We start from the raw sequence: 72089 nt of genomic DNA on the forward strand, positions 1-72089 counted from the left end.
GATTAAAAGGTCATTCCATATGTATAAAAACAAGTGGCAATTTTCAAACAGGTATGCGTTTCGGAGGATCACCTCCTTAGTCTGAGACAACACTATTCAAATGAAAAGCCCTTAAAAAAGGTCAAGGGGGAGGGGAAAAATCACAAAGAAATGACATCACATGTGTAGAAACACGACTGAGTAGGTAGCACATGAGATAGACTTTTTACAATACATTTGAAATTTCTGTTTTCACATTGAGCCCATACGGCATTCTGCTATTGAGTAAAATTATCCATTTTGCTTCGCAGCGGTGTAACAATTTTGTCAAATCGCCACCCCTTTTAGGGAGGATCACTTTTTCTGCAGCGTTCACTTTGAGCGATGTCAGATTGCCAGCATGCACATTTACAAGCTCCGTGTAGTGGTATGGTTTACATCATAGACGTGCTCTGAGATGCGACGGCGTAATGTACGGGAGGTATTTCCCACATACTGGACGTGGCAGCTCGTGCAGGTGATGATGTAGACCACCGCAGCGGTACCGCAATTAATAAAGGACTTAATATTAAATTCTCGATTATTAGCACAAGTGTGAATTTAGTGGTATTAAGCATGAACCTACATAAACCACAATTTTTTGGAGCACATTTGTAGGAGCCCAATGTGGGTAACCAATTATGTGAACAGTGACTTATATTCTTATTGAGCATTGTGTGGTCACTAGGTGAGATGCGATTTGCTATTGTAGTATTGCGCTTAGACACAAATTTCACGCCATTAGACAGAATATTTTTTAAGGTGTTGTCAACCTGTAAGATAGGTAAACATTTCTTGACAATATCAATGACATGATAATAATCACTACTAAAACAGGTTGAAAAAACTACCTGAGAAGAGGTTTGTCCAGACACAGGAAAAGAAGTGGATTTTTGTTCCAAATATTGCGCTCTATTTTTCTTTTCAGATTTTAGCTTTGCTTAGTCAATAACCTTTGGGGAATAACCCCTGTGTTTTAATCTGTTTTTAATAATATCACATTGCTTCTGGTAAGAGAATTCAGAAGTGCATGTGCGTCTGGCTCTAATGAATTCTCCCACAGGTATATTATTGATGACATGGCGTGGATGGCAACTAGAGGCATATAATAGGGAGTTGCCTGCAGTTGCCTTTCTGAATATAGTTCACAATCCACACTATCAGTACCAGCATTAGCTGTCAATTGAAGGTCCAGAAAGGAAATTGAAGTAGGATCAGTTTGATGGGTAAAAAAATATTACAGGGATTATTGTTTATGTAATAAATAAATCTTTTCATGTCTTCCAATCCCCTCTCCCAAACAATTATCACGTCATCAATATACCTTAGGAAAATATTGATATTAGATTCAAAGGGGTTTGTATCAGTAAAAATGTACTCCTCCTCCCACCATGCCATAAAGACATTGGCAAGAGAAGGGGAAAATTTGGACCCCATCGAACAACCCTGTGTCTGAACAAAAAACTTATCCAAAAAAGTAAAATAATTGTTTTTGAGAAGAAAAAACGCAACCTCTATAATATAGGTTTGTAGGTCAATTGAATAACTGGTATATTTTGACATGTATTTTGTTAAGGCTAGAATGGCTAGGTCATGGGGGATAGACGTATACAGATTTTGGATGTCGCATGTTAACCACCGACATGATTTTTTCCATTTAAATTTATTAAAAATATTGAGTGCATGTTTTGTGTCATGAGTATAACTTGGAGACAACTTTGCAAGTGGGCTTAATCTAGTGTCCAACCATTGGGAAATATTTTCTGTGATTAACCCAATTCCCGATATTATGGGTCTAAGAGGGGGAGGGAAAATATTTTTATGAGTTTTTGGTAACGCATGTAGTAATGGAGTTTTAGGAAAGGCAGGGTTGAAAAATTCTACTTGTTTCTGAGTTATGACACCCAATTCATTGCCTCTATTTAAGAGGTCTTCCAATTCTGATCTTATTTGAGATAAGGGGTCATATTGTATTTTTCTATAAATGGAATTATTTTCTAAAACATTTTTTACCTCATGTTCATATAATCCTACATCAAGAACGGTTACAGACCCACCCTTATCTGAGTTTTTTACAACTATATAGCTATTTTAAGTAAGGCATTTCAATGCTTTCTGTTGGAGTCTGTTCAGATTAGAGGGCGGCTTTTTCTTTGATTCACTTAATTTAACAAGTTCCTCCTCAACTAGAAACTGGAAATCCTCCATAAAGGGGATTTTTGACTGTAGTGGATAGAACTCAGGGTTAGGTACTCTCGAAGTGAAATTCCTCTCTACTAGCTCAGGAATTTTAGAATTATTTTCAGACAAATCTCTAAGGATTTGCAATGAGACTTGTTCCTTGAATGTATTAGGTATGAATTCCTGAGCATTAGAAATTGCACTTTCAGAGCCATCAATCACATTATCATCATTGTCAACCTGGAAAAAATGTCGTTTTAAGGTAAGTCGTCTCATAAAGTGGTTCAAATCAATAATGGTATCAAATAAATTCATTTTTACAGTCGGAACAAAATTAAGTCCTTTAGCAAGTAATTGTATCTGATCTTCAGACAAAAGGCTAGCAGATAGATTAATAACAGTAAAGTCATTGTTGTAGTTTAATAATTCTTGTTTCTGGTGGACCGTCTGAACTCTCTTACCACCGGTGTGTTTCCTTCCAGATCTTCTCTGGCGTTTATTAATGCGTTTTTTGACCGATGAAAAAAATCACCAGATGTAGATCTTGCTGAGCTGGTAGATGGGGCTCTCTCCGTGTCCGAAATGTCAGTATTTAAATCTGATGAGTCAAATTCAGTGGAGGAGAAATTTACTCGATTATCCTTCTTCAAAATAGAGGGATTTTTAAAATCTTGTTGTTGTGGTCTTCTTTTGCGATTTTGATGCCAGTTGTAAATACGGTTATTTTCATAATCAATAATGTCCCTTTTATATTTATTTTCTTTCGTGGTCATGATGGTATCCTCCAATTTATTTAGACTCAACATGATTTTATCTTTTTGTGTCTTGAGTGTATTAATATCACTGATTTTTGACAAAACTTCTTCAATTTTCTTTATACTTTCATCCAGTTTGACAATTTTATCAGTTTCTTTCTCCACAATTAAAGTGATTAATTTTTCGGAACATTCAGAGAGAATATTGTCCCATTTTATGGTGAAATCTTGGTCATATTCAGTCGTCGGGCGTTTTTTTTATTCTAAGTCCTCTGGGGATCATTTTGGCACTTAGGTAAGCCTGTAAGGTTTTTTGATCCCACCACACCCTCAGTCTTGTGGACATGAGCTTTTCCAGCTCCCACATGGTGGTTTTGAGGTCAGTTCCATCATCCATTAAAGTGTTTTTAGAACCAGAAAAAATACTGGCCACTTTATTCAGTCGTGTCTGATTATTGAGTGAAAAAAATTCGTCCATCACAATATTATTTGGATTCTCCATAATAAAGTCTCTATTGACAATGTATCAAGAGGAAACTAAACAGTTCCAATTATGTGGAAATATGCAGGGAGCACGGGACTGGTCTGTATAATATAGCAGTAGAAAAAAACACCAGCTCACCCACTTGGAGTTTCATAAGAATCTGACCGGTGCACGGACATCAGAAGGACCCACTGAAGTGTGAATATGAAGAAAGGAAATTCCAGCATCCAGGTTCCAGATTATTTTAAAAAACGAATTTCTTTATTCCAAGATGATTAAAAGGTCATTCCATATGTATAAAAACAAGTGGCAATTTTCAAACAGGTATGCGTTTCGGAGGATCACCTCCTTAGTCTGAGACAACACTATTCAAATGAAAAGCCCTTAAAAAAGGTCAAGGGGGAGGGGAAAATCACAAAGAAATGACATCATATGTGTAGAAACACGACTGAATAGGTAGCAAATGAGATAGACCCTAGTACAGTGTGTACCCCCTAATGCTGTGTCTACCCCTAGTACTGTGTGTACCCCCTAATGCTGTGTCTACCCCTAGTACTGTGTGTACCCCCCAGTGCTGTGTACCCCCTCAGCGCTGTGTAACATCCCACTGCTGTCCGTGCCCCCCAGTGCTGTCTGTACACCCTGGGTGATGTCTATGCTCCCCCCCAGTGCTGTCCGCACCACCTAATGCTGTCCATGCTGCCACCAGTGCTGTCCATGCCATGGTCAGTGCTGTCCGTGCCCCCTTTATGCTGTCCGTGCTCCCCAGTGCTGCGTGCCACCCCTCAGTACTGTGTACTCCCCAGTGCTCTGCACTCGCCACTGCTGTCTGTACCCTCCCACTGCTGTCTATGCTCCAGTGCAATCCGTGCCTTCCTGGTGATGTCTATGCTCCCCCAGTCCTGTCTGTGCCTCCCTAGTGATGCCACCTAGTGATCTCCGTGCTGCCACCTATTGCTGTCCATGCTACCACCTAGTGCTGTCCATGCTGCCTCCTAGTGCTGTCCGTGTTGCCAACTAGTGCTGTCCATGCCTCCGCCAGTGCTGTCCTTGTCCCGAGTCATGTCTGTGCCACCGCCAGGGCTGTCCATGCCCCTCTAGTGATGTATATGCCCCAGCATCTCCTGTGATGTACACACCCCCAGCCCGACCTGTGATGTACATGCCCCAGCCTCTCCTGTAGCCTCTCCAGTGATGTGTATGCCCCAGCCCCTCCTGTGATGTACATGCCCCAGCCACTCCTGTGATGTCTATGCCACAGCCCCTCCTGTGATGTATATGCTCCAGCGTCTCCTGTGATGTACACACCCCCAGCCCGACCTGTGATGTACATGCCCCAGCCTCTCCTGTAGCCTCTCCTGTGATGTGTATGCCCCAGCCCCTCCTGTGATGTACATGCCCCAGCCACTCCTGTGATGTGTATGACACAGCCCCTCCTGTGATGTATATGCTCCAGCGTCTCATGTGATGTATATGCCCCAGCCCCTCCTGTGATGTACAGTATATGCCCCAGCCCCTCCTGTGATGTGTATGCCCCATCCCCTCCTGTGATGTATATGCCCAAGCCCCTCCTGTGATGTACAGTATATGCCCAAGCCCCTCCTGTGATGTGTAATCCCAGTGTCTCCTGTAATTTATGCGCCCCAGCGTCTCCTTTGATGTGTATGCCCCCAGCATCTCCAGACCGAGACAAACCTGGAAAAGCAGTTGTGAGAAACAAGATGATCAATATCACCGAGTATCACAGCTGCACCAAAGAGAAGCTCCAGCCACCAGAGTAGGGATGAGTTAATTAATTGTTTGACCAAATATAGCCAGGTAATTTTCAAGTTGATAATTTTGTGCAGCCCCCGAAGGGTTGGTAGAAAATTCCAAATGGCCCCTGGCAGTAAAAAGGTTCCCCACCCCTGATCTAGAGGAACATCGCATGTACTCAATAGAGGAGCTGCAGGCTAAAAATGCTACTGTCACATTCCCGGAGTTTCACTACTTACCGGATAGAAGTTAACAAAGCTATTGGCAGCTCTCCCTGAACAGGAATAAAGTCTTCAACTGGAGAAAATCAATTCAACCTCTTTGATTAATAAGAAATTCTCCTGTCAGACGTAATGGAAGCTGTAGGTAGACAGCGGACACCATGTAGCAGATATCCTGGAAAACCAGGGACGAGCAGCAGAGGCAAAAGCTGCCACAGGCATACAGCAGAAGTCCTGAAGACTGCAGACAGGCTGCAGAGGTACTGACACCCACAGGCAGACAGGTAACTGAGGTATTGGAAGCCGCAGACGTCCTGGAGAGCTCAGACAGGTGCAGACATACTGGAAGCCACAGGCAGATTGGTAGCTGAGGTGCTGGAGGCCACAGATAGTCTGGAGATGTTCTGGAGACTGCAGACAGGTCGCTGTGCACAGACAATATAAAAGGCTACTTGCAAAGTCCAACGTGGAGCACAAGAAAGTTTAGCAGAGCGGGGGAAGGAGCAGATCCCAGACACGGGACAGGCGTGTAACAAGTGTAAGTTGTCAGCCAAATATCCAAAATGATTGATCAAATTGTGACAACTCTGAATTTTCCTTCCCCTTACACCTATTGATTAATTCTCTATTGATCTCTTCTCCCCTTTATCAGTGATTACCATTTATTTTTATCCTTTATCAAGTAAAATAATAATTGCAGATAGTGAAAGTCATTCTTCTGTTACCCAAATCTCTGCTGAACGTTACACAATGTACATATTTCATTCCAACATCTGTAAGGAGTTTGTATGTTCTCCCCGTGTTTGCGTGGGTTTCCTCCGGGTACTCCGGTTTCCTCTCACACTCCAAAGACATACAGAAAGGGACTCTAGATTGTGAGCCCCAATGGGGACAGTGTTGCCAATGTATGTAAAGCGCTGTGCAATTAATAGCGGTATATAAATGAATAAAATTAATTAATTAATTATAATTATTCCTCTAAATAATGGGTACAATCTAGTTATACCTTTATCAATCCATTCTGTGAAATTCCCAAATTGCTCAAAATTCCTGTTCTTCCAGATCAGAGCACAACATAAGTAATAACCTATACTAAAATGGATTTTATTTCTGACTAACACTGATCAAATATTTTTCCCACTCCAAATGTGTCACCTGTTCTTCCCAGGAGTCCCACTTCTAGGTGGAGAGCGATTGCCGCCTTTCTCTGCACCATAATAGACATTTGGCTCATAGCACAATGTCGGGCAAACACCTTCTGTCACAAAAGTAAATTTTAAAGAAAAGCTCTCACAAAAACTATAGCACAGACGCGGCAAAGATCCACAGATCTGGAATCTTCAGACTGTAATCCTGAGAATTTATTCTAATACGTCATTCAGAGAATTTTGGAATTCAGAAAATGAAGAGGAGGAAGAAGAACCAATAAGAAGGATATGAGAAGATCTCCAATACGGAACAAGAAAAAATGAACTTGAAAATGAATGAAGTTATGGATAATGTGTCATGAGTGTGTCCCGCTCTGGGGAGACCTCTGGTGAGTCTGGGATCAGAAGGTCACAGCACCTTATTGTTCGTAGGTTTACAACTTGATTTGAGTGAATTTACTTTCTTTTAGTGCTGTAGGGGGTTAGGTACTTTTTCTAATCTGGCTGTCCTTTGTAGCCTTAATCTCTGGTGCATCTATTTTGTGATCATGCCTCGTCGTTATTAAAAGTGGAAGGAGCCTGTCTCTGGAAAAAGCTGAGGAGTTCTGACTATTGCAGCTGTGATGTTTAGCTGCATTGGAAGAGCTTGAAATTCCTTTTTGTGTCTATTTTCCCTCTGTATCCTTTACCTTGTGTTGTATTATTGGAGTGGTGATACTACTGCTTTTGTCATCCTTCTCACTAGCCAAGGTGAGATCAGGGTGAGCAAAGGCCTAGTCACATGATGACAATGGGAGCAAGGACCCGTATAGAGACGTTAGGGAGCATAGAGTACAGCCTCAGGTGAGTTGCAGGAGGTATCCCATCTCCTCATCATCAGGGTCTTCCTTTTTTAACATTGTTACATGTATGCAAAGTAGTAATCAAAGCAAAAGGTGGCTACTTTGAAGAACCTAGAATATAAGACACACTTTTTTAAGTATTTCATTCCACAGGTGTTAATTCATAGTTTTGATGCCTTCAATGTGAATGTACAATTTTCAGAGTCATGGAAATAAAGAAAACTCTTTGAATGAGAGGGTGTGTCCAAACATTTGGTCTGTACTGTACGTTCAAGTGGAGTCCTTCCTTCCAGAAATCTGAAGCCATTTCTGTGACCCAGGTTCCCTAATTTTCTATTTTATTTTATGTAATTGTATATGCTGTATTGTTTTGTTTCCATTTGTAACATCTTTTTTACATTTTTATAAATACTTCCTACTTTTCAGATTAAATATATAACATTTAATAGTGTATGGTTTCAGGATGTGGTTTATAAATTAGGAGGAACAAAGCTACCTGTAACGTGTGTCCAACTGACCTATATAAGCAGAGACCCTGATTCCAGTGATGTGTCACTTACTTGGCTGCTTGCTGAAGTTTTGATAAAAATCAATTTTATCTGCTTAACCCCTTCACCCCCGGCCACTAAAACACCCTAATGACCGGGCCATTTTTTGCAAGTCTGAACAGTGTCACTTTGACAGGTTATAACTCTGGAACGCTTCAACGGATCCTGGCGATTCTGAGCTTGTTTTTTTCGTGATATATTGTACTTCATGTCAGTGGTAAATTTAGGCTGATATTTTTTGCGTTTATTTGTGAAAATTTAGGAAATTTTGCGAAAATTTTGAAAATTTCGCAATTTTCAAACTTTGAAAATTTATGCCCATAAATCTGAGAGATATGTCACACAAAATAGTTACTAAATAACATTTCCCACATGTCTACTTTACATCAGCGCAATTTTCGAAACAAATATTTTTTTCGTTAGGAAGTTAGAACGGGTCAAAGGTCATCAGCAATTTCTCATTTTTCCAACAAAATTTACAAAATAATTTTTTTTAGGGACCACATCACATTTGAAGTGACTTTGAGAGCCCTAGGTGACAGAAAATACCCAAAAGTGACCCCATTCTAAAAACTGCACCCCTCACACTGCTCAAAACCACATCCAATAAGTTTATTAACCCTTTAGGTGCTTCACAGGAACCAAAGCAATGTGGAAGGAAAAAATGAAAATTTTACTTTTTAACACAAAAATGTTACTTTAGCCATAAAATTTTCATTTTTGCAAGGGAGAAAAGAGAAAGTGCACAATACAATTTATTGTGCATGTTCTCCTGAGTACGCTGATACCCCATATGTGGTGGAAATCAAATGTTTGGACACACGGCAGAGCTCGGAAGGCAAGGCGCGCCATTTGAATTTTTGAGTGCAAAATTAGCTGCACTCATTAGCGGACGCCATGTCGGGTTTGAAGACCCCCTGAGGTGCCTAAACAATGGAGCTCCCCCACAAGTGACCCCATTTTGGAAACTAGAGCCCTCAAATAATTTTTCTAGATGTTTGGTGAGCACTTTGAACACCTGGGGGCTTCACAGAAGTTTATAGCGTTGAGCCGTGAAAAGAAAAATTTTTTTTTTTACCACAAAACGGTTGCTTTAACTAGGTAGCTTTTTTTTTCACAAGGCTATCAGGAAAAAATGCACCATAAAATGTATTGTGCATTTTCTCCTGAGTACGCAGATACCTCATATGTGGTGGAAAGTAATTGTTTGGGCAAATGGCGGGGCTCAGAAGAGAAGGAGCGCCATTTGACAGCAAAATTGGTTGGAATCATTAGCGGACGCCATGTCACGTTTGGAGACCCCTATGGTGCCTAAACAGTGGAGCTCCCCCACAAGTGACCCCATTTTGGAAATTAGAGCCCTCAAATATTTTTTCTAGATGTTTGGTGAGCACTTTGAACACCTGGGGGCTTCACAGAAGTTTATAACGTTGAGCTGTGAAAAGAAAAATTATTTTTTTTTACCACAAAACTGTTGCTTCAACTAGGTAGCTTTTTTTTTCACAAGGCTATCAGGAAAAAATGCACCATAAAACGTATTGAGAAATTTTTCCTGAGTACGTAGATACCTCACATGTGGTGGAAAGTAATTGTTTGGGCAAATGGCGGGGCTCAGAAGAGAAGGAGCGCCATTTGACTTTTCAAACCCACAGACGCAGTGCACTGATCAGCCGCTGCAGGACGCACGGTCGGATGCGATACAAAAAGCGTCGGGGATACGTAAAAAAAAAAGTCACGCCAAAAATTGACCATGGATGCAGATCCGTTATGTGCATCCCTGATTAGCGCTCGGCGGGACGCACGGACGGATGGGATACAAAAAGCGTTGCGGATACGGAAAAAAGTCACGCCAAAAATTGAGCAGGGATGCAGATCCGTTATCTGCATCCCTGATCAGCGCTTGGCGGGACGCACGGACGGATGCGATACAAAAAGCGTCAGGGATACGTAAAAAAAAAAGTCACGCCAAAAATTGACCATGGATGCAGATACGTTATGAGCATCCCTGATTAGCGCTCGGCGGGACGCACGGACGGATGGGATACAAAAAGCGTTGCGGATACGGAAAAAAGTCACGCCAAAAATTGAGCAGGGATGCAGATACGTTATCTGCATCCCTGATCAGCGCTTGGCGGGGCGCACGGACGGATGCGATACAAAAAGCGTCGGGGATACGGAAAAAAAAGTCCCGCCAAAAATTGAGCAGGGATGCAGATACGTTATCTGCATCCCTGATCAGCGCTTGGCGGGACGCACGGACGGATGCGATACAAAAAGCGTCGGGGATACGGAAAAAAAAGTCCCGCCAAAAATTGAGCAGGGATGCAGATACGTTATCTGCATCCCTGATCAGCGCTTGGCGGGACGCACGGACGGATGCGATACAAAAAGCGTCGGGGATACGGAAAAAAAAGTCCCGCCAAAAATTGAGCAGGGATGCAGATACGTTATCTGCATCATCCCTGATCAGCGCTCAGCGGGACGCACGGAAGGATGAGGTGTAAAAATGGACAGGGGATCCAGAAAAAAAAAAAAAAAGTTATTATACTCACAGTACCCAGAGGATCACTGACCAGAAGTGCTGCAGGAGGAACAGCTTTACAGGAGCAGCAGGCAGATCAGCAGAATGCCCAGGAAGGACCCAGCGATGGAGGCAGATGTGATCGGGCCGGTGAAGACAGTTAAGAGGACGTCGGGGGAGAGCAGAGGGGGGGAGAGCAGAGAGGGGGAGAGCAGAGGGGGGGAGAGCAGAGGGGGAGAGGGGGGGGGGTGAGAGCAGAGGGGGGAGGGGAGAGCAGAGGGGGAGACCGGAGAGGGAGCTGCAGAAGCAGAATAGAGATAATGGGAGAGGCAGTCAGATTGCGGGGGGAGCAGATCAGGATGTAGGGGGGGAGCAGATCGGGATGTCGGGGGGGCAGATCGCAGGGGGGCACGGGCAGGGGCTAACACGGGAGCGCGCACGGGCTGCAAGGTGAGCACAGTACTCACGTGCAGCAGGAGCGGTGACCTCAGCTACGGCGGCGGCAGCAGCAGCGGTGGCGTGGTACCACAAGTACCAGCCACTGCACGCTGCAGACATGTTGGGGAGGCACAGGCCTGGGGAGGCGGCCCCACTGCACACTGATTGGAGCGATTGCGCGTCATAGCACGATCGCTCCAATCAGTGCTGCAGGGGCTGGGGGCGACATGTTTGAGGTCCACCTATGATATGCTGCAGCAGCTGCGGCATCTCATAGCTGGATCTCACAGTATCGCACTAATTCGGGCATTATTTTTGCCGAAATTAGTGCGAACGATGTGGTTGGCGGTTCAGATTTGAACAGCCAATCACATCGATCGTCGATAGGGGGTGGCGATGCCGCCCCCCCTGGGGTCAAGCAAAGGTCCCCTGCTGTAAGAAACAGCAGGGGACATCATTTGAAAGCCATTGCTATGGCCACGGCAATCAAATGAAGTTTAGGCAGTAAAATTACGTCCCTGGTCGTTAAGTCACGTTAAAATAGGACGTAATTTTACTGCCCGCGGTCGTGAAGGGGTTAAGATCTACCAGTTCTCAAAATACTCCTCTGTGTATAACCCCACCCACATCACTGATTGGCTACTGTGTACAATAAGCATAGACAGAAAGCTGCCAATCAGGGGTGAGGTGGGGTTATAAAGAGCTGATGGAGATGGAGGATACATGGCTGCTGGTTTACTAGTTCTCTAGTGATAATCCCCTAATAATACTGTAATTTTATCAAAACAGCAAGCAGCTCAGTAAATGACACATCATTGGAATCAGAGTCCCTGTCTGTCACAGGTAACAGACAGTACTATGGTGTCTGGCAATAGAAAGTCACAGAGTCTGGCTGTGCAAAATGGTCCCTGACTTTCTATTTTTGCTGCTGTCAGTATTCAGTGTACTAGGTAGCTCCTCTGCTGGGTTTTCATCCTTTTTCCTGTAGTACCCAGCAGAGCTCCCCTTCCCTTCTGCTGTTAATCATCTGTATATCCCCTTGGGTTTAAGTACATGTTCCCTGAATTGGTGCTGGTAAGAGTTCCTTCGCAAGCTCTGGATGCAAGCAGGTGGCTTGCACGCATCAGTAGGATTGTTGCTGCTCTTTACTGAACTTCTTACTGAGTCATCTAGAGATAAGTTGTATATTGTTTCCCCTTGTTTGTTATCCCTGTGTGTCCTTTAGTGCCTAGTGGGGTTGACGAAGAGCTCATCCCACCTAGGGTCCAGACCAGGGTCAGGTATCCGGCTCGGTTCATAGATGTGGAACCTATCTAAGGCTGTAAGGGAACCCAGGGCCCAGCGATAGATTTAGTTAGAAGTCACCATCTTCCCCTTTGCTATACACAGGGTTTCCCTTTCGCCATTCACTTGGTACTTCCCCGTACCTAATGTGACACTGTCTTTATATTATTCTCATTTTTAATTAAGGATAAACACTTAGTGACCGAATTCCATTAAATTCACAAAACCCCAGAATAGGTATCATAAATGTTACTTCCTCTCCACCAAGAGATAGGCCCCTTTCAGTTCTGGTCTCTTCTACACCCATAATCTAAACTGTAATAAAGGTTTGTGGGCAGAGATGAGGGAACCTAAATAGTAAAGTTCAAGGTTTGTACCAAATACAGACTTTATATAAAAAAAATCAGTGTTAAAGTTCGGAGTTCGGGTGCTTTATGTTTCCTAACCACTCGATCTAGCATCGCTGTGCTCGGGTACACTCAGTGCTCGGCCCAGTGCGAGCCGCTTGCAGTGTGTGAATGGCTTTCACTGGGAGGTAAAAACATTGTTATAGGTGTATTTTGTGCAAGGAAAAAACTCAGTCATCCCTCCCCCGGTAATAAATACTCTGTTTATGGCTGGATACATGTGGGCGGAGACCCGAACTGCCCAATCAGTGATTTCCAACGGGGTTCAGGACAAGTCCGGTTCCCGAACTGAACTTTATTTAAAGTCCGACTGAAAAACCCGAACTTCAACGGGTCGGTATATCTCTATGTGTGGGTAGCCCCACAAAAAAAATAATCTCTTGGATATCAGACAGATAAAATCCTTTAGTTTTTTTCATTACAACAATTATCCTTTGTAAAGGAATCAGTTTTATAACATAAAAAGCCCCATTTATGCGGGGTCCACTCCTGATTCATGAAGAGGTAAATGCCTCCTCATGAATCTGGAGCATTTGACGAGTGGCATGTGCCTCCTTGTGCCATGCTAGAAATATTACTCCCATCAGACACTGGAGTGAGATTTCTGGCATAGAGAACACCACAGCTCGTCATGAATTAAAGCATCTGTGCTGTCACGCCCCCGTCCCACCTAAGCTCTGCCAATTTTAGAGTGAAAATGCCAAATCTTGGCACAACTTTCCAAATGTTTGTGACAGTTTTTTTTGGCATAAAAGCTTTGATGATTTGGGGACAGAGCGTCTTAACAACTTCCACATATCTAGGATGCATAGTGTGATTCAATTCTCCCCTCACTATTTTGGTGTGAAATGTCTACAGGTCTGCGCCAACTCCAGAGGTTCTGAGGCAAAATCATCACATCTAGACAATAGAGAAAGCTAGGCATGAAGAATATATATTTACAAGCATTTATTAACAAAACAACAAGATTTGAAATGCAATTATATACAATGTGATATACTTAAGAGTTCCTATCTCCAATCTGGGGCTGCGCTTTTTAGTAAATAAAGCAGTGGGCAACCTGAGATTAGTGAATTATCTAAATATAATCCAGTATCAAAAGCTTTCACAAATGTTCCTAAAGGCTCTCAAAAAGGCTAACAGTGTGCCAGCTAAAAAAGAAAATGAATATTCACTGCTCCCCACGCCATAATCCCGCCCACCTCTAGGCAATGAAACCAGCCCCAACCAAGAAGTAGGCGGTATTATTAGCATGGGGAGCAGTGAATATTCATTCTCTTTAATATCGGGTACACATGATTACTAAGCAGCCCGCTTACTGCTATGACTGGGCGATTACGTGTGTCTACTATTAGACATTGAATATTCACTGCTCCAGAAACCCATAATCCCGGCTGTGGGGAGCAGTGAATATTCTGGCAGCTTACCGAAAGAAAATGTCCGTAGATCTTGAGAGCTAAGAAGACTTTGTAGACAATCCGTTCCAAGCAAAGACTGAAGTTTATTCAGAGATAGCAACAGAGCAGATAAGACAGGTTATGCGGCAGGATGACACACGCAGGTGTCTGGCAGAACAGCAGAATTAGCAACAGATTAAGTGTCCCCCGAAAGGCGTGTGGGGCTCTTATACATGTTACACAAAGGAAAGCTCATACTGCAGAGAAAGGCGTATACGTTGGAGAATAAAGAATATAATGATACATCATGACATTATTTACGAGCATTGCGGTAAACACTATTGGATTCCTATGGGCCTCCATGATACTTTTCAATAGTTCAGCCATGTCGTCATTGCTGACATTTCTGATCCCTGAAGGCACCTCTACTTCACATAACTCTTCAAACACTGACAACTCTATTGACAACTTAATTTCTTTATCAATTCAATACACCTGCTATTCATGACGACACATCACCATCTATCAACTGATGCAATTGTATTCTTCTATTCGATTTAACCTTTTTTGGACCTTTTCTTATACTTGATAATTACACTGATGTCATCTCTATCTCCTCTCTGGGGGAGAACTCTAGCCAGTGCAGCTCATTAGCTGCAAAGTTAGTTTGCTCAAGTCTTCCCAAGATGGCTCTTAGATACAACATGGCTGCTCATCACATTATGGCTGACTATTCTCTAACACTTACGTCTGCGTGTAACTGAGGGCACATGGTAGTAATGTCATGTGCTTCTCCGCTTACATGGTGAAGTCACTTGCCAGCATCAGTAGAGAACACTGTGCACCGGGAGAGCAGAGGGATGGGGCGTATAATCGTTTCTTTTCTTATGTTTACAGCGTGATGGGGAAATATATACCAGAAAGGGCCCAAGAAGAGGGCTATATATACAACAATGGGGACATATATACTAGGACATGAACCATATATACCAGGATGGGGATCATTTATACCAGGATGGGATAAAGATGGGCAACATATATACCAGGATGGATATACAATATACACAAGGATGGGAGACACATCAACAGTACCTGAAAGGGGCCCAGGATGGGTGACATCAGTACAGAATTGGGGGATTTTATCCCAGTAAGTGTCAGCAGCAGATCCCCCCCATAGCAGTGTGTCATGACCACATTTTTGGTGTTAATCTTTTTCCCTATATTCCTCCTTCAAAACCTAGGTGTGTCTTATTGTATTTTTTGGACCATAAGTTTAAAAAGAAATAAAATTGTTCTTTTCCTCACAAATTCTTACTTGAGCAATTGTAGCCATTTTTTTTTTTTTTTATAAAACTCTTTGAATTATAGTACATCATGATGGCTTCTCCTGTGTGACTCATCGGACAACAGGATCTGATTAGTCTTAAAAACATTTGGCAAATTCTGAAAGCAAGAATGGCTGCTCCGTTCTGTTGGTTTTCAGATGTCGGCAAGACTTGATTTACCAGTTAAACATTTCAATTATTCACAACATGAAAAAGGTTCCCTTCCCTGTGCGGCTTCTTCACATGTTTAACAAGACCTGATTTCCTAGTAAAACATTGCCCACATTCTGAACATGAAAATGGCTTCTTCCCTGTGTGAGATCTTTGATGTCTAACAAGATTTGATCTCTGAATAAAACATTTCCCACATTCTGAACATGAAAATGGCAACTCCCCTGTGTGAATTTTCTGATGTCTAACAAATTCTGATTTCTGACTAAAACATTTCCCACACTCTGAACATGAAAATGGCTTGTCCCCTGTGTGAATTTTATGATGTCTAACAAGACTTGATCTCTGAATAAAACATTTCCCACATTCTGAACATGAAAATGGCAACTCCCCTGTGTGAATTTTCTGATGTCTAACAAATTCTGATTTCTGACTAAAACATTTCCCACACTCTGAACATGAAAATGGCTTCTCCCCTGTGTGAATTTTATGATGTCTAACAAGGTGTGATTTCTGAATAAAACATTTTCCACATTCTGAACATGAAAATGGCTTCTCTCCTTTGTGAGATCTTTGATGCTCAACAAGTTTTGATTTCTGAATAAAACATTTCCCACACTCTGAACATGAAAATGGTTTCTCCCCTGTGTGAAGTTTGTGATGTCTAACAAGGTCTGATTTCTGAATAAAACATTTTCCACATTCTGAACATGAAAATGGCTTCTGTCCTGTGTGAGATCTTTGATGCACAACAAGATCTGATTTCTGAATAAAACATTTCCCACATTCTGAACATGAAAATGGCTTCTCCTTTCTGTGAATTTTATGATGTCTAACAAAATTTGAGCTCTGAATAAAACATTTCCCACATTCTGAACATGAAAACGGCTTCTCCCCTGTGTGAGATCTCTGATGCAAAACAAGATCTGATTTCTGAATAAAACATTTTCCACATTCTGAACATGAAAATGGTTTCTCCCCTGTGTGAAGTTTCTGATGTCTAACAAAGTTTGATTTCTGAATAAAACATTTTCCACATTCTGAACATGAAAATGGCTTCTCCCCTGTGTGAATGTTCTGATGTCTAACAAGTTGTGATTTCTGAATAAAACATTTCCCACACTTTGAGCATGAAAATGGGTTCTTCCTAGAGATAATTTTTTGATCGTCAGCAAGGGTTATTCTTGGAATAAAACATTTTTCACATTCTGGGCTTAAAAATGGCTTCTCCCCTGTGTGAGATCTTTGGTGTTTAAAAAGATATGATTTCTGAATAAAACATTTCCCACATTCTTGACATAAAAATGGTTTCTTCCCAGTGTGATATTTTTGATGGTCAACAAGATGTGATTTCCTGGTAAAACATTGCCCACATTTTAAACATGAAAATGGCTTCTCCCTTGTAGGAACCGTTTCATTCGTTTCATATTCCCCATTCCTTCTGTAACTTTTATTCTGCTTACAATTCTGTGATAAATGGGAATTTTGGGCTTGTTTGAAAAACTCAGACGATAGAGCTTTCCGAGGAAGGACAGGATTTATATCTGGGACAACAGCATGCTCTTCATATGTATCATGTGGGATACTTTCATCATCTGTTATAAATTCTGAAGATATTAGAGATCCATCTAAACTCCCAATACAGTGAACTGATAAAAATAAACACAAAGTTATTAATTTTTAATGATATTATCTTGAAAGTACATTTATTTTTTTAAACCATAACATCAGAAATTAAATTAGTGAAAAAATTATTCTGAATCTGTTGTCCAAAATCGAGATCTAAAGGCCCCTTTACATGCCACGATTTATCTGATGATATGTCGTTGGGGTCACGGTTTTCGTGACGCACTTCCGTCGTCTTTAACGACGTTGTTGCGTGTGACACCTACGTGCGACTCCGAACGATCTTAAAAATAGCGAAAATCGTTGATCGTTGACACGACTTTCAGTTTAAAAATATTGTTCGTCGTTTGGAACGCAGCAGACCTATTGCTACGTTTGACACCCTGCCAACGACGAACAACATCTACATGACCGCCTTAGTCAAACAATATCTCGCTGAACGATGTAGCGTCGTTTGTGAGATGGCTACGTGTGACCGCTACAAAACGACATATGAGCGATCTCGGCAAATCGTAGCAACGATCTGGATGTGTCACATCGCTAACGAGATCGCTAGCGATATCATTGTGTGTAAAGCGGCCTTAAGAGTTACATCTTTGTTAATTCGGCTCTCCCATTGCTAGCACCAGTTATCTGGAATGTGCTACAGTAAATAATCTGATTGATTGTCACAATGTGACTGCAGGATAATGAGGGACAGGGGCTCCTATACTGTCCCTCACACTAGGGGACCCTAAGCTATTCCTAACCTCTGGATTACCCCTGAAGATGGAGATGCTGCAGTCTCGTGCATTACTAGTCTCCTGACTAGATTTAATCTGTGATCCCCAAGGGAAGGAAGGGGCAGGATTATGATGGAAATACAGATAGAACACATTGCAAACTCACAAAAATAAACAGTGAGAGGCTAAGGAGAAAAGCAAGAGCAGGAAGGCAGCAACAAAAATGACAACAAGGGTTAACACCACAACAGCTCACAGTAATAATGCACAATAAATACCCATAAGTCTGGATCACAACACCTCACCAGATCAGTATAGGTAAACTATAGCTGGCATTAATCAAATAGTCCAGCCAGCATGTACAGAACGGGAGCAAACAATACTTTCTCCTCTACAGCATGTGATCACAGACATTAACAAGCAGCCCAGCAGAGAATAACCCTTACTAGCCTGCTCAAGCCTGTGGTTTGACGGCTGTGTCTCCCTGCGCTGCTCACAGACAGCAGAGAAGTTAACATGCAAAATACCAGAAACTATCATTTCAACAGATCCTGACGCTGCCATGACAGTTGGCATAACCTGCAAACATCTCCATGAAACATTGATCTACAACATAGACAATTTCAAAGAGGTTTTTTTTAAAGACGAAAATAAAATAAAGACAGATGCTGAAAATTCAACTGGGTTGTCTGGGACTGTAACGCTGATGGCCTATCCTTAGGCTTTGTAACCAAAGCAGGTAGCAGGGTAGCAGATAAACATTAGGGCTCCAATTCATCAAGACCGGTGATGTACACTGAAAAATGAGGTCAGGGACTGGAGTGAGATTTCTGGCATAAGGAACATCGCAGTTTGTTATGAATTAGAGAAGAGGTGGCATCACACCCTTGTTCTGGCCAAGCTCTGCCCATTTTGGCAAAGCTGGTTAAAATTGTCGTGAACACACACAGACACACACATCAGCCTGTCTCCTCTTCAGCTTTAGACTCCTCCAAATGAGACCTTTGGTCACATGACGTGATGTCAAAATGGTCCTTAAGCAGTCCTATGATTGGTATATAAACACTGGGGCCCCTGGGAGAAAGGGGGCCCTGTGCAATTGCCCAGTTTGCTCTCCCTTTTCCATAATGCCAGTTCAGAAAACCAGCCTGTCTTCTGTTCAGTTCTTTTAGACTCCTGCAATTAAGAGACCTTTGGTTACATCATGTCACATGACTTTGAAGCCATCAAAGGTCCTTAAACAATAAACCTCAGAATACAACTGATGGGATCTTTAAGAGAGTGAGGTCTTGAAATTTGCGCCGTTTGACTCCTCCCAACGCTGGCCCTGACTGTAACTAGAGCTTATTTATGGAGTAGGGCTTATATTTCAATCATTCTTCAAAAATCCCATAAAATTGTGCTAAGTGTTATTGTGATGCCCTGGACTAGCCAGGTAGTCACAGGTAGGCCCTTGTAAAAACACCCGTCCCCTAAAAAGGTGTCATCAGCCAACCTTAAAAACCTAGTCACCTGTTTTGCTATATTTTTTGCTAATATTTTTAGCACTAAGGTTCAGATACGGCTAGAGACCCACAACACACATCCGTTTAATTTGTACGTGTGCGGTACGTATTTGCACGTACCGGAGACACGTACACACGGAGACCCATGTTATTCAATGGTAGATGGCACACACACGTAAAATTACACGGAACGTGTGACCATGTGGTAAGTACGTGTGTGCGCTTTTCTACACGGACGACATGTACGTTTTTGGCCGGCAGCACGCAGGCACGGACCCGCTTTAGTCTATGGGTCCGTGCCTGCACATACCGCACACGGAGTATGTCCGTGTTCAGCACGTTTCGTGCGTGTGCGTTTTTACACTAGCGATCTTATTTTTTGTTTTTTTTTAAATTAAAGTCAGTATACTTACCTTTTTTTCTGCTGTTCTCAGTCATTCTTACATTGGCGCTCGGTGTTTTTCTTCCCCCGGCTCATACCGCTCCCCGATCACCAGCGTGGCGAGGAACAGCTGTGCAGAGAATACGCGGCAACAATTACTTTGAATATACCGGCCGCTCATTAATCAATCTCGTATTTCCTGCTTTCCCCACCCACAGATGCCTGTGATTGGTTGCAGTCAGACACGCCCCCCACGCTGAGTGACAGCTGTCTCACTGCACCCAATCACAGCAGCCGGTGGGCGTGTCTATACTGTGCAGTAAAATAAATAAATAAATAATTTTAAAAAACGGCGTGCGGTCCCCCCAATTTTAATACCAGCCAGATAAAGCCATACGACTGAAGGCTGGTATTCTCAGGATGGGAGCTCCACGTTATGGGGAGCCCCCCAGCCTAACAATATCAGTCAGCAGCCGCCCAGAATTGCCGCATACATTATATGCAACAGTTCTGGGACTGTACCCGGCTCTTCCCGATTTGCCCTGGTGCGTTGGCAAATCGGGGTAATAAGGAGTTATTGGCAGCCCATAGCTGCCAATAAGTCCTAGATTAATCATGTCAGGCATCTCCCCGAGATACCTTCCATGATTAATCTGTATATTACAGTAAATAAACACACCCGAACAATCCTTTATTAGAAAAAAAAAACACTAACAAATTGCCTTGTTCACCAATTTAATAAGCCCGAAAAAGCCCTCCATGTCCGGCGTACTCCAGGATGGTCCAGCGTCGCATCCAGCTCTGCTGCATGAAGGTGACCAGAGCTGCAGAAGACACCGCCGCTCCGGTCAGCTCCACGCAGCTAATGAAGGGAATAGCGCGATCAGCTGAGCTGTCACTGAGGTTACTCGCGGCCAATGCTGAATACAGCTGATCGCGCTATTCTCTTCATTAGCTGCGTGGAGGTGACAGCAGCGGCTGTGTCTTCTGCAGCTCCGGTCAACTTTCATGCAGCACAGCTGGAAGCTACGCTGGACCATCCTGGAGTACGCCGGACATGGAGAGCTTTTTCGGGCTTATTAAAGTGGTGAACCAGGGTATATGTTTGTGTTTTTTTTTCTAATAAAGGATTGTTCGGGTATGTGTGTTTATTTACTGTAATTTACAGATTAATCATGGAAGGTATCTCGGGGAGACACCTGACATGATTAATCTAGGACTTATTGCTGCCAAAAACTCCTTATTACCCCAATTTGCCAACGCACCAGGGCAAATCGGGAAGAGCCGGGTACAGTCCCAGAACTGTCTTCCAACAAGCCTACAACCTACAATAGCCCTCAGTCCAGTAGACCACTGCACAACCAGCTCTGTCCTCACCTATTGTACCATCACCCATTCCCTGTAGACTGTGAGCCCTCGCGGGCAGGGTCCTCTCTCCTCCTATACCAGTCTGTCTTGTACTGTTAATGATTGTTGTACGTATACCCTCTTTCACTTGTAAAGCGCCATGGAATAAATGGCGCTATAATAATAAATAATAATAATAATATAATGTATGCGGCAATTCTGGGCGGCTGCTGACTAATATTGTTAGGCTGGGGGGCTCCCCATAACGTGGGGCTCCCCATCCTGAGAATACCAGCCTTCAGCCGTATGGCTTTATCTGGCTGGTATTAAAATTGGGGGGGACTGCACGCCGTTTTTTTAATTATTTATTTATTTATTTTACTGCACAGTATAGACACGCCCACTGGCTGCTGTGATTGGGTGCAGTGAGACAGCTGTCACTCAGCGTGGGGGGCGTGTCTGACTGCAACCAATCACAGGCGTCTGTGCGTGGGGAAAGCAGGGAATACAAGATTGATTAATGAGCGGCCAGCATATTCAAAGTAATTGTTGCCACGCATTCTCTGCACAGCTGTTCCTCGCCGCGCTGGTGATCGGGGAGCGGTAAGTATGAGAGAGGGCTGCTCACTTCAGTCACTCGGGGGATTAGCGGTCACTGGTGAATCCTGCACAGGTGACCGTTAATCAGTACGCGGCACACAGACAGAGCCGCGGCATGACAATGAAGTCGGGTGAAGTTCACCCGAGTTCATTCTCATCGCGCAACTCTGTCTGCTGTCAGCCGACATGTATCAACGACATTGTGCAACACACAAACGGACATTCCACACGGACATTCCACGTACACATACACGGGCATTTTAGACACAAACACGGACATTTTACACGTACACACGGCTTGCATACGCCATCACACGGATGCCATACGTACCGGAGAAACGCCCCAAAAAAACGGAACACGGACCCGAAAAACGGACCGTGTCGCACGGACGTTTTTTTTGCGGAAGTGTGTTTTAGGCCATAAAGAAGGCAAATAAGTAATTTTATTATAAAGATTAATATGAAATACAAACTTAAAGGAAAAGTATGATATTGCATACACTTTTGTATATTGAACATACAAAGGTTAAGTACAGTTAAATACTTACATCACCAAGGAGTTTTGGAACATCATCTGTCTGGAACTACAGTCAGAGAAGCATGACATAGAGAACTCCTGGAAATCCCAACATTGACCGGACGTCTCGGTACAGGTACATCAGCTTCTGTCTGTGCTATATTTCATCTGATGTTATAGAGGTTTGAACAATATTACAAGCCTTAAAGTTAATGTGTTGTAGTCTTATTGATCCATGCCCTTTGATGGCCAGTCATTGGGCATAGATGAATCAGAGATACACCACACATCAGACAATGGGGTAATAAACCCACAGCATTCAAATCTCCCAAGAATACACATCAGGTATTTGAGCTAGGTAAATGGATATATTGTCTGTCTGTGTATATAGCAAACCCATAAAACATCAGATTGTTGAACTAAAGTAAATTATAAGGATTCTCCTACAATGATATATTGTCTGCCTGTATATATACAACAAACACGCAGAAACCCTTAAGCATACAGAAGATTTTGTCACCATGTACACTTTGTCTGTATGGTTAAACAATATGTTATAGTTTAACATAATGTATAAACTCAAAAATAGCCATTTTTATATTTGCAATACATCACCTCCCTCAGGATTTGATGGACACACCAGGGGGCGTGCCCAGGCAGTTGGACACGCCCACCGAGGAGTTCACAGGTCCTGAGGCAGGAAAAACAAGGAGATCAGTTTTGACAGTGGAGTGGTGAAGTTCAAGAGCAGAGGCAGACCTGTGCCCAGGTCTGCCGCAGTCTAACACCAGGTGTCTGGGTCGGAGCCCAGTCACCTCTGGCTAGGAGGCAGACTGTGGCCTCAGCCTGCAGGAGCCGGGAAGATGGCTCGGTGGAACCGTAAGGGATCGGGGCAGGGTAATGGCCCGCCGGTACCGAACCGGGGAACCGACTGGAAACCAAAGCACAAAGGGGGGTACTCAGACCCTGAAACGCGGTCCCGAAACTATCGAACCCCGTTAATTAACTGATTGAGGTCTGGACTTTAGGTCCTTTCCCATCCAAGTCCCGAAGGAAGACAACAGCCCACCGAGGGGGATAAAAAGCCACCGCTCAGGCAAAGAGATCCCACGGGCCAGCGTCTGCGGGCAAACGGGCTCTCCCGACACACACAACGCCGGTGAGCGGGCTCCCGTTGCTGAAGCACGGGCTGTCCATAGCTACACAGAAGGTGCAGGAGAAAGGCGGAGACCACCAACCCGAGTGGGGGACCAGACGCAGCCGGCTGCAGGCACCGACCACCAACTTCTTGGTTTACCAGAGACTCCTGTGCATCTGTAATAGTGAGTATGACTGTGCCCTCGGGCCACGCATTGCCCTGCACCACCAAGCACCGACACACCAGACCAATCCGGGTCCCGGGTCCATCACCCCTACCCACGGAGGGGTTAACACCAAATCTGCGCAACATCTCCCCCAGGTGCCTAGTGAACCGCAGCGGTGGTGTCCACATTCACCACAACCCGTGGGTGACGTCACGAACTCAAACCAAAAATCACGGCCTCGGCCGTAACCCTAACCCTCTCAAAGCGCCAGCCCCTTCCAGAGCGGTGACCCCCGGTCCGGAGGCGCTTGAGCCACCCACAAACGAGCCCGGATCCGAGTGGCTCGGCTGCAGCCGAGCGCGGGGCAGTACATTATTTTTGGACTATGTTTAATTTTCAGGGAAACAGGGTATTTATGAACCCTCTGCAGGTCTTTGAATTGCCTTTATAATGACATAGAGAAGGCACTAGAAACAAACAGAAGGAAAGACAATACAGTTGAAAAAATAACAGAGCAGAAAGCCTAAAAATGTAAACACAAAATTAGTGCAGAAAGAAAATGAGTAGATATCTCTTACAGGATAGAGCTGGAGGAAACACATCCTGAGGAACATCGGGATCTTCTTGTTTACAGTCCTGTGGGAGAAGAGGACGGGGACATCTCTCTGGTGTTGTCCTCTTATTGGATAGAACTGGAGGAGACACATACAGGGACTGAATTCATTCCTTACATACAGATAATTATAGGCCGTATCTATTTAGTCCTGTCTATTACCTGGTGATGTGAGGGGCTGGGGAACCTCCATCATGACGTCCTTGTACAGATCTTTGTGTCCTTCTAAATACTCCCACTCCTCCATGGAGAAATAGATGGTGACGTCCTGACACCTTATAGGAACCTGACACATATAATGATACCGTCACCCCCGATCCCTTCATAGCGTTACTGTATAATGTCCCAGCATTCCCAGCAGTGTCACCTCTCCAGTCAGCAGCTCAATCATCTTGTAGGTGAGTTCTAGGATCTTCTGGTCATTGATGTCCTCATGTATCGGGGGGTGAGGTGGAGGCCCCGTGATTGGGCTCAGGGATCTTCCCCATCCCTCAGACACAGGGGCCTGACAGCGCTCACTAGAGGTCTTCTTCACTACTGTGTAATCCTGGTTATGGAGAGACACAGTAATAAATCTCACTCCAGACATTTTCAGAGTCCTCACCTCTCCAGTTCTGTCCATCTGTTATTCCCATAGATAAGAATGATGTAATGTGACGTCATCAGAATCTCTCACCTCTCCAGTAAGCCGGAAGAGGATCTCTAGGGTGAGGTGTAATATCCTCTCCGCCATCTTGTCCCTGGCCATATCCATCCTGGACAGGAAATTTTCTGAAAACAGAATAATATCACTGAAAGGATCTGATATTACAAGGACCTGAATGGGAAGGAGATGAGCCGATATGGAAAATGAATGGAGATAATAATGGAGGGAAGATATCATTTGGGTAGGAAAAAAAAATTTCAACATGAAATGAAGTAGCAAAACCGACCCATAAAAGTATTGCACCTAAAATGGTATCAATGAAAACGTCAGCTCATCAAGCAAAAAACAAGTCCTCACTCAACTCCGATGTCGGAAAATGGAGACACAAACTGATTTTTTAATTTTTTTTTTTTCCAAAAGTCTGATTTTTATTCACTACTAGAGATGAGTGAACCTGGGGTTCGGTGTTCAGTAAAAACTCAGACTTCTCCAAGATAGCAAAGTTCAGGTTTGGAGTTCGGGGGCTTTAGGGCTTTACGTATGGAAACCACTCTCGTGTGATCAGATGTATTGTGCACCAAGAAATGAAACTGAAAAAACCCGCCCTCCCCCGGAAGCGATCTGTTTATGGCTGCATGTGGGCGGAGACACGAACTGCCAATCACTGGAGAGACAAACATCGGAGCGCACCACTTGTAGTACAACCAAATCACTAAGGGTGCACCCTGGTACAGAAAACGGGGGGACTATACAAAAAAAGGGAAAGATTGTGCACAAAGAATCAGGGGCACACCAATAGATAAAGATATATGAAGAAAACACCTTTATTCAATACACAAAATGGGACATGTTAAAAACATTTAAAACAAACATAGAAACAACAACACCCACTGGGCGGAGCCAAGCCCGAGATGTACCAACAATTCGGAATTGTCATCTCCATCTCTGCAGTGTCTGTGTGGCGCCCCTGACCTGGTCAGGCACCACTGAGTACTGCACCCATGCTGGGAACAGTACAATACAGGTAATCCAGAAGGCTGACCGGGGTGTGGAACACAGGCGCATAGTGATCAGGTCTCACACATGTACCCATGAGAGGACCCCTGGGGATCCCAGGAGGGGGAAAAGCCTTGACCTTCACTGGAATAGTGGAGGGGGCCAAAAGCCTCCATCTCCTCTCAAGGGGTGTGGTAAGAGAGTCTGGTTGCTAGGTGGCGTAGGCAAGAACAGGAGAGGAGGGGCAGTGAGTCAGTTAGAGCAGAACTCCATAGGGCTCAGTGAGGAGCAGACCTGTGGGGCTGTTGCTGTCTAACAGCGCCCGCGCAGTGGCTACTGACGGGGGAGAACGGTCAACTAGGAGTGCTACCCGAAATCCATCTTCAGCTAGAGAGAGAGCAACGGAGTGGGAAGTAAGGAGACTGCTAGAGAGTACCAGGCCCAAACGGGCGGCAGATCCCGAAGCGGAGATAGATCCAGCTTTCTTTTGCTAAACCTGCCGGTGTGGGGCTCTCAAAGCCCACGCCACAACACCACAAAAAGCCGCAGCCACGTAGCCACAGTTAGGGCCCATAGCTCACAGGAGGCAAGAAGCTGGAGTGATCTGGCCCAGGCAACAAGCACACGGCAAACGAAGGGGAGTGAGGCTTCAGCAACTTCCCTGGGTGACCCCCATAGGGACTCAAAGTCGGGGTCACCCCAAACCACTAAGGGCTAAGGAAGGCGAGTTAGTAGTCACCCTCACAAGTCAGCCTGAAGGACACCTGGTTCCCACTTGGTTCATCCCAGCTACGCCCGGGTTACTCACCCTATCAACTGTGAGTAAAAACCCTGAAAGACATCCTGCCTGTGTTGAGTCATTCTGCGCCTTGTGGTACTACGCACCTACACAGGGCCCTGGGGCTTGCCTCACTCTCAGGAGGCTATTCCAACTAACTGCACATATCATCAGCCCCAGGCGTCCCTCAACCTGCAGTGGCGGTCCCCACTGACCGCAATACTGAGAGTGGCGTCACGACAAGAAGAAGATCTCCTACCTGTGACCAGATCCAGCTGAGTGGAGTCCCTGAAGGTAATGCACCGACACTACACCTGTGGGGCTTCACATCTGGCGTCACGAACAGGATAAGGACTAGACCTGTTCAGACAGGTGACCATGTGCCTGGGCGGTCCGCTTGAAAAATTGGAAGCGCCGCCATATTGCCACCATGAAAAGCGCGCTGAAAAACAACAGCAGCCCGCGCTGGAAGAAGTTACCGCCCACGAAGAGGCGTGGCTACCCAGAGATCCCCTGCAGAGTTCTGACCTTGCCAGCTATGAGAGTGGAAGCGTCCAGAGACGTCGGGACAGAAAGGGAGCCAGAAGCCTGCTGCTGGGAGAGGAGCTGCTGAAAGAGGCAGAGCAGAAACTGAACAGCTTGCTACTGGAGGCAACGGCGAGTCCACAGCTGGAGAGTCGTGCAGAAGAGGGCGCAGAAGAAATGGCGTCTGACCGCAGAAATCCAGAACCGGGCTCCGCTGCCTGGTGGTATCGGGAGCTGGCCCAGTTCTGCGACCGACTGGAGACTCGGGTCGTGGAGCAGATTAGAGAAGAACGAATGGAACTGCTGGAGATGGCTGCCGCGGTTCGGGCCTATGAAAGGAGAGCCGCGCGCCGAGTGCCAGACAGGACGGCGACGACGCAGACCCCGATGCTGCCACAGATGGGTGAGTCGAGTGATGCCCCGGCCAGCGCAAGTGCCCCGACCCCTGCTGCCGCGTCCGCGGTCCCCGAAGAGGCGTCCGGTGCGGCGACGCTGAAGCAGGCCGCAGCCACGCCAGGTGCGGCCCTCCAAGCCCCAGCGGCCGCAGCGATGCCCTGCTCGGCCCACCGAGACCCGGTCCCTGCAGCAACGCCCAGTCCGTCCCGCAAAGAACCGGCTGCCACCGCGACCCTCATCCGCGCCGCAGGCGTAACGCTGACCCAGGCCGCCGCCCTGCTAGGCCCGGCCCGCCAAGACCCCACCGCCGCAGCAACGCTCGTCCGCGCCGCAAGTGAGGTGCTGAACCAGGCCGCAGCCCCGCCAGGTGCGGCCCGCCAAGCCCAGACTGCTGCAGCGACGTCCAGCCCAGCCTGCACAGAGCCCCCTGCAACAGCGACACTGATCCAGGCCGCCGCCATGCCAGGCGCGGCCCGCCAAGACCAGGCCGCCGCCATGCCAGGCGCGGCCCGCCAAGACCAGGCCGCCGCCATGCCAGGCGCGGCCCGCCAAGACCAGGCCGCCGCCATGCCAGGCGCGGCCCGCCAAGACCAGGCCGCCGCCATGCCAGGCGCGGCCCGCCAAGAGATTGCATCACCATTTTCCCCGGCCTGCAAGGCCAGAGCAGACACCGCTCCCCAGTCCAAAGAGGTCCCTGCTAGGAAGTCCCTGATAGGAGAGGACCCCGAATACTGGAAGCTGAAGGCTGACCTAGAGGCCCAGTTCCCACAAGAGATGGTGGATCGGTATCTGCTCCCTCCGCACACCCCCAAGAGGATTCCGGCAACCCCTGCAGCAACCACGCCAAAGAGTCCCCCGCCTGGGCCTGCTGAAGAAAGCCCATCCCCAGCACTGCCACCAAAGGAGTGCCAAGAAGAACTAAGGGGGAGAGGAGGCCAGGAAGCTGAGGAGCTGACTCCGGAGCCACCAGCAGTGGATCTATACTCAGAGCCGGAGATGTTGCCCTATTCCCGTTGGGATGAGGAAGACCTGACACCGTCCGCTGACGAAGATCTGCCTAAAAGTCTCACCTGGGAGTTTGCAAGCTGTACCACGCAGAGTTCAGGCCGCAAGACAAGGCGTCGCAACAGAACAACGCTGTCCCCTGCACCACAGTCTCCAGAACAGAGAGAAGTCACGGCCAGAGATCTACAGGAGAAAAGGTTCCTGAGAAGAGCCAAAGCACAGGTCAGAGGACCCCTTTGTAGAGGAGTTGTGGAAGACTTTAACTTGAAAAGCGGATACGGCTTTATTGTGGCACCAGGTATGAAAGAGGGCATTTTCGTTAATAGGAGGGATGTGAGAGCCCACTTGCCCAGAGGACACCCTGGCAGAAACTTAAAAATGGGAGACACAGTGCAGTTCACCATGCACCAAGGAGAAAGAGGATGGTATGCCTTAGATGTAGCACCATGTCCCAAAGAAGAAAGAAAAGACAGAGATCAAGAAACAGATGCAGCAAAGGAAACAGATGAAGATCAAGAAAGAAAAGACAAGGAACCTACAGATGAAACTACCTCAGACGACGACAAAGAGCAAGAAAGCAGCAGGTGCCGCAGCCCAACAGGCCCAAGCCCTGGTATGGAGGAGTAGAGAAAAGTAAAGTAAAGAAAGAAGTTACCAGTTGAAGTTTTGAAAAGTTTGTTTTGCAACGTTCACGTTTAAGCATGTGCCCACAAAAACTATTGTGAGAAAACCATAAACCTTAAGGCTATGAACTGGCTATAGCCACAAACTCTCGCAGTGTAAATAGTTACACCAAAAGGGCACCACCACCACCAGAGTCAGCCTGTTTAGGGGCTTGGCTCGTCTGCAACCAGGAGGAGCCCGTCCGTATATAGGGCCTTGGCTCACCTGCGACCAGAGAGCATGCCTGTTTATGGGGCCTGGCTCTCCACCACAAAGAGGGTACCTGGTCAGCACCAACTGTGGAGGCCGCCTCTGCATCCTGCCAGAAGAGGCTGAAGGCGCGGATCCACCAGGCCAGGTATACCCTGAAACCACCAGCCCATGTAAGCCGCCTCTACATCCTGCCAGAAGTGGCTGAAGCCGCGGCCAACGTGAGAGGGTGTTGGGTGGGTTAACGGACTTGTGGGTGGAGGGTGGTGATGTATGGTACCTGGTGGTTTTAAAATGTTTTACATGTTTTAATGTTTTATGCATTTTAAAAATGTTGTCTTGCAGCCCGAGGACGTGCTGGTGATAACTAAGGGGGAATGTGGCGCCCCTGACCTGGTCAGGCACCACTGAGTACTGCACCCATGCTGGGAACAGTACAATACAGGTAATCCAGAAGGCTGACCGGGGTGTGGAACACAGGCGCATAGTGATCAGGTCTCACACATGTACCCATGAGAGGACCCCTGGGGATCCCAGGAGGGGGAAAAGCCTTGACCTTCACTGGAATAGTGGAGGGGGCCAAAAGCCTCCATCTCCTCTCAAGGGGTGTGGTAAGAGAGTCTGGTTGCTAGGTGGCGTAGGCAAGAACAGGAGAGGAGGGGCAGTGAGTCAGTTAGAGCAGAACTCCATAGGGCTCAGTGAGGAGCAGACCTGTGGGGCTGTTGCTGTCTAACAGCGCCCGCGCAGTGGCTACTGACGGGGGAGAACGGTCAACTAGGAGTGCTACCCGAAATCCATCTTCAGCTAGAGAGAGAGCAACGGAGTGGGAAGTAAGGAGACTGCTAGAGAGTACCAGGCCCAAACGGGCGGCAGATCCCGAAGCGGAGATAGATCCAGCTTTCTTTTGCTAAACCTGCCGGTGTGGGGCTCTCAAAGCCCACGCCACAACACCACAAAAAGCCGCAGCCACGTAGCCACAGTTAGGGCCCATAGCTCACAGGAGGCAAGAAGCTGGAGTGATCTGGCCCAGGCAACAAGCACACGGCAAACGAAGGGGAGTGAGGCTTCAGCAACTTCCCTGGGTGACCCCCATAGGGACTCAAAGTCGGGGTCACCCCAAACCACTAAGGGCTAAGGAAGGCGAGTTAGTAGTCACCCTCACAAGTCAGCCTGAAGGACACCTGGTTCCCACTTGGTTCATCCCAGCTACGCCCGGGTTACTCACCCTATCAACTGTGAGTAAAAACCCTGAAAGACATCCTGCCTGTGTTGAGTCATTCTGCGCCTTGTGGTACTACGCACCTACACAGGGCCCTGGGGCTTGCCTCACTCTCAGGAGGCTATTCCAACTAACTGCACATATCATCAGCCCCAGGCGTCCCTCAACCTGCAGTGGCGGTCCCCACTGACCGCAATACTGAGAGTGGCGTCACGACAAGAAGAAGATCTCCTACCTGTGACCAGATCCAGCTGAGTGGAGTCCCTGAAGGTAATGCACCGACACTACACCTGTGGGGCTTCACATCTGTGTACACTATTACACCACCAGGGGATCATATGACACCGGATACTTGATATTGCACTACTGTTGGGTCTTTATATGCCATACCATTTATATTGTACTTTTACATATATATTGGCTCATTGTTGTTACATCTCGGGCTTGGCTCCGCCCAGTGGGTGTTGTTGTTTCTATGTTTGTTTTAAATATTTTTAATATGTCCCATTTTGTGTATTGAATAAAGGTGTTTTCTTCATATATCTTTATCTATTGGTGTGCCCCTGATTCTTTGTGCAGAATCTTTCCCTTTTTTTGCACTGAACTGCCAATCAGTGACTTCAAATGAAGTTCAGGTCAAGTCCAAGTCCAAAAACGATCTTTACAAATGTTCAGCTGGACCAGCAGAAGCCGAACGTCCACGGGTCCGCTCATCTCTAGTCACCACTGAGATAATAATAAATGTGGAAGTCTGATATTGTCGTAATCACACTGACCCGGAGAATCACGCTGAGCGCTCACTTCCAGCACATCGTCAATGGCGTAAAAACAATTTAAAAAAATGGATTTTTGTTTTTCTTTTTTCACAAATTCACTGCACTTTGAATTTTTACTTAATTTCCAGTAGATTTTATGGTAAAATTAAAAACTAAGTCATTTAAAGAAAAAAACAACCAAAAAAAAATCCTTCATAACAGTTTACAATGTGCCCATTGTATCGTTGGTAGGGATGAGCGAATGTATTCGCCACTATTCGGTATCCGACGAATAACAGGCTATTCGCGACATTCGGTATCCGACGAATAAAACAATATCCACTCCGATACTTTCATTTTCATTTCTGACTTCCTGGCGCCTGTTTTCCAGCCAATGAACACATCTGATGTTGTTTTCCCTCACAGTAATGCCGCAGCCATCTTTGTTGTGGAGTTACTGTGATTGGCTCGGATGCACAGCGTCTTGGAGGCTATATAAGCCAGCGGCCATTTTGTGAACATACAGTCATAGGGAGCTGGCGGTGTAGATAGACTGTATTGTGTGCGGGAGAGCGTTCTTAGATGCAACTAATAAATAGTCCTTGTAAGGGTTGAAGACTTTGTCCAGTAGCTGCTAGCAGCTCCATAAAATCGCCAAATCGCAAATCTGTGAATGCAGAACCAGCTATAGGGCTCTCTGTCTGTCCGTCAGTCTCTCTCTGTCTGTCTGTCTCTCCCTCTCCACCTCTGTCTCATACTCACCGATCACTGACCGATCACCAGCACGGCTCTGCACGGCTGTCACACTGCTCTGGCGGCTTCTCGAGCTTTTGAAAATGCCGCTCATTATTCCATCTTGTATTCACTGCTTCCCCCGCCCACCAGCACCTATGATTGGTTGAATTCAGACGAGCTCCCACATTGAGTGACAACTGTCTAACTGCGACCAATCACAGCCGCCGGTGGGCGGGTCTATGTAGTGCAGCAAAATGAATAAATAATTAAAAAAAAAAAACCAGCATGCAGCCCCCCAATTTTGATAGCAGCCAAGGTAAAGCCACACGGCTGAAGGCTGGTATTCTCAGGATGGGGAGCCCCACGTTATGGGGAGCCCACCAGCCTAAAAATATCAGCCAGCAGCCGGCCGGAATTACCGCATCCATTAGATGCGACAGTCCCGGGACTCTACCTGGCTCATCCCAAATTGCCCTGGTGCGGTGGCAATTGGGGTAATAAGGAGTTAATGGCAGCTCATAGCTACCACTAAGTCATAGGTTAATCATGGCAGGCATCTGAGACACCCCCATGATTAACCTACAAATTAAAGAAAATAAACAGATACACCCAAAAAATCCTTTATTTGGAATAAAAGCCAAAAAAAACCCCACCCTCTATCACCACTTTATTAAAATGCCCAAATACCCCTCCAGGTCCGACGTAATCCACACGAGGTCCCACGACGCATCCAGCTCTGCTACATGAAGATGACAGGAGTAGCCGTAGAACACCGCCGCTCTCCATGAGCTCAACAGAGCAACTGAAGTGAGCCGCGATGCTATCAGCGATGACCTCACTCAGGTTACCCATGGCCACCGCTCTCAGGAAGAAGACTTGAGCTGGCCACGGGTAACCTGAGTGACGGCACCGCTGATCGCGCGGCTCACTTCAGTCACTCAGGTAACTTGCGGTCACCGGTGAGTCTTTCACGAGAGAGAGTGAAAAAGTAAGAGAATGATTCCAGATTATTTCCAACCTACAGGCTGTGCCCATACTGTTTCTGCCTTTTCCCATCCATTTCAGCCTTTTCCTCAGTCACCACAGGTCACCGTTAGGTCCAACGTGAAATTATTCGGGTTTACCATAGACTTAGGCGGGCTTTGCACACTGCGACATCGCAGGTGCGATGTCGGTGGGGTCAAATTGAAAATGACGCACTTCCGGCATCGCATGCGACATCGCAGTGTGTAAAGGCTGGATGATACGATTAACGAGCGCAAAAGCGTCGTTATCGTATCATCGGTGCAGCGTCGGCGTAATCCATGATTACGCTGACGCGACGGTCCGATGTTGTTCCTCGCTCCTGCGGCAGCACACATCGCTGTGTGTGAAGCCGCAGGAGCGAGGAACATCTCCTACCGGCCTCACTGCGGCTTCCGTAGGATATGCGGAAGGAAAGAGATGGGCAGGATGTTTACATCCTGCTCATCTCCGCCCCTCCGCTCCGATTGGCCGCCTGCCGTGTGACGTCACAGTGACGCCGCACGACCCGCCCCCTTAACAAGGAGGCGGGCCGCCGGCCACAGGGACGTCGCACGGCAGGTGAGTGTGTGTGTGAAGCTGGCGTAGCGATAATTTTCGCTACGCCAGCTATAACCACATATCGCTGCTGCGACGGGGGCGGGCACTATCGCACTCGGCATCGCAGCATCGGGCTGCGATGTCGCAGTGTGCAAAGCCCGCCTAACATTGGGCGTCGAATATTCGTGAATACGCAAATAGCGGCGACCTAGTCGTCGGATATTTGTCGAAGCAGATATTTTGGTATTTGATCATCCCTAATGGTTGGGCTTTACTCTCCTCCTCCTCCTCCATGTCATTCTGTAGCACTAAATTCAGATTTTCAGAGGGTCTGCAGGTGTCAAGAAACCTGAGTTTGGTGAGGGCCCCGAGGTGGCCCAGTAACGTACATTTTGGAGGGACTGCTCTTACTTATACATTTGGGTGGTGCCTCCCTCAATGAGACTCAGATAGTCTCCATAGCAGTTTACAGTGCGCCAATTGTAGCATTGGGCTTTATCCTCCTCCTCCTCAAATTTCCCAGTCTGGAATGTAAACGTGTGTGTAAACCAGAAGAGAGAGAGCAGATTCTATCTTGGATGGCAGACAATAAGACCTCTTCACATTTCTCAAGCAGCAACAAATTTTCCACGACCACACAGTCTACTGTGAATACACAGAAGGCTGGTCCATCCAATCCTCAACCTGGTCCTCCTAACTACCCCCATCATCAGTCATAGGAGACATATGACTCCAAGTTTGGCCACTCTGAGGATCTGTTTTGTATATATCCTTTAGTTGGCTCTGGCCTCTCACCGTGCAGCATTGAAGAGGGATGAGAGGATGTGCTGTGAGTTGAGTATTTGAGAACCTATGGCCAGAAAAAAGCCAATTTGAGGAACCTGATTTACTGTCTCCAGAGGTGGAGACTGATGATGATGAGACACAGTTGCCATCAGAGCAGCCTACAATCTCAACTGCGAAGGAGGATGAGATGGAAGATGAGGTGGTCCATGATGAGTCGACTGATCTGACCTGTACCGTTGACATGCATAGCCAGAACATCAACACAGAGGAAGATGGATATGTAGCACCAACACAGGCATGAAGGGGTAGTGGTTTGCCCAGAGTGAGAACTGGGTCAATTGTTCTGAAGAGCACCCCAAACTGTGGTCCAAGTCAGGGAAAGGGGGCGTTCAGCCGCTGTCTGGATGTTTTTTTTTAAAGTCCTTCAGAGAAATAAAGTGTAATCTGTAGCATCTGCCATACCAAGTTGAGCAGAGCGCAGGTCAAACGCAACCTGAGCACCACCAGTATGTGGAACCACATTGCAGCCAAGCACCCTAGAAAATACAATAATTATAGCAAAAAAGACAACCCTGCTTATGAGAGCTTACATCTACAATGAGGTGGGGTGGGGGTGGGGGGCAAGGTACAGGTGCTGATTTCCAATGACAAGCCAGCTATCTCAAAGATATGAGGGATAGATAAAGGCTGCCTGAACCAGTCAGCCAATCTTTGAGATGCTTTTGGGTGTATTGGAGTTTGATGGAGAGTTATGTTGTGAGAAGTCGTGGATGGACTGAAATTAATTTGATTAGAGAGCGTGATAGGCCACCCTAAAGAGCTGTGTTTTAGGGAACGTTTGAAGCTGAGTAAGTTGTGATTCGTCCTGGTTTCTTGGGTCAGAGCATTCCAGAGGATGGGTGCAGCTCGGGAAAAGTCTTGGATCCGGGAGTGGGAGGTTTGGCTTAGTGTGGATGTTAGTCGAACGTCGTTTGCAGATTGTAGAGAATGGATAGGGTGATAGACAGAGATGAGGTTGAGATGTGGGGAGGTGCCACACTGTGGAGAACTTTGTGGGTGAGAACAAACAATTTGAATTGGATCCTGTGATATATGGGCAGCCAGTGCAATGACTGGTGTGGCGCCCTGGACTAGCCAGGTCGTCACAGGTACTACAACATACACCCCCACCCCGTGACAGGCAAATCAGCCAGACACAAAATCCTTGTTGCCTCCCTCCAGGGGCTGATGTCCACACCAGGTGGGATGGAGCCACCCACGGAGGAGTTCACAGTCCTGGAGGCGGGAAAAGGAAGGCAGATCAGTTAGGGAAGTGGAAGAGTGAAGTGGTGAGAGAGGAGCAATCTGACCGTGTCTGGGTGTGTGGCCCAGGCACCGAGAGCAAGGTTGGCAGACGGTGGTGGCCGTCTGCAGGAGAGGCATATTGACGCGGAACTGTAGGACCGGGATCGGGCGGTGGCCCGCCGGTTCCGAATCGGGGAGCGAAGTGAAGCCAGCACACACAGGCAGGGCTTACGGACCCCGACCAGGCTTGGAGCCGCCATTAGAGGTCAAACCCGTCAGTGACCGGAACCCCAAGGGTTTCCTAACAGTCAAGACCCGATTGAAGGCAACCGTCCAACCAGCAAAAAGGAAATACAGCTACCGCCACAGCTAGAGTTCCAAGGGCCAGAGCCTGCGGGCAAAAGGGCTCCTCCAGCACATAAACACGCTGGGGAGCGGGTTACCGGTGGGAATCCATCGGGACCGAACTGTGACGGGGTATGCAACAGAGCAGTGATGGACGCCAGGCCAAGGTACAATCCAAAGGGCTTTATTGGAACCACAAAGATAAAGCAGCAAACATAAATATAAATCCTTCAAATCTGCAAGGAGTCCACAACAACAAAACAAAAGATCCAGGGGCACCGCCTGGTATTCCGATGCCAGGGAAATTAGGGCAATGGTCCTTATATGAGTTCCTTGAGTCCAACAGGGTGAACAACAAAACACAATCCCACGTGGCCGCGGATCTCCAGTCTGTAACAGTTCACACACACAGACCCCAGGATCCAGCCTTAGCTATAGATCCTAGTACGTCTCCAGCCGAGATCCAACTAACTGAACTAACATGTTCTTCTCTCCTAGGATCAGCCCCTTAGGTGGGCACACCTCCCCCTGGCCATTTGATGCATGAATGGACTTTAGACTGCTGGCTCTGTCCTGTTTACCAAGTTGTAGATTGGAGAAGTCCCATGCTGAGAAGAACAATATATATATGCAACCCCCACCAAATCAATGACAATAGCTACTGCTGAAGCCTGATTGCAATATGATACAGGCTGGGGGGGAAGGTATGGTCACTTACATCCCAAGACATTTCAAAGTGTTCAGTAAGTACAACCAAAGGAAAGTTACATCACATCCTGACATAGTATTACAGCAAATACAGTGAGAAGGTAAAATACATCACATGGCATCTTATACAAAAAATATGAGATGGAGAAAACTACATACATCATGACACGAACATACACACAGGTGCAGGGAAAGGCAGCCACCACCAACCGTCCGGGAGAAACGACAGCAGCCGGCTGCGGGACCCGTCCATCTAGCCGTTTGGTTTACCAGAGACTTTGTGTACGTTTGTGGCTGAGTGAGTACTACCGTGCCGTCCGGCACCGCGCTGCGCAGCCCAAGCGACCCTGCACCTTCCCGGCCCTGCCTTCCCGTCATCTCACCGGGCCCCGGGACAACCAACCCCTACCCACGGAGGGGAAAACAACATCCCAGCTGTTCCCTGCCATCGCTCCCGGGATCCCCGTCACCAGCTAACGCTCGGGTCCGGCGCTGCTGCGATGGCTGCTCGGTGGCTCGAGCGGCGGGCCGGATCCGGGGACTCGAGCGGCGCTCCTTGCCCGTGAGTGAAAGGGGGGGTTGTTTGGTTTGGGGATTTGGTCCGTGACGCCACTCACGGGTTGTGGTGAGGTTGGGGCACCACCGCTGCTCTGGACGGGGATCCCGGGAGCGATGACAGGGAGCAGTCGAGATGTTTCTCTCCCCTCCGTGGGTAGGGGGTTGGTGGTCCCGGGGCCCGGTGAGGTGGGACGGGGAGGCAGGGGAGGCGAGGTGCAGGGTCGCGGGGGCAGCGCGGTGCCAGACGGCACGGTGGTACTCACTCAGCCAATGATGGATACAGAGTCTCCGGTAAAACAAACGGCTGGATGGACGGGTCCCGCAGCCGGCTGCTGTGGTTACTCCCGGTAGGTTGGTGGTGGCTGCCTTTCCCTGCACCTGTTGTGTATCTTCGGTCCCGATGGCTTCCCACCGGTAACCCGCTCTCCAGCTTGGATATGGGTCGGAGGAGCCCCTTTTGCTCGCAGGCTCTGGCCCTGGGAATTCTAACTGTGGCGGTAGTTGTATTTCCCTTTCTCGGTTTGGACGGTTGCCTTCAGTTGGGTCTTTGTTGCTAGGAAACCCCGGAGGTTCCGGTCGCTAACGGATTTGACCAGTTTAACGGCGACTCCAAGCCTGGTCGGGGTTCGTAGGCCCTGCCGGTTTGTGCTGGCTTCTCTTCGCTCCCCGGTTCGGTACCGGCGGGCCACCGCCCGTCCCCGGTCCTACGGTTCCGCGTCGATCGGCCTCTCCTGCAGACGGCCACCACCATCTGCCAACCTTGCTCTCTATGCCCGGGCCACGTACCCGGACACGGTCAGTCTGCTCCTCTACTACTCCCTCTTACTCCTACTCCTTCACTCTCCCTCACTGTTCTCTTCTCAACTACACTGTTCTGACTTCCTTTTCCGCCTCCAGGACTGTGAACTCCTCCGTGGGTGGGGCCGACCGCCTGGCTCCACCCCACCTGGTGTGGACATCAGCCCCTGGAGGGAGGCAACAAGGATTTGTGTCTGACTGGTGTGCCTATCTCGGGGTGTGGGGTGTGTTGTTGCAGTACCTGTGACGACCTGGCTTGCCCAGGGTGCCACATTTTCAGCAAACATTCAGTAGATTTTGGGCGGATTAAAGGGGTCCAACACCACATCCCCACCGGCGAGCATCCCCCCATTAAAGAGAGATACAGACCTATCCCCCCTGCACATTACCAATGCGCCAAAGAGATGTTGAGGAACATGAAGGAGGCGGGGGTTATTCGGGATAGCTGCAGTCCCTGGGCTGCCCCGCTGGTGCTGGTAAAGAAGAAGGATGGCAACATGAGGATGTGTGTGGATTACCGGAAGATTAACCAGATAACGCATAAAGATGCCTATCCTCTGCCCCGTATTGAAGAGTCCCTGGCCACGCTGAGAACCGCTAACTACTTCTCTACCCTTGACCTCACCACTGGGTACTAGCAGGTGGCCGTGGCGCCCGCCCGAAGACCGTGAGAAGACTGCCATCGCTACACCCATGCGACTCTGTGAGTTCAACAGCATGCCGTTCGGGCTGTGCAATGCCCCTGGAACCGTCCAATGGCTGATGGAATGCTGTCTGGGACATCTGAATTTTGAGACCGTCTTGCTGTACCTGGACGATGTAATTGTATACTCACAGACGTATGAAGCCCACCTGGAGCACCTGGCTGAGGTGTTCGCGTCCCTTGCCAAGTACGGGATGAAATTGAAGCCCTTCAAGTGCCATCTATTGAAGCCCAGGGTGCAGTACCTCAGACATGTGGTGGGCGCGGAAGGCGTCGCCCCAGATCCCGAAAAGATCAGTGCCATTCAGGACTGGCCGAGGCCGACCACGGTGAGAGAGGTGAGACAGTTCCTGGGTCTGGTGGGCTACTACCGCCGCTTCATTAAGGGATACACGAAGATGGCCGCCCCCATGCAAGACCTCCACGTGGGACAGACCAAGGGTGGCAGGTCCCCTGGAACCCCCGTTGGCGTGGGAAGAAAAGCATGAAGAGTCCTTCCGCCAGCTGAAGACGGCCTTGACTGGGGAAGAAATCCTGGCGTACCCCGACTACAGTCTCCCATTCATCCTCTATACCGATGCCAGTAATGTAGGCTTGGGAGTAGTCTTATCCCAGGTCCAGGACGGGAAGAGAGAAGGTGATCGCTTATGCTAGCCGGAAACTCCGACCTACGGAAAGGAACCCTGAGAACTACAGCTCTTTCAAGCTTGAGCGCTTAGCACTGGTGTGGGCCATCACCGAGCAATTCCGCCATTACCTAGCGGCAGCCAAGTTCACCGCTTATACGGACAATAACCCGCTAACACATCTGGATACAGCTAAGCTGGGTGCATTGGAGCAGTGGTGGGTGGCCAGGTTAGCTAACTATGACTTCACCATCAAGTACCGAGGCGGCCGTAAAAATGCTAATACAGACGCACTCTCCCGGATTCCCCACCTGTCGGGAGAGGGGCTGGACGATGATGACCTCGAAGAAATCGAGTTGCCTGCGTTCCACCGGCCGCCAGCCGAGAAGTTGCATGTCCATCAACAACAAGTGAACTTAGATCCGCTGCCCAGCCAAGGGTGGCAAGAAGACCAGGACCAGGCACCTGCTGTCCGCTTAGTCAAGACCCTGGTGGAACAGGGCTCCGCCGGAATAGACCCTGCCGCCCCCGCCAAGGCCCAACAACTGTGGAGGGAACGAGCCCGGCTGTATCTGCACCAGGGGAAGCTGTATCGGGAATTGATCAACCCGAAGACCCACGAGAAGGTTCGCCAGCTGGTGATTCCCCAGACTAACGTGCCCACTGTCCTGCAGGCATACCATGACGGTGCCGGGCACTTTGGGTGGAAAAAGCTGGAGATGTTGTTGAGGGAGCGATTCTATTGGAGTGGGATGCGGGAGTCTGTGGAGGCCTGGTGCCGAGAATGTGGTCCCTGTGCATTGAGAAGAAGGGACGAGGCCAGCCAGAAGGCCCCTTTTCGCCCAATCATTACGCATCAGCCGCTGGAGCTAGTCGCCCTCGACCACGTGAAGCTCACCCCTAGCCGAAGTGGGTACACCTACGCTCTTACCATTGTAGACCACTATTCAAGATTCATGGTGGTTGTCCCAGTCAAGGACCTGACCGGCCGTACCGCCGCTAGAGCATTCCAGGCCTATTTCTGTCGACCACATAGCGGTATTATACCCTTATTCACTGGATTTCACTTTATGTCTCCTATCCCTTCTCAGGTAAAAAATCCCTTATTACTCCATTCTCTTGTACTCTTTTTGGCCCATGGAATTTTGCCCTCTTATGTGACTTATATAATATGTTCTTCATATTTTTGGGCATATACACTTTATTGTATAGTTCTTATGATATGTCTCTTTTGGTTTCAATTAATGGACCCTCCTTTTTCTTGATGGCTGTCACAGGATAATCCATCAAGATCCCTATATTGAGAGAATTATCTGTTATATACCACATAGGTATTTTTTCTTTGTTGTATTTTCTATATATTATAATGAGTTGGCATATTATGGTACTAATACATGTATGTATATATTTTATTTCTTCCTTTGTCTAGTTGAATTTTGATGAAGGCTAAAATTGCCGAAACGTCAATTTCAATCAAAATAAATTCTAGTTTGAACACAAATTAATTGTTTCTTATGACTCAGAAGTGTGCCGGGATTTTTTTCTGCTATACATTGTTATTTTCCTGAGCACCTGCAGTGAGCCAGACCCTCTTGGACTTACCTGTCACCACTGACATTGAGCTCCGAAGGTCCACACGCCCCAACCTAGGTCGACCCCCGCTTAGGTACAGGGAAACTACCATTTAGGGGCATTATGCGTTGTAAATAAGAGACCGAATGATAAAAGTAATCAAACCGAAGTTTTACCTGATTGACACCGTGATTGATCCGGCCGTTGCCGGCAAGTAGTCCCCGTAGGGACCCTTTGCTACCGTTGCATGAGGAACTCTTCATGGACATGCCTGAGAACTTGCAGGGCACCCACGGACTTGTAGGATTGTAAATAGGTTGGGGCATGTTTCCGTTGCCGCCTCGGAGAGGCTGATTTGGAGGATGGGCCTGGAGGAAAGAGATGGCCCAGGCCTGCCACCACCGCAACCGGTGGTGATCCTCCGGGGGTCTGGGGTCCCCCATGGACGTGGGGTCCCCTGAAATGACCGTCGGGTGCGAGACACCGTACCCGTTCCCGCTCGGGCAGCCTGGATCTGGACTGGGGTCAAGGGGTGCTGCCCATTTTCTTAGGGGCAGCATCAGGGACAGGTTGCTTGGGTGGGAGAGCAGAAGCTGTCCGTTGTTAATAAAAATGTAAATATATTTGTTTTGCAACGTTTAAGTGACCTGCCTCCCGTATGGGAAAATTTAAGATGCATAAACTGTTGATGTTTTTATGTTTTTACAGTTGGCAAAATAAAACCGGTGATTGACGGGTAGTCCGCGGACGGTCTGCATTTAACCAAGGGGGAATGTGGCGCCCTGGACTAGCCAGGTCGTCACAGGTACTACAACATACACCCCCACCCCGAGACAGGCACATCAGCCAGACACAAAATCCTTGTTGCCTCCCTCTAGGGGCTGATGTCCACACCAGGTGGGATGGAGCCAGGCGGTTGGCCCCACCCATGGAGGAGTTCACAGTCCTGGAGGCGGGAAAAGGAAGGCAGATCAGTTAGGGAAGTGGAAGAATGAAGTGGTGAGAGAGGAGCAATCTGACCGTGTCCGGGTGTGTGGCCCGGGTACCAAGTGCAAGGTTGGCAGACAGTGGTGGCCGTCTGCAGGAGAGGCAGATCGACGCGGAACCGTAGGACCGGGGTCGGGCGGTGGCCTGCCGGTACCGAACCGGGGAGCGAAGTGAAGCCAGCACACACAGGCGGGGCCTACGGACCCCGACCAGGCTTGGAGCCGCCATTAGAGGTCAAATCCGTCAGTGACCGGAACCCCAGGGGTTTCCTAACAGTCAAGACCCGATTGAAGGCAACCGTCCAACCAGCAAAAAGGAAATACAGCTACCGCCACAGCTAGAGTTCAAAGGGCCAGAGCCTGCGGGCAAAAGGGCTCCTCCAGCACATATACACGCTGGGGAGCGGGTTACCGGTGGGAATCCATCGGGACCGAACATACACACAGGTGCAGGGAAAGGCAGCCACCACCAACCGTCCGGGAGAAACGACAGCAGCTGGCTGCGGGACCCGTCCATCCAGCCGTTTGGTTTACCAGAGACTTTGTGTACGTTTGTGGCTGAGTGAGTACTACCGTGCTGTCCGGCACCGCATTGCGCAGCCTAAGCGACCCTGCACCTTCCCGGCCCTGCCTCCCCATCACCTCACCGGGCCCCGGGACAACCAACCCCTACCCACGGAGGGGAAAACAACATCCCAGCTGCTCCCTGCAATCACTCCCGGGATCCCCGTCACCAGCAGCGGTAGTGCCTCAACCTCACCACAACCCGTGGGTGACGTCACAGACCAAATCCCCAAACCAAACAACCCCCCCTTTCACTCACGGGCGAGGAGCGCCGCTCGAGTCCCCGGATCCGGCCCGCCACTCGAGCCACCAAGCAGCCATCGCAGCAGCGCCGGACCCGAGCGTTAGCGAGCGCAGAGGCGGCGGCGCCCTCCCCGCCCGCGACAACTGGCACAGAGGAGAAGCATCCACGTAACGGATAGCCAGATAGGTGACCCTGGCTGCCGCATGAAGGATGGACTGTAGAGGAGAGAGTCTAGTTAGGGGAAGACTAATTAATAGAGAATTGCAGTAGTCAAGGCAGAAGTGGATCAGGGCCACAGTGAGGGTTTTTGTAGTTTCCATGGTAAGAAAGGGGCTGATTTTAGAGATGTTCTTGAGGTGCAAGCGAGAGGAGCGGGCAAGAGATTGTATACAGGGGGTGAAGGAGAGATCAGTGTCGAGCATAACCCCCAGACAGCGAACCTGCTGCCTAGGAGTTATCGTGGTACCACACACAGAGAGGGAGATGTCAGGTTTAGGGAGGTTAGAAGATGGAGGGAATAGAAGTAGGTCAGTTTTGGAAAGGTTAAGTTTCAAATATAGAGCAGACAAGCTGTTGGAAACTGCAGTGGGCAGAACAACAGGGTACCAAATTTGTGTCTGCGGGTCAAACCACTGCCATGTCACCTGTGCTACGTCCTTCATAATCTGCTGTCCATGAAACAGACTCATACTTCCTACTCACAAGCTGCGATTGAAGAGACATGTACTGCCCCGCGGGCTCGGCTGCGACCGCCGAACCGCTCGGATCCGTGCTCGTACTGCGGGTGGTGGCTCGAGCCTCTCACGGACCCGGGGGTCACGTCGCTCTGCAAGGGAGTTGGCGCTACACGCAGGGGATTCAGGTGGGGAGTCCCACGGCCAGGGCCGCGGTGGCTTGGTTTGGGGATGATAGTTCGTGACGCCACCCATGGGTTGTGGTGTGTTATAGACACCACCATTGCGGTGAAGGTATGGGGGCTCCCGGGAACGGTGTAGTGGCGCAGCTAAGTGTTGACCCCTCCGTGGGTAGGGGATGTTGGTCCCGGGGCCCGATAGGCGAGGGTCGGGGTGCAGGGTATGGTGTTGCGGTGCAGCGCGGTGCGGTGCCCGATGGCACTGGTGTACTCACTCTGACACAAGATACTGGAGTCGCTGGTAAACCAAACGGAGTGATGAACGGGGCCCGCAGCCGGCTGCAACTCTTCACAGATTAAGTTGGTGGTTTACGCCTTTCTCCTGCACCTCTGTGTGTAAACTTTGACTCCTATGCCTAGGCACCGGTAGGCCGCTCCCCGACTTGCATACGCCGTAGGAGCCCGTTTGCCCACAGACGCTGGCTCTTTGGATATCTGTCTTTGGCGGTGGCACCTATCCATACTGGTTGGGCTGTTGCCTTCAGTCGGGAGTTAGGTGGGAAAGGACCCTGAGGTCCAGACCGCAATCAGTTAATTTGACTAAGGTCCAGTAGTTTCTGGACTAGTTCAGGGTCTGAGTACCCTGCCTGGTGCTCCGGTATCCAGTTGGCTCCCCGGTTCGGTTCCGGCGGGCCACTACCCTGCCCCGGTCCCTTAAGGTTCCACTGGTCGCTTTCCCAGTCTCCTGCAGGCGGCCACCACTGTCTGCCTCCTTGCCAAAGGTGACTGGGCTCCGACCCAGCCACCGGAGTAGTCTATGGCAGGCCTGGTCACAGGTCTGCCCTTGGACTCAACCTTCCTCCTTCACTGTCAGAACTTGACTCTCTGTTTTCCCGCCTCCAGGCCTGTGAACTCCTCAGTGGGTGGAGCCAACCGCCTGACTCAACCCCCCCTGGTGTGGACATCAAACTTGGAGGGAGGTGACAAGGTTTTTAAGGTTGACTGGTGTTACCTAACTGGGAAGGGGTGTGGTGTTGTGTGTGACTACCTGGGACGACCTGTCTAGTCCAGGGCGTCACAGACACAGCAAACATCAACCACATCCACTTCCATGTCCCAGAAAAGTATCCAGTTTTCTGAGCCTGAGAGCTTAGAAAGGAAGCGTAAATACACAGCCACGCACCCACAGGTACAAAAACTCGCACATTGCCGAATTGATAGCCATGGATATGTGACGCCCTGGCAAAACCAGGTAGTCACAGAAAGAGTTAAACCTACTTGGTACCACCTGATCTCACACTGGTACAGTGCAGCAGCTGCACCTCCCCCCCCCAGTGTAACAAAAAGGAGCAGGAGGGGAGGAGCTGAGTCAGTGGGTGGAAGGAGGGAGAGGAGTGCAGACAGGGTTGTATCCCCTGTGCTGCAGGGGAAGTGGAGCCAGGAGAAAGTAGAACTCTTGGAGCTGAAGTGGAGAGTACGCTCAGGGGGACCTGTAATGGACCGGGGCAGGGTAGTGGCCCGCCGGTAGTGTGCACGGGACCCCGGACTTGTGCAAACAGAGGACTTCCCCCGTCCGAAACAGAGAAGGTGACTCTTAGCAAAACTGCAGGAGACAGAGAGAGGGCCCTGCTTCTTGTACCGGGTGTGGGATCCGAACACCCCCGTACCAAAGTCCTACAGACACCGGCAATTTCTGTTTAAGTACTGGACTCTGTGTTTCCTGACCCTACAGTCATGGCCAAAAGTTTTGAGAATGCTACAAATATTAATTTTTACAAAGTCTACTGCTTAAGTTTTTCTAATGGCAATTTGCATATACTCCAGAATGTCATAAAGAGTGATCAGCTTAACAGCAATTACTTGCAAAGTCAATATTGGCTAAGAAAATGAACTTTAACCCCCAAAACACATTTCAACATCATTGCATTCCTGCCTTAAAAGGAGCAGCTAACATTGTTTTAGTGATTATTCCATTAACACAGGTGTGGGTGTTGATGAGGACAGGGCTGGCGATCAATCAGTCATGATTAAGTAAGAATAACACCACTGGACACTTTAAAAGGAGGCTGGTGCTTGGCATCATTGTTTCTCTTCAGTTAACCATGGTTATCTCTAAAGAAACACGTGCAGCCATCATTGCTCTGCACAAAAATGGCCTAACAGGGAAGAGTATCGTAGGTACAAAGATTGTACCTCAGTCAACAATCTATCGCATCATCAAGAACTTCAAGGAGAGAGCTTCCATTGTTGCCAAAAAGGCTCCAGGGCGCCCAAGAAGGACCAGCAAACGCCAGGACCATATCTTAAAACTGTTTCAGCTGTGGGATCGGACTACCAGCAGTGCCGAGCTAGCTCAGCAATGGCAGCAGGCTGGTGTGAGTGCTTCTGCACGCACTGTGAGGCGGAGACTCTTTGAGCAAGGCCTGGTTTCAAGGAGGGCAGCAAAAAAGCCACTTCTCTCCAGAAAAAAACATCAGGGACCGACTGATATTCTGCAAAAGGTACAGGGAGTGGACTGCTGAGGACTGGGGTATAGTCATTTTCTCAGATGAATCCCCTTTTCGATTGTTTAGGACATCTGGAAAACAGCTTATTAGGAGAAGAAGAGGTGAGCGATACCACCAGTCTTGTCTCATGCCAACTGTTAAGCATCCTGAAACGATTCATGTGTGGGGTTGCTTCTCAGCCAAGGGAATCGGCTCACTCACAGTCTTGCCTAAAAACACAGCCATGAATAAAGAATGGTACCAGAATGTCCTCCAAGAGCAACTACTCCCAACTGTCCAAGAGCAGTTTGGCGCCCAACAATGCCTTTTCCAGCGTGATGGAGCACCTTGCCATAAAGCAAAGGTGATCACTAAATGGCTCATGGAACAAAACATAGAGATTTTGGGTCCATGGCCTGGAAACTCCCCAGATCTTAATCCCATTGAGAACTTGTGGGCAATCATCAAAAGATGGGTGGACAAACAAAAACCAACAAATTCTGGCAAAATGCAAGCATTGCTTATGCAAGAATGGACAGCTATCAATCAGGATTTGCTCCAGAAGTTGATTGAGAGCATGCCCGGGAGAATTGCAGAGGTCCTGAAGAAGAAGGGTCAACACTGCAAATATTGACTTGCTGCATTAACTCATTCTAACTGTCAATATAACCTTTTGGTACTCAAAATATGATTGCAATTATATTTCTGTATGTGATGTAAACATCAGACAAACACAATTAAATACCAGAGGGCAACAGATCATGTGAAAATATAATTTTAGTGTCATTCTCAAAACTTTTGGCCATGACTGTACATATGAAAGCAGCCTCATCCAACACCAGGACAACCAAACTGTGAGTTTCCTGCTCCCTGTAAACCCTGCCACCACCACAACTCCCACTGGGCCCCGGGGCATCCATCCCTACCCATGGAGGGTTAATAACATCCAACTGCCAGCTCAACGCCCCCGGGAGCCCCAACGGCAGCGGTGGTACCCCATTTAACACATACAGTGGGTGGCGTCACGTTCAAACTTTCCAAAATCCCATACACCATAACCCCCTTTTCAATTGAAATGACCGCGAGACCCCCGGGTCCGGAGACCCTCGAGCCACCCACAGAAGGTCCGGATCCGAGCGGCATCGGCTGCTGAGAGCGGGGTGGTACAGATATGTTGCTGATTAGGTTTGTGGGAACACAGTGTTTCCGTGATCTCTTGGCTGTGGCTGCCCCACGATACAGTGTTCCCAGCCGCCACTATTTTGCCCAGTGTTACACAAGCATGTGTTAAACAATCTCAACCGTACTCTGACCATTGTCGTAACCGGGAAGGTCCACCTAACAAAAGACATGTGGACAAGTTGTTGTGGACAGGGACGATACATATCTGTCACGGCACACTGGGTGAACCTGGTGGAGGCTGGGACAAAGTCGCAAACTGGAACATCACACATCCTACCCACGCCAAGAATAATGGGCCCAACTCCTATCTGGGTTTCTGCCTCATCATATGCCACTTCCTGTCTCTCCTCCTCCTCCTGCTACACACCCTCTGCTGAATTACACTCCCCATCACTGCCAAGCAGGGAGCTGTGCAGCAACACATCGTCTAAGCGCCAACACGCTCTGCTGAAGCTGATCTGTTTAGGTGAGAAACCACACACTGCAGCAGAGCTGTGGCAAGGTGTAAAAGAACAAACTGTACAGTAGCTCTCCATGCTTCACCTCCAACCTGGTCTGGTTGTCTGTGATAATGGGCGTAATCTCGTGGTGGCTTTAAAGGTCGGCAAGCTAATACACGTGCCATGCATGTCTCACGTGCTGAACCTAGTTGTTCAGAAATTTCTCAAAACATATCCTGACTTGCCATACCTTCTTGAGAAGGTAAAAAACAAAACAAAAAAGTGAGCCGGAGTATGAGTTGGTGTACATGCAACTTGTAAGCTCTGATTCCCTTGAGAAGTTGTACTGTATTAGTGCCCATTTCTGCCATTCCTCTACCGCTTTTTTCTGGTCTAACAGTGCTGCAAAAGCGCTTTAATTTGCCAAGCCACTGACTCATGTGTGACCTGCCCACCACACAACAACTGTGGAGTGTGTGTGGATGGCTGACATTTGTGAGGTTCTTGAGAACTTTGAGTACTGCACCAAGCTCGTGAGCCGTGATCAGGCTATTATCAGCTTAACCATCCCGCTGCTGTGTCTGTTGAAGCAATCACTGCATAATTTCAAAGAGGAAGATTTGAGTGCCCAGCATGTGGCTATGGAGCCAGATTTCCCAGTGGGTGATACTACCCAGCCCAGCCAATTTTCTGAGGCAACATTGGGTGATGAGGAGGAAGAGGACTTGTTTTTCTGTGCTACCGACGTGATTCCCAATGCTACTGAGGGAACTCTCAACCCCAGCATTATGTCTGTCCAACATGGATGGGCTGGAGAGGAGGAGGAGTAGGTGAGTCAATATGAGGAGAGGATGGGTATTGTTCCTCCTTTTTGGGACACAGAACATTTGCCTGTTTGCAGCTTGACCCACATGGCACAGTTCATGTGCAAAGGCCACATTCGCTAGTGATCACACCCGCCCCAGTTGTGCGTGCATCACGGGCAAATCGCTGCCCATGGCGAACAATATTGCTAGTACGCGTCACAGGCACATACCTTCCTAACGATGTCGCTGTGGCCGGCGAACAAACTCTTTTCTAAGGGAGGTTCGTGCGGCGTCACAGTGACGTTACACAGCGGGCCACCAATAGAAGCGGAGGGGCGGAGAGCAGCCGCATTAACGTCACTCCCACCTCGTTGCCGGAGGACGCAGGAACGCTGTTGTTCGTCGTTCTCGGGTGTCACACGTAGCGATGTGTGCTGCCTCAGGAACAACGAACAACCTGCGTCCAAAATGAGCAACGATATTTGGGAATTGAACGACGTGTCAACAAGCAACAATTTTTGCCGTTTTTCGGATTGTTAGTGGTCGCTCAGAGGTGTCAAACGCAACGACGTCACTAACGACGCCGGATGTGTGTCACGAGTTCCGTGAACCCAGCGATATCTCGTTAGCGATGTTGTTGTGTGTAAAGCGGCCTTTAGTGTCTGTGGCAAGACCCTCGCATGATACACATTTTATCCTACATCCTAGATTGGCCACCATTCTGAAACTAAGGTACAAAGAGAAATTTCCTTCTCTCCTTTTGGAGTCACCAGAGGGTTGCACAATGGAAGCCTTCAAGGGAGTCATTGTAGATCAGTTGTCCTCTGCCTTTGACACAGTGGACCACTCCCTCCTATTACACATTCTGTCATCTCTGGGCATCACAGACTTGGCCCTATCTTGGATCTCTTCATAACTAACCAACCGAACTTTCTGCGTCTCCCACCAGTTCCTCATCTTGCCCTCTGTCGGTGTCCCCCAAGGTTCAGTTCTTGGACCCCTGCTGTTCTCCATCTACCCCTTCGGCCTGGGACAGCTCAGAGTTACACGGCTTTCGATATGATCTCTATGCCGATGATACGCAGATCTACCTCTCTGGACCTGACATCACATCCTTACTAACCAGAATCCCACAATGTCTGTCTGCTATTTCATCCTTTTTCCCTGCTCGATTTCTAAAGCTTAACATGAATAAAACAGAATTCATTATCTTTTCTCCTCCTCACTCAACCCATCTAACAAGCCTATCCATCAAAGTTGATGGCTGCTCACTCTCCCAAGTCTCACAAGCTTGTTGCCTCGGAGTAACCCTCGACTCAGCTCTATCCTTCAAGCCACACATCCAAGCCCTCTTTACCTCATGCCGACTATAACTCAAAAATATTTCCTTAATCAAGAATCATCAAATACATTAGTGCATGCCCTCATCATCTCCTGCATCGACTACTGCAACCTCCTGCTTTCTAGACTCCCTTCCAACACTCTTGCACCCCTTTAATCTATCCTACACTCTGCGGCCCGATTAATCCACCTCTCCCCTCGTTATGCCCCAGCCTCTCCTCTCTGCCATTCCCTTCACTCGCTTCCCATTGCCGAAAGACTCCAGTTCAAAACACTAACCATGATATACAAAGCCATTCACAACCTGTGTCCTCCTTACATCTGTGCCTTAGTCGCCCGGTACCTACCTGCACACAACCTCAGATACGCACAAGATCTCCTTCTCTTCTCCCCTCTTATCTCCTTTTCCCACAATTGCATACAAGATTTCTCCTGCACCTCCCTCATACTCTGGAATGCTCTACCCTATCATATCAGACTCTCGCCTACCATGGAGCGCTTCAAAAGGAACCTGAAGACCCACCTCTTCTGACAAGCCTACAATAATCCTCAGTCCAGTACACCACTGCGCAACCAGCTCTACCCTCACCTACTGTATCCTCACCCATTCCCTGTAGACTGTGAGCCCTCGCGGGCAGGGTCTTCTCTCCTCCTGTACCAGTCTGTTATTTAATGTTCATGATTGTTGTACTTGTTTTTTATGTATACTCTTTTCACTTGTAAAGCGCCATGGAATAAATGGCGTTATAATAATAAAAAATAAATAATTTATGTATGAGATAGCCAAGATGATTGTTTATAAAATGATGGTCGTCTCCCGTTCAAGGTGATGGTGAGATATGGAGAATGAAAGTCAAAAGATCAAAACATTGTTATCCTTTTACTCATCAGTTTATAGAGACCACTACTCACCTGCACGGTCATCTGTAAGAATCTCCTCTTTACTCCGCTCATCACCCCTCACATATGTCTCTGTAGTATTAATATGGGGCAGATCTTCACCCTGAAACAAATATTGTAAAAGTCACAGAGAGATGGAGAAGTCCCATCTATGATCAGCTCTAATCCTGCCATCTCCACCGCTCTCATTACACAAGTATAACACATATAATACTGGAGGATAAAACAAGACTGAGCACAAGACCTTCACAGCCGTCCACACATCATAGGGAGATTTCATGGCACCTTCTCTCCATCTACCTGATGATCCTGAGGAACATCGGGATCTTCTTGTTTACAGTCCTGTGGGAGAAGAGGACGGGGACATCTCTCTGGTGTTGTCCTCTTACTGGATAGACCTGGAGGAGACACATACAGGGACTGAATTCATTCCTTACATACAGATAATTATAGGCCGTGTGTATTTAGTCCTGTCTATTACCTGGTGATGTGAGGGGCTGGGGAACCTCCATCATGACGTCCTTGTACAGATCTTTGTGTCCTTCTAAATACTCCCACTCCTCCATGGAGAAATAGACGGTGACGTCCTGACACCTTATAGGAACCTGACACATACAATGATACCGTCACCCCCCGATCCCTTCATAGCGTTACTGTATAATGTCCCAGCATTCCCAGCAGTGTCACCTCTCCAGTCAGCAGCTCAATCATCTTGTAGGTGAGTTCTAGGATCTTCTGCTCATTGATGTCCTCATGTATCGGGGGGTGAAGTGGAGGCCCCGTGATTGGGCTCAGGGGTCTTCCCCATCCCTCAGACACAGGGGCCTGACAGCGCTCACTAGAGGTCTTCTTCACTACTGTGTAATCCTGGTTATGGAGAGACACAGTAATAAATCTCACTCCAGACATTTCCAGAGTCCTCACCTCTCCAGTTCTGTCCATCTCTTATTCCCATAGATAAGAATGATGTAATGTGACGTCATCAGAATCTCTCACCTCTCCAGTAAGCCGGAAGAGGATCTATAGGGTGAGGTGTAATATCCTCTCCTCCATCTTGTCCCTGTCCATATCCATCCTTCACGGGGCAATCAGGAGAATTCTCTTCTATAGAAGATCTCCACTGAGAGGATCCGATATTGTAGGGACCTGAATGTGAAGGAGATGACGATGTAACATCATAGAGAATCCGCTGTAATAATACAATTACTGGAGATAATAAGGGGAAACATATAATGAGAACATTCTGGGGGAACATTATACTGTGTGGGGGCAGAAAGGGGCCGAGGACTGAGGGCAGAAAGGGGCCGAGGACCGAGGGCAGAAAGGGGCCGAGGACTGAGGGCAGAAAGGGGCCGAGGACTGAGGGCAGACGGGTTTCCTCACTTCCAGCCTCTCATAGTTGGGGCGTTTGTATCTATCAAAGGAAAAGGAACAAAAACCTCACAATTCATAGAAATCAGGAAGAGAAAAACACCAAGAAAGTCTCAGAACTGAAGGGGTTAATGCCGCCTGCCCCAGTAATGGGGAATCTCCACACACCTCCACCTGCAGAGCCGCACACTAGATATATAATACCTTGCACCTACCTCCACCTGCAGAGCCGCACACTAGATATATAATACCCTGCACCTACCTCCACCTGCAGAGCCGCACACTAGATATATAATACCCTGCACCTACCTCCACCTGCAGAGCCGCACACTAGATATATAATACCCTGCACCTACCTCCTCCTGCAGAGCCGCACACTAGATATATAATACCCTGCACCTACCTCCACCTGCAGAGCCGCACACTAGATATATAATACCCTGCACCTACCTCCACCTGCAGAGCCGCACACAGATATATAATAACCTGCACCTACCTCCACCTGCAGAGCCGCACACTAGATATATAATACCCTGCACCTACCTCCACCTGCAGAGCCGCACACTAGATATATAATACCCTGCACCTACCTCCACCTGCAGAGCCGCACACTAGATATATAATACCCTGCACCTACCTCCACCTGCAGAGCCGCACACTAGATATATAATACCCTGCACCTACCTCCACCTGCAGAGCCGCACACTAGATATATAATACCCTGCACCTACCTCCACCTGCAGAGCCGCACACTAGATATATAATACCCTGCACCTACCTCCACCTGCAGAGCCGCACACTAGATATATAATACCCTGCACCTACCTCCACCTGCAGAGCCGCACACTAGATATATAATACCCTGCACCTACCTCCACCTGCAGAGCCGCACACTAGATATATAATAACCTGCACCTACCTCCACCTGCAGAGCCGCACACTAGATATATAATACCCTGCACCTACCTCCTCCTGCAGAGCCGCACACTAGATATATAATACCCTGCACCTACCTCCACCTGCAGAGCCGCACACTAGATATATAATACCCTGCACCTACCTCCACCTGCAGAGCCGCACACTAGATATATAATACCCTGCACCTACCTCCACCTGCAGAGCCGCACACCAGATATATAATACCCTGCACCTACCTCCACCTGCAGAGCCGCACACTAGATATATAATACCCTGCACCTACCTCCACCTGCAGAGCCGCACACTAGATATATAATACCCTGCACCTACCTCCACCTGCAGAGCCGCACACTAGATATATAATACCCTGCACCTACCTCCACCTGCAGAGCCGCACACTAGATATATAATACACTGCACCTACCTCCACCTGCAGAGCCGCACACTAGATATATAATACCCTGCACCTACCTCCACCTGCAGAGCCGCACACTAGATATATAATACCCTGCACCTACCTCCACCTGCAGAGCCGCACACTAGATATATAATACCCTGCACCTACCTCCACCTGCAGAGCCGCACACTAGATATATAATACCCTGCACCTGCCTCCACCTGCAGAGCCGCACACTAGATATATAATACCCTGCACCTGCCTCCTCCTGCAGAGCCGCACACTAGATATATAATACCCTGCACCTACCTCCACCTGCAGAGCCGCACACTAGATATATAATACCCTGCACCTACCTCCACCTGCAGAGCCGCACACTAGATATATAATACCCTGCACCTACCTCCTCCTGCAGAGCCGCACACTAGATATATAATACCCTGCACCTACCTCCTCCTGCAGAGCCGCACACTAGATATATAATACCCTGCACCCACCTCCTCCTGCAGAGCCGCACACTAGATATATAATACCTGCACCTACCTCCACCTGCAGAGCCGCACACTAGATATATAATACCCTGCACCTACCTCCACCTGCAGAGCCGCACACTAGATATATAATACCCTGCACCTACCTCCACCTGCAGAGCCGCACACTAGATATATAATACCCTGCACCTACCTCCACCTGCAGAGCCGCACACTAGATATATAATACCCTGCACCTACCTCCACCTGCAGAGCCGCACACTAGATATATAATAACCTGCACCTACCTCCTCCTGCAGAGCCGCACACTAGATATATAATACCCTGCACCTACCTCCACCTGCAGAGCCGCACACTAGATATATAATACCCTGCACCTACCTCCACCTGCAGAGCCGCACACTAGATATATAATACCCTGCACCTACCTCCACCTGCAGAGCCGCACACTAGATATATAATACCCCGCACCTACCTCCACCTGCAGAGCCGCACACTAGATATATAATACCCCGCACCTACCTCCACCTGCAGAGCCGCACACTAGATATATAATACCCTGCACCTACCTCCACCTGCAGAGCCGCACACTAGATATATAATAACCTGCACCTACCTCCACCTGCAGAGCCGCACACTAGATATATAATACCCTGCACCTACCTCCACCTGCAGAGCCGCACACTAGATATATAATACCCTGCACCTACCTCCACCTGCAGAGCCGCACACTAGATATATAATACCCTGCACCTACCTCCACCTGCAGAGCCGCACACTAGATATATAATCCCCTGCACCTACCTCCACCTGCAGAGCCGCACACTAGATATATAATACCCTGCACCTACCTCCACCTGCAGAGCCGCACACTAGATATATAATAACCTGCACCTACCTCCACCTGCAGAGCCGCACACTAGATATATAATACCCTGCACCTACCTCCACCTGCAGAGCCGCACACTAGATATATAATAACCTGCACCTACCTCCACCTGCAGAGCCGCACACTAGATATATAATACCCTGCACCTACCTCCACCTGCAGAGCCGCACACTAGATATATAATACCCTGCACCTACCTCCACCTGCAGAGCCGCACACTAGATATATAATAACCTGCACCTACCTCCACCTGCAGAGCCGCACACTAGATATATAATACCCTGCACCTACCTCCACCTGCAGAGCCGCACACTAGATATATAATACCCTGCACCTACCTCCACCTGCAGAGCCGCACACTAGATATATAATACCCTGCACCTACCTCCACCTGCAGAGCCGCACACTAGATATATAATACCCTGCACCTACCTCCACCTGCAGAGCCGCACACTAGATATATAATACCCTGCACCTACCTCCACCTGCAGAGCCGCACACTAGATATATAATACCCTGCACCTACCTCCACCTGCAGAGCCGCACACTAGATATATAATACCCTGCACCTACCTCCACCTGCAGAGCCGCACACTAGATATATAATACCCTGCACCTACCTCCTCCTGCAGAGCCGCACACTAGATATATAATACCCTGCACCTACCTCCACCTGCAGAGCCGCACACTAGATATATAATACCCTGCACCTACCTCCACCTGCAGAGCCGCACACTAGATATATAATACCCTGCACCTACCTCCACCTGCAGAGCCGCACACTAGATATATAATACCCTGCACCTACCTCCACCTGCAGAGCCGCACACTAGATATATAATACCCTGCACCTACCTCCACCTGCAGAGCCGCACACTAGATATATAATAACCTGCACCTACCTCCACCTGCAGAGCCGCACACTAGATATATAATACCCTGCACCTACCTCCACCTGCAGAGCCGCACACTAGATATATAATACCCTGCACCTACCTCCACCTGCAGAGCCGCACACTAGATATATAATACCCTGCACCTACCTCCACCTGCAGAGCCGCACACTAGATATATAATACCCTGCACCTACCTCCACCTGCAGAGCCGCACACTAGATATATAATACCCTGCACCTACCTCCACCTGCAGAGCCGCACACTAGATATATAATACCCTGCACCTACCTCCTCCTGCAGAGCCGCACACTAGATATATAATACCCTGCACCTACCTCCACCTGCAGAGCCGCACACTAGATATATAATACCCTGCACCTACCTCCACCTGCAGAGCCGCACACTAGATATATGGCTGCTCTGTGCTTACAGGACCTGTGATGATGTCACATGGAGGGGAGGAGTCAGGGGTCACATGATCAGCTCAGTATACTCCTATATTGGCATGCACACACACTGGATGAGGTGCGGTGTCAGTGGACGGTTATAGTAAACCACTGTTGCGTATGTATGTGACCCCTGTTGCGTATGTATGTGACCCGTAGATACTCATTTCAATCTTTGCTAAATTGAATTCTTTATTGATAAGTTCAGGTGAGGAGACGATTTGTTGAGCGACTTTAGAAGAAAAACGTTTGGACCTGATCGGTCTTGATCACAATTCGCTGAAAGTGTGTGTACGATGTATATGGAGCAGAGCCGCATGTGTACGATGTGTACAGAACAGTGCCATGTGTGTACGATGTCTACGTAGTGGAGCTGTGTATGTAACGGAGCCGTGTGTGCATGACATGTATGTAGCAAAACCATGTGTGCACAACATATATGTAGCGGATACCCTCTTTTACCACTTTACTAATCCCCAAAACACCCATGCAGGTTCGACATAATCCACCCAAGGTCCCATGAAGCTTCAAGCTCTGCTACATGTAGTCAAAGCACGCGATCATGGCACATAACCACCCGCTGTGAGGTTCAGACAGAGACTGAGCAGTGATCAGTGGTGACGTCACTCAGGTTAGCCGCGGCAACAGCTGGAGGGTCTCCACTTGTGACCGCAGGTAACTTGACCTCAGATGACTTTAGTGATCTCACCTGAGTTCATTCACCGCTCATCACGCGACACACTTAGTTTCTGCCTGAACATCACAGTGTACATAGGAAATACTGTGGATAAAAGCGCAGAATAGGGTCTTACCAGGTAAGGTAACATATAAGCCAAGGTAATTTCATTCACCTATAAGGGTTGTGCTAGTCACAACTCCTAAACGCACATAAAAGATGGTGACAGCCGCAGCCCTGGATAAAGAATTCAGTGTAGCGTCCACGCTGGACCAGGTCCGGGCCTTCTTTCCATAATGGACGGAATGTCCCTCAGCTTTTCGCTCACAACAGTCTTCGGGACATTCTGCTTTTCAGGCAGCTTTCCTCTTGCCCAGACTTTCGTGGCTCTCTCCTCCGGCAGCTTTCCTCTCAGAGTTTTGTTTCCCTCTCTTGTCTAGAAAGTCCCGCTGCCGGGATCCATCTTTGGGGCTGCGGATTTTCCTTCTTGCCACACCCCACCTGGGGTTGACCGACAGTAATCAATGCTCCCGGGGGTGGGCCACACTTTTGCGCCATTGAGCTGTGACTCCGCCCATGCTGGGCCCGCCGCTCTTCCAAAGCGACCAGCACCATTTTAGTTCTTCTCATGCACACATCCCCAAGGGTTTTCTTTCTATTTTTCTTCACTCTCACCGAGCGGGTCACGTTAAAGCATGGAAGTTGATCCTGCCGACTACGCCAAGATGTGAGAGGCACGGGGCAGGCCGTAGTAGTCGTGCTTACAGGGGTCAGACGGCCGCAGTGCAGCCGCTCACTAACCCCTGCCTTCCCGCTGCCACATCACGTACAGGATCACTCCCAACTCGTCCACGCCACACTTCAGTCATTTTCAAAGGACATAAACAAGATGCCATAGCATTTGAATTCATCAACTTGTCTTTACTTCCTTTCTTCGTTTCAATTACAATTCCACTTCTTTCCTTCACAATATCTGTTAATGTCTGGGCTACACGGTCACCATATTCAGACCCACGGGGGTTCCCTCCAGACTCCATCTCGTAAATTAATTTAGTGGCCGACCATCTTCCTTGCACCTGGGTTCTGTAAGATACCGCTAGGCCCTTCAGTTCCCCGTTTGACGTCACTTTGGCGTTAACCAGATCATATAGTATCCTAAGGCTTCCGTTCCCTCCCACAGGGATGCTTGTGCTAGGAATAGCTTATAGCGTTTTTAACTCCTCGATCACTGCCTAGGTCAGTAACAAAGCGTGTCCTTCTGTTTGAGGGCGCCACTGACTTCGGTCTCGCTAGGAACTTCGTAGGGAAATACGCTTCCAGGAACATGGTCAGCACCCCAACCACCGGACTATACCCCAAGCACAGGGGACGTGACTAGACCGTTCTCCAACTTGTTGGCCTCCCATGTAACCGTGATCCAGGGTTCACTCTTAGTCAGAAATCAGTCTCAATGTTGGCCTTATCTTTTCTACTTCTCCTTTGGGACTCACCTACCCCTTTCCCTCTAACTGCCCTCTTTATAGTGTCCTGTCCTCCTCCTCTATTAACCCGCTCTCCGCCAACCCAGGTGCCAAGCATACTGTATGATCCTTGGGCCAGACTGCCACCGGGTGGTGACCCACACACAGTACTATGCATTGAAATACAATATACTAAACCCCTCAGTGTGCCACAGTTCTGCAGGGGTGGCCTATCCCCGACTCCCTACAGGTGAATGAACTCAGGTGAGGTCACTGACGTCACCTGAGGTCAAGTCACCTGCAGTCACAGGTGGTGGACCGTGGGAACCTCCAGCTGTGGCCACGGCTAACGTAAGTGACGTCACCACTGATTGCTGCTCAGCCTCTGCCTGAACCTCATACCGAATCAAAAAAGGTCCGTGGAGCCTCTGTTAGGAGTCTCAACACAGAAAAAATATTTTTTAAAATTTTTTTCTGAGTTGAGACTCCTAATAGAGGCTCCACGGACCTCTTTTTGATTTGCAAACTTCCCAAGGGGCAATGCACCTAGGATTTCATTGTTTTGAGCGCCTTTGTTGGCTGCCAGCAGTGTTTTCTCTGGCTGGTCTCCCCGAGATCAGTGATTGTTTTGTCTTCTTGGTCTACTAGGCATTGCTCCTGTGACGCCCTGGACTAGCCAGGTAGTCACAGGTAGGCCCTTGCACAAACACCCATCCCTTAAGAAGGTGTCAGCAGCCACAAGCGAGCGGTCGAAAAACGAAACTGCTCGAGAGAAGAAGCGAGTGCCGTGAAAAGACCAAGGGAGGGGGCATGTGACCAAGAAGATAAAGGGCAGGGACTCCAGGACTCTGCCACACTTCTGGTTCCTGGACTCCACGAGAGCATCATGTCCGCCCCGTCTGGCAAGCCCGCACTCCCGGAGCCCACGCCTGGAACAACGGCGTGGGTGGAAGCCCGGGCGACAATGATGTGCTGCCGCTTGCAAGCCCAGGTGCGGTTCCTGATGGAACGATGGGTGGCCGAGATGGAGGAGATAGCTGCGACCGTGCGGGTACGTGAAGTGGAGGCAGATTTTGGAGAGCGGGTAAGCGACCAACGCCCCTATGTCCCCGAGGGACCGGCCAACGTGGCTGAGGGACCCGGTCTGCTCCTGCTCTCCATGTTGATTCCCTCACCACCCGTGCCGGTTGCCGCTGCTTCCAACACCGCCAGCGGAGCCCGTCCCATCCGCCTGTGAGGACCCACCTGGGGAGGTAGCCCGCGGATGGCCGTTTGTTCGGCCCGCATCAATCCCGCTCCCGTGGAAGCTGAACCCTCGGAAGGTGCCCGTTCCCCAGCTGGACCGGGAGATCGCGGCTCGGGAGAAGCAGAAGGCTGAGGTGCTGGCCCGGACCATCCGAGAGAAAGACAACCTCCGCAGCGCCACCTATCAGGTGCGGGGCCCAACCTTCAAAGGCCAAGTGCGGCAGTTTGACTCCCGGCATGGATGGGGGTTCATTTTCGAGCCCGGCCTGGAGGCCGAGATCTTCTTCTCCCAGAGGGACGTGTACCCCCACCTTCCAATGGGTCACCCGGACCGTGACCTGGAGCCCAGTGAGCTCGTCACACACACCTGGCATTGCGGGGAGAGGGGCTGGTTCGCCCTGGATGTGAAGAGGATGTCGAGCCGCAGTGTTCCGAGGCGGCCCCAGTCCCCTCCCCCGCCGTACAGTCCCGAAGTCGTGCTTGAGGAGGAGTACGAGTAAAAGGTAGCGGTTCCCGGCTACCTTACTGCCCGTCCCCGTTGGGACATTGTTTATTCCAGTTATTCCCGTAAAAATAGACAAGGCCGAGAACTTGCAGGCCAACCCAAAAACTGTTGGGCCTTGTAAATAGCCCCTTGGACCACCCTTTCCCGCCTGCAGTCTCCGGAGAGGCTGGTTGGAGGAAGGGCCTGCGGCAGAGGAGGCCGGAGTCCCGTCACCAACACAACCGATGACTACCCTCCGGGGCCAGGGGTCCCCTGGATGTGGGGCATCTGAGAGACTGCCGGGTATGGAACTTTGTACCCGGCCTGTTGTGGGCAATACCCGGACCTGAACCCGTTCCTGGATTGGGGAAAAGGGATGCTGACCTGGTTTTAGAGGCAGCATCAGGGCCAGGTTTGCTTGGGTAGGCAATTGAAAGGGCCCGGTCCCGTCCTGTTCCCGTTAATAAAAATGTTTTATTGTTTGTAACGTTTGAAGTAACATGCCTCCCGTAAGGGATGATTCCAGCACTTGTTTATAATGTAAAAAGTTTATTATACTTGTACATGTTTTCCTTTTTCATCTTTTACAGTTAACAGCAACAAAAATATACCGGTGGTGGTCGGACAGCCCGCAGACGGTCTGTATTAAACTAAGGGGGAATGTGACGCCCTGGACTAGCCAGGTAGTCACAGGTAGGCCCTTGCACAAACACCCGTCCCTTAAGAAGGTGTCAGCAGCCACCCTTTAAAATCCTAGTCACCTCCCTCAGGGTTTGATGGGCACGCCAAGGGGGCGGAGCCAGGCAATTGGCACGCCCACCGAGGAAACCACAGGCTCTGAGGCAGGAAGTTTAAAGACAGATTAGTTTTGGGGGTGAAGGAGAGTGGAGGTCAGGCCTGTGTGACAGGCCTGAAACAGTCTGACAACTGGTGTCTGGGTCGTAGCCCATTTACCTCTGGCTAGGAGGCATACGGTGGCCTCAGCCTGCAGGAGTCGGGAAGATGGCTCGGTGGAACCGTAAGGGATCGGGGCAGGGTAGTGGCCCGCCAGTACCGAACCGGGGAACCGACTGGAAACCGGAGCACAAAGGGGGGTACTCAGACCCTGAAACTCAGTCCAGAAACTAGTGGACCCAGTTAATTAACTGATTGAGGTCTGGACTTTAGGTCCTTTCCCACCCAAGTCCCGACTGCAGACAACAGCCCAACGAGGGGGATAAAAAGCCACCGCACAGGCAGAGAGATCCCACGAGCCAGCGTCTGCGGACAAACGGGCACACCCGGCATTACCAAGTCGGGGAGCGGGCTCCTGTTGCTGAAGCACATGCAGTCCACAGCTACAAGGTGCAGGAGAAAGGCGGAGACCACCAACCTGAATAAGGGACCAACTGTAGCCGGCTGCGGGCACCGACCACCATCTTTTTGGTTTACTAAGGACTCTTGTGCATCTTTCATAGTGAGTACAACTGTGCCCTCGGGCCACGCACTGCACCGCACCGACAAATACCACACCAAACAGGTCCCCAGGCCACCACCACTGCCCACGGAGGGGTTAACACCAAAGCTGCACCACATCTCCCCCAGGGTGCCTAGTCAACAGCAGCGGTGGTGCCTACATTCACCACAACCCATGGGTGGCGTCACGAACTTTAACCTAAAACCCCCTTCAAAGCTCCAGCCCCTTCCAAAGCAAAGTGACCCCCGGTCCGGAGGCGCTCGAGCCACCGACACACGAGGCCGGATCAGAGAGGCTCGGCTGCAGCCGAGCGCGGGGCGGTACACTCCAACCTAGCCAGAATCCTACTCCACACTGATGAGGGGCAACACCCCGAAACAGCTGTCTGTGGATAGATACCTGGCCTTGGTATTTCCCTTGTCATTTCTTTAAATTCGTCAAAGAGTTAGATATTGACTAAAAGGGCCAATTAATATGGTGGTTATGATTTCCTAAAAAGAGCCACTCCTTGGCTAGGTCCTTCCCGGAGGGATATCTGGCTATTTTTCTGTGATGAGACTCCTAACAGAGGTTCCACGGACCTTTTTTATGTTTAATCTCTTTTTTATTGAAAAATTAAGGTTGGTTACAATAAGCAGGGCTGCAGACCAAGGCAAACCCCCAAATAGAGACAAAACAAAAAAAACAAACAAGAATGCAATGAAACATGAAAGGCTTTGCATGGTTGCAGCCATATACAGTTTGTTACAATAAAGAACATTTAACAACATTTATATCATTCTGTCTTGAACCATTATAAAAGTATAAAATCCATAAACTATACCATAAACAGCAAAGATTTACCATTCATACCATAGAGGCACATAATGGTCAGTCGAAGAAAAAGAAAGAAAGAGAGAAAGAAAGAGGGAAGTAGACAAAGTGAATGATGACGGGGAAAAGGATCATGGGGAAGGGCAAGAAAGGGCCGGGAATAACTAGCAGGAAAAATCTAGGTAGAGTCTCAACTCGCCCCAAAGAGGGACCTGAAGTCTGGAGAATCCATAAACATGACCCAGGGACTCCAGATCTTAATAAATTTTTCAGTAGCGTCCTGAATTTCAGCAGTGAGACTCTCCATTCTGTAAAGGGAGGCCATCTCCTCAAGCCACTCATCCAAGGCGGGGGCACGGGTTGACCTCCAGTGTCTGGGGATCACGGCTCGGGCAGCCGCTAGGCAAAACCACAATAGTCCCATTTTCTGAGATTTCACAGACCCCGGTAGGATAGATAAGAGAGCGATTTGTGGAGAACCAGAGAGGGCCTCCCCACTAATGCTATTGTATGCCGAGAAGACCCCACTCCAAAAAGGCTTAATGAGGCTACAGCTCCACCATATATGCAACATATCCCCCCTCTCGTGATTACACCGCCAACATCTGTCTGACACTGAAGGGAAGATTGCGTGTAGGGCATGAGGGCAGCGGTACCAGCGGGTGAGAATTTTATAACCCTTTTCCTGGACCGAACAAGCCCTAGAAAATTTGTGAGTGAAAAGAAAAGCAGTCCTCCATTCCTCGCCCAAGTCTCTACTCCATCCCCTCACAAATTTGAGCTCATCCACATCCCCCTTCTGGATCAAAAGGTTATAGATAAGGGACAGGGTATGTCCCGGAGCCTCTTTTAAAAGAAAGAGCTTTTCAAACGAGGAGGGGGGGCAGCATAAAGTGCCTCCCGGCCTGATCCGGTCAAGAAAGACCTGATCTGGAAGTATTCAAACCAGGGTATGGCCCCTCCCAAGGCAGAGGCAGAGAGCAAGTCGTATGTGGGCAATGGGGATCCCTGGAGTATGTGAAAGAAGCGCTCGTCCCCGCTCCTCCTCCGGCACAGGAAAACATCGGCCCCAACTGCCGGGGCAAAATCTGGGTTTGAAAAGATAGGGGAGAGGGGACCGCGCCCCCTGGACAGACGACCCCGTTTGGTTTCTAAATCCCACGTCCTCAATGTCACCCTCAAGAGATCAGCCTCAGAGAGAGGCTGGCCCCTGGAGCCCGAGCTAATCCAAGGGAGGTAACGCAAGGGGATCTCGTGGTCCATTTCTTCTAGGCTTACCCACTGCTTTGTGGCCCCATGATATTGCCAATCTAGTAATCGCATCAGTAGAGCCGCTTTATGATAGAGTTTAAGGTTGGGCAATCCAGCCCCCCCCTGGCTTTTAAGTCTGCAAAGGGTAGTGAAGCCTATCCTCGGGCGCTTACCTCCCCACACGAAGCGCGTGATAACTGACTGCAGGCTGGAGAAAAAGGCCGCAGGAGGAACCAAGGGGACCGTCTGGAACAAGTACAAAAAGCGAGGCAAAATGTCCATTTTGATAACATTTATTCGTCCAAACCAGGATAGTCTTTTACTATTGTATGAGGTAAGATCCTTTCTTGTTCTGTTGAGAAGGGGAAGGTAGTTAAGCTGATATAGTTTTGAGAGATCCATGGGGACTGTTATCCCTAAGTAAGTAATGGCGGAGTCCTGCCACTTGAAGGGGAATTTTTTCTTGATATGATCCACCTCAGCATCAGGGAGAGATATGTTTAATGCCTCGGATTTGGAGTAATTGACCTTAAAGTTGCTGAGGTGACTGAATTTTTCAAACTCTTGAATAAGTGAGGGGAAGGAAAGGCGAGGCAGTGAAATGAACAGAAGTAGATCATCTGCGTAAAGAGCTGCCTTGCATTCCCTACCCCCCACCCCTATCCCGTGGATACTGGAATTGTTTCTGATGGCCACGGCAAGGTGTTCCATAACCAGGACATAAAGTAGGGGGGAAAGGGGGCACCCCTGACGTGTACCATTATGTATTGCAATTGGTGATGAGAGAAACCCATTGACTTTGACCCTGGCAGAGGGATTCCTATAAAGGGAAGAGACCCTTTCAATGAATTTGTCTCCCAGTCCCACCTGCCGCAGAGAGGACATCACAAACTCCCAGCTGACTCTATCAAAGGCCTTCTCTGCATCAATGGAGAGAAGGCACGTAGGGAGACCTCTGGCCTTAGCCCGCGCCATAAGAATAAGGGTTTTGTTGGTATTGTCCCTGGCCTCACGACCCAATACAAAGCCAACCTGATCAGTGTGAATAATACCGGGAAGAAGTGGAGCCAGTCTATTGGCGAGAGCCTTGGCAAAAAATTTGATGTCAGCATTGATGAGGGAGATGGGTCTGTAGTTAGAGACAGATGAATGATCCTTCCCCGGTTTGGGTAGAACACTAATATGTGCTTCTAGGGACTGGGCGACAAAGGGGGAGTCTCCAGATACAGAGCCAAAAACCCTCGTGAGGAAAGGGACAATTTGGTCACCAAATATCTTATAAAATTTGGAGGTAAATCCGTCCGGACCCGGACTCTTACCATTCGGGGAGGCTTTAATTATGGCGAGGATCTCTTCTGTGGAAAAGTCCTCTTCCAAGGCTACCGCATCCCTTTCAGAGATCCGAGGAAGTGCAGTTTGCTGCACATATTCGTTAACTTTACGCTGGAAAGATTGTGGCGGCATATCTCTAAACTGCCCCTTCAAATTATAGAGGCCACGGACCTTTTTTGATTTGCATACTTCCCAGGGGGCAATGCACCTAGGATTTCACTGTTTTGAGCGCCTTTGTTGGCTGCCGGCAGTGTTTTCTCTGGCTGGTCTCCCCGAGATCAGTGATTGTTTTGTCTTCTTGAACCTCATAGCGGACAGTCATGTGCCATGATCATGCTGTGACTTTACATGTAGCAGAGCTTGAATTGTCATGGGACCTCGTGTGGATTATGTTGGAGATGCACAGGTGTTTTGGGGATTAATAAAGTGGTAAAAGAGGGTATCTGCTACATACACATTGTGCACACATGGCTCCGTTACATACACAGCTCTGCTACATAGACTTCGTACACACATGGCACTGTTCCGTACACATCGTACACATGCGGCTCTGCTCCATATACGTCATACACACATTTTCAGCGACTTGTTTTCAAGACCAATGAGGTCCAAACGTTTTTCTTCTAAAATCGCTCAATAAATCTTCTCCTCACCTGAACTTATCAATAAAGAATTAAATTTAGCAAAGATGGAAATGAGATTGAAGGGGTCACATACATACGCAACAGGGGTCACATACATATGCACCATGGCTTACACACATACGCAACAGTGGCTTACTATAACCGTCCACTGGCACTGCGCCTCATACAGTGTGTGCACGCCAATATAGGACTACACTGAGGAGCTGATCATGTGACCCCCTGACTCCTCCCCTCCATGTGACATCATCACAGGTCCTGTAAGTGTCGCGGGCGGGGAGGGCGCTGCGCTCACCACACGCGGGTCCGGCGCTGCTGCTGCTGCTCGGTGGCTCGAGCGGTGGGCCTGATCCGGGGACTCGAGCGGCGCTCCTCGCCCGTGAGTGAAAGGGGAGTAGTTTGGTTTGGGGATTTGGTCCGTGACGCCACCCACGGTTTGTGGTGAGGTTGGGGCACCACCGCTGCTGTTGACGGGGATCCCGGGAGCGATGGCAGGGAGCAGCTGGGATGTTTCTCTCCCCTCCGTGGGTAGGGGGTTTGGTGATCCCGGGGCCCGGTGAGGTGACGGGGAGGCAGGGTCGGGCAAGGTGCAGGGGGCGCTTAGACTGCGCAGCGTGGTGCCGGACGGCACGGTAGTACTCACTCAGCCACAAATGGATGCAAGTCACTGGTAAAACAAACGGCTGGATGGACGGGTCCCACAGCCGGCTGCAGTGTTTTTCCCCTGACCCCGGGTTGGTATTGTGAGTCCTTTCCTGCACTTTCTTGTACGCTCCTCCTGTGCTCCGGTTTCCAGCTGGCTCCCCAGTTCGGTACCGGACGGGCCACCACCCTGTCCCGGCTACCTACGCTTCCACCAAGACTGTCTTCCCGGCTCCCGCAGACGTCCACTACCGTCTGCCTGACTGGCTACACGAGGGCCCTAGGCTCCAATCTAGGCCCCAGACTGCGTCTGCCTCTCTGCAGACCTCCTCTCTCTTCCTCTGCCTGGACTTGTCTGCCCTTGTTTCCTGCCTCAGGCCAGCTAGACTCCTCAGTGGGCGTGCCTATCTGCTTAACTCCGCCCACCTGGTGCGTCTGTCTGAACCCGAGGGAAAAAATCAGGTCTCACTGGGGATGACTGCTGTGAACTGCTGGGGGTGTGTGTGTTGTTACCTGTGACGACCTGGCTAGTTCAGGGCGCCACATTCCCCCTTGGTAAAATGCAGACCGTCCGCGGGCTGCCCGTCCATCACCGGTTTTATTTTCTTTTTAAACTGGAAAAAGATAAAACAAGAATATTTAGAAATCTTCCCTTAACGGGAGGCACATTACTTCAACTTTAAACTGTTCTGCCACCCCCCCACCTGCGGTGCAGACGGCCCCCTCCGGAACTTGAGGATGCTCAACAGTGGTGACAGTCCATAAAACAGTCAACGTTAAACTTGCGGGTAGCCGTACATGCTCCGCTACCACCGCTGCTGCCGCCACTCCCAGTACGGGGCACGGGTTTCGTGCTCTGCCTCCTGCTCAGGAGCCAGGCCCACTCGGATGCCCTCAGCGCCGGCTACAACCGGCCTCGCTAACTGCTGAGGGCCCCATTTCTCACTGGCCTGCTCCTCTCTGCAGGTGCACTCCGGCTGCTCCACAGCCGGGACGGGGTACCTGGGAGCGGCTGGCACCGCATCTAAGGCAGACTTCCGGTCGGGTGTCGCCTCCGCTGCGGCCGGGCGAACTGCCGGTGCCGACGTCATCATTGTTGCGGCGGGCGGACTGCCGGAGCCGACGTCATCACCGTTGCGGCCGGGCGGACTGCCGGAGCCGACGTCATCACCGTTGCGGCCGGGCGGACTGCCTGAGTCGGGTGAGCTGTCATCGGGGTTGCGGCTACTACTTCCAGGAACCAGATATGGCGGCAGAGTCCTGGCGTCCCTGCTTTTATGGCCTAGGTTTACATGCGGCCGGATGCCATCTGCCCCCCTTGGTTTTTTCTCAGCACCTCGTCTTCAGGGGCGGGGCTTCGGCTTTCGCGCCTCCACTGCTCGAGAAGACGCTCGAGTGGGAAAATCTTCGCGCCCAAGATGGCGGATTCTGAAATTTTTCGGCCGGACACTGCCGGCGGGACACAAGGCGCACTTCTACCAGCCGGTAGAACGGTAAGATCCTGTTCGTGACGCCAAGTTGTCGCGGGCGGGGAGGGCGCTGCGCTCACCACGCTTGGGTCCGGCGCTGCTGCTGCTCGATGGCTCGAGCGGTGGGCCGGATCCGGGGACTCGAGCGGCGCTCCTCGCCCGTGAGTGAAAGGGGAGTAGTTTGGTTTGGGGATTTGGTCCGTGACGCCAGCCACGGTTTGTGGTGAGGTTGGGGCACCACCGCTGCTGTTGACGGGGATCCCGGGAGCGATGGTAGGGAGCAGCTGGGATGTTTCTCTCCCCTCCGTGGGTAGGGGGGTTGGTGGTCCCGGGGCCCGGTGAGGTGACGGGGAGGCAGGGTCGGGCAAGGTGCAGGGGGCGCTAGACTGCGCAGCGCGGTGACGGACGGCACGGTAGTACTCACTCAGCCACAAATGGATGCAAGCCACTGGTAAAACAAACGGCTGGATGGACGGGTCCCGCAGCCGGCTGCAGTGTTTTTCCCCTGACCCCGGGTTGGTATTGTGAGTCCTTTCCTGCACTTTCTTGTACGCTCCTCCTGTGCTCCGGTTTCCAGCTGGCTCCCCGGTTCGGTACCGGACGGGCCACCACCCTGTCCCGGCTACCTACGGTTCCACCAAGACTGTCTTCACGGCTCGCGCAGACGGCCACTACCATCTGCCTGACTGGCTACACGAGGGCCCTAGGCTCCAACCTAGGCCCCAGACTGCATCTGCCTCTCTGCAGACCTCCTCTCTCTTCCTCTGTCTGGACTTGTCTGCCCTTGTTTCTTGCCTCAGGCCAGCTAGACTCCTCGGTGGGCGTGCCTATCTGCTTAACTCCGCCCACCTGGTGTGTCTGTCTGAACCCGAGGGAAGAAATCAGGTCTCACTGGGGATAACTGCTGTGAACTGCTGGGGGTGGGTGTGTGTGTGTGTTGTTACCTGTGACGACCTGGCTAGTCCAGGGCGCCACATAAGCACAGAGCAGCCATATATCTAGTGTGCAGCTCTGCAGGTGGAGATTCCCCATTACTGGGCTCAGGCTCCATACACATTAGATGCTGGCGGAGAACAATCGCTCTATAGAAGAGAATTCTCCTGATTGCCCCGTGAAGGATGGATATGGACAGGGACAAGATGGCGGAGAGGATATTACACCTCACCCTAGAGATCCTCTTCCGGCTTACTGGAGAGGTGAGAGATTCTGATGACGTCACATTACATCATTCTTATCTATGGGAATAACAGATGGACAGAACTGGAGAGGTGAGGACTCTGGAAATGTCTGTAGCGAGATTTATTACTGTGTCTCTCTATAACCAGGATTACACAGTAGTGAAGACTAGAGATGAGCGAACCGGTCGCGGTTCGGTTCGAGCTTGGTTCGCCGAATGGAGGTCTCGTTCGAGTTTGGTTCGGCGAAACATAGGAAACAATGGGAGGCAATCATAAACACATAAAAACACATTATAAATGTATACATACAGTTAATAAACATTACCATAACACTTACCGATCCCCGCGACGCGTTCTGCACTCTGTCTCCTGCCGCTATTCCATCCGATGATCGCTGAATCTTCCCGGTAACCAGCACTGCCAACCAGTCACGTGTCTGTTATCTCATTGGCTACAGACTGGCCACATGACTATGACGCGACATGTAGGATCTGCGAGTGCATCACTCCAGTACGCGATGATCATTTGTGCATCGCCGTGTACCGGGGACATGCTCTGGCACGCGGTCGGGTTCCCCCTCTGCTTCCCCATTCCGTTATAAACCGGCTGCCACAGCTGGTCAATAACGGAGATCACCGTTGCTATAGCAACGCGCTTGTCAGTGGTGACGTCACCGCTCACAAGCAGCAGCTCGGTGAATAGCACCGTCTTCTTCCTATGCCGCTGATGTAGTAGAGCTGCATGTGTTGAAGGAGAAAGAAGACAGAAGAGCCGAATCGTGGAGGGATGCGAGGGAGTAATAAACATGGAGTCTCTAATGTGTCTGTGTATTTATTTCTATTAAAGTATTTTTTCTCTGTGTGGTGTCTTTTTTTAACCCTTTATTGGAGATTCTTAATGGCCGGGTCAAACTTGCCTGACATTAAGAATCTCTGGCTTAATATTAGCTAGTAAAACAAAGCCAGTATTAACCCTTATAACCCAGCAAACCACGTCACCAGGGCTGTTGGAAGAGTTGGATACAGCGCCAGATGATAGCGCTTCTATAAATGCGCCATTTTCTGAGGCGGCTGCGGATTGCAATTCGCAGCAGAGGCGCCCAGAAACCTCGGGCTAACCTGTGCTGTGGATTCCAATCCCCAGCTGCCTAGTTGTACCTGGTTGGACACAAAAATATGGCGAAGCCTACGTCATTTGTTTTTAAATTATTTCATGAAATAAGTGAAATAATTTAAAAAAACGGGCTTCCCTATATTTTTAGTTCCCAGTCGGTTACAAACAGGCAGCTGGGGGGGGGGGGGGGGGGCAGCCCGTACCTGCCTGCTGCACCTGGCTAGCATACAAAAATATGGCGAAGCCCACGTCATTTTTTTGGTGGGCAAAAAACTCCTGCACACAGTCCTGGATGGAGTATGCTGAGCCTTGTAGTTCTGCAGCTGCTGTCTGCTCTCCTGCATACACTAGTGAATGGAGCATGCTGAGCCTTGCCGTTCTGCAGCTGCTGTCTGGTCTCCTCCATATAGACAGACAGCAGCTGCAGAACTACAAGGCTCAGCATACTCCATCCAGGACTGTATGCAGGACTTTTTGCCCCCCAAAAAAATTATTTGGGCTTTGCCATATTTTTGTATGCTAGCCAGGTACAGCAGGCAGCAACGGGCTGCCCCCAACCCCCAGCTGCCTATTTGTACCCGGCTGGAAACAAAAATATAGGGAAGCCCTTTTTTATTAATTATTTCATGAATTTCATGAAATAATTAAAAAACAAATGACGTGGGCTTTGCCATATTTTTGTATGCTAGCCAGGTACAGCAGGCACCTACGAGCTGCCCCCAACCCCCAGCTGCCTATTTGTACCCGGCTGGAAACAAAAATTATTATTTCATGAATTTCATGAAATAATTAAAAAACAAATGACGTGGACTTCGCCATATTTTTGTGTACAGCCAGGTACAACTAGGCAGCTGGGGATTGGAATCCACAGCACAGGTTGGCCTGAGCTTTCTGGGCCCCTCTGCTGCGAATTGCAGTCCCCAGCTGCCCCAGAAAATGGCGCTTTTATAGAAGCGCCATCATCTGGCGCTGTATCCAACTCTTCCAACAGCCCTGGTGACGGTGGCTTGCTGTGTAATAATGGGGTTAGGGATAGCTGTATATTATCAACTGGCCCTAAGCCCGAAATTCATGGTGTCACGCCAATATTAGAGATGGCCACCATGAATTTGTAGTACCAATAAAAAGAACCACAACACCCAGAAAAATATTTTTATTATAAATAAAACACAACACAATTAGTGACTCCATTTTTATTGAAATAAAGAACCCCCCTCCGCAGTAATCCTGGGTCAAGGGTCCCGCGCCGTCCAATCCGGATCTAATATCATCTGATCGGTTTGCTGGAAGGCAAAGCGATCAGAAGATGTGTCAGGTTCAAGGGCCTGAATCACATGACACAGCAGCTGATTGTATAAACGGCTTTTATACAATCAGCTGATGCATCAGTGCAAAAAAAAAAAAACAAAGTACACTCTTCAGTGCAGACTCCTGTCTGACAGCATCAGCTGATAGTCTAGCCGGCCGGGCGGTAAAAAGACGGCCACACCGCTCGACTTATAGTGTCAGCTGATTCTGTCAGGTGACCGCATCAGCTGATCATCGCCAGGTCTGAAAAAGGGAGAGAGAGAAAGAAGAGAGAGAAAGAGAGAAAGAGAAAGAGAGAAAGAAGAGAGAGAGAGAAAGAAGAGAGAGAAAGAAGCGAAAGAGGAGAAAGAGAGAAGGAAGAGAGAGAGAAAGAAGAGAGAGAAGAGAAAGAAGAGAAAGAAGAGAAAGTAGAGAAAGAAGAGAAAGAAAGAAGAGAGAGAAAGGAGAGAAAGAAAGGAGAGAGAGAAAGAAACAGAGAAAAGGAGATAAAGAAAGGAGAGAGAGAGATAGGAGAGAGAGATAGGAGAGAGAGAAAGGAGAGAGAGAAAGAAAGGAGAGAGAGAAAGGAGAGAGAGAAAGGAGAGAGAAAGGAGAGAGAAAGGAGAGAGAGAAAGGAGAGAGAGAAAGAAAGGAGAGAGAAAGGAGAGAGAGAAAGAAAGGAGAGAGAGAAAGGAGAGTGAGAGAAAGAAAGAAAGAAGAGAGAGAGAAAGAAGAGAGAGAAAGAGAAAGAAGCGAAAGAGGAGAAAGAAGAGAAAGAGAGATGGAAGAGAGAAGAGAAAGGAGAAAGTAGAGAAAGAAAGGAGAGAGAGAAAGAGAGAGAGAAAGGAGA

At 49.1% G+C, this 72089-nt stretch overlaps 1 protein-coding gene across 1 annotated transcript; it reads right to left on the bottom strand.

Annotated features, from left to right (window-relative positions):
* Positions 1-13592: 13592 nt before the first annotated feature.
* On the bottom strand, positions 13593-56177 carry LOC142263455 (uncharacterized). The gene is made up of 11 exons (XM_075332229.1): positions 56129-56177; positions 51781-51930; positions 51472-51651; positions 51266-51389; positions 51085-51182; positions 50797-50887; positions 24788-24882; positions 24479-24658; positions 24274-24397; positions 24077-24190; positions 13593-17144 (listed from the first exon to the last, which is right to left on the bottom strand). The coding sequence occupies exons 3-11, from the start codon at positions 51493-51495 to the stop codon at positions 15517-15519; spliced, it is 2478 nt and encodes an 825-aa protein (XP_075188344.1). The 5' UTR covers positions 51496-51651; positions 51781-51930; positions 56129-56177; the 3' UTR covers positions 13593-15516.
* Between the last annotated feature and the right edge of the window lie 15912 nt (positions 56178-72089).

The sequence above is a fragment of the Anomaloglossus baeobatrachus genome, unplaced genomic scaffold (genome assembly GCF_048569485.1).
Source record: "Anomaloglossus baeobatrachus isolate aAnoBae1 unplaced genomic scaffold, aAnoBae1.hap1 Scaffold_259, whole genome shotgun sequence".
NCBI lineage: Eukaryota > Metazoa > Chordata > Amphibia > Anura > Aromobatidae > Anomaloglossus > Anomaloglossus baeobatrachus.

Excerpts from the sequence above, each read along its gene's own strand:
- LOC142263455 (XM_075332229.1), bottom strand. The coding sequence starts at position 51,495 with ATGATTGAGCTGCTGACTGGAGAG. Across the intron at positions 51,183-51,265 it reads CCAGCCCCTCACATCACCAG|GTCTATCCAGTAAGAGGACA; the intron begins GTAATAGACAGG and ends TGTCTCCTCCAG. Across the intron at positions 24,398-24,478 it reads TTGAGCTGCTGACTGGAGAG|GTTCCTATAAGGTGTCAGGA; the intron begins GTGACACTGCTG and ends TATATGTGTCAG.